The sequence below is a fragment of the Oncorhynchus gorbuscha genome, linkage group LG12 (assembly GCF_021184085.1).
Source record: "Oncorhynchus gorbuscha isolate QuinsamMale2020 ecotype Even-year linkage group LG12, OgorEven_v1.0, whole genome shotgun sequence".
Classification (NCBI taxonomy): Eukaryota; Metazoa; Chordata; class Actinopteri; order Salmoniformes; family Salmonidae; genus Oncorhynchus; species Oncorhynchus gorbuscha.
In genome coordinates this window covers 35,229,584-35,290,186 of record NC_060184.1, presented here as the reverse complement: position 1 = coordinate 35,290,186, position 60,603 = coordinate 35,229,584, and the positions used below count along the sequence as shown (strand labels likewise).

The 60,603-nt window shown below is 42.8% G+C and overlaps 3 protein-coding genes across 6 annotated transcripts; 1 reads left to right on the top strand and 2 right to left on the bottom strand.

Annotated features, from left to right (window-relative positions):
- Window positions 1-13,445: 13,445 nt before the first annotated feature.
- LOC123990932 (protein yippee-like 5) lies at window positions 13,446-16,481 on the top strand. Of its 4 annotated transcripts, none has more exons than XM_046291957.1 (3): window positions 13,446-13,656; window positions 14,503-14,668; window positions 15,274-16,481. In XM_046291957.1, the coding sequence occupies exons 2-3, from the start codon at window positions 14,528-14,530 to the stop codon at window positions 15,496-15,498; spliced, it is 366 nt and encodes a 121-aa protein (XP_046147913.1). In that variant the 5' UTR covers window positions 13,446-13,656; window positions 14,503-14,527; the 3' UTR covers window positions 15,499-16,481. The 4 variants fall into 4 exon arrangements, with proteins under 4 accessions (XP_046147913.1, XP_046147914.1, XP_046147915.1 ...); XM_046291958.1 differs by having other exon boundaries at window positions 14,449-14,668; XM_046291959.1 differs by having other exon boundaries at window positions 13,462-13,543.
- A 353-nt stretch (window positions 16,482-16,834) lies between these two features.
- On the bottom strand, window positions 16,835-36,770 carry LOC123990931 (AN1-type zinc finger protein 3-like). Its single transcript, XM_046291956.1, has 7 exons — window positions 36,619-36,770; window positions 36,123-36,490; window positions 33,209-33,249; window positions 29,887-30,084; window positions 19,321-19,389; window positions 19,054-19,227; window positions 16,835-18,863 (listed from the first exon to the last, which is right to left on the bottom strand). Exons 2-7 carry the CDS (start codon window positions 36,185-36,187, stop codon window positions 18,709-18,711), a joined length of 702 nt encoding a protein of 233 aa, XP_046147912.1. The 5' UTR covers window positions 36,188-36,490; window positions 36,619-36,770; the 3' UTR covers window positions 16,835-18,708.
- Window positions 36,771-37,441: 671 nt separating this feature from the next.
- LOC123990930 (BTB/POZ domain-containing protein 9-like) lies at window positions 37,442-60,252 on the bottom strand. The gene is made up of 11 exons (XM_046291955.1): window positions 60,068-60,252; window positions 58,839-59,057; window positions 56,525-56,888; window positions 56,014-56,281; window positions 55,616-55,835; window positions 50,475-50,594; window positions 50,256-50,365; window positions 49,891-50,080; window positions 49,672-49,779; window positions 49,486-49,564; window positions 37,442-39,115 (listed from the first exon to the last, which is right to left on the bottom strand). Exons 2-11 carry the CDS (start codon window positions 59,024-59,026, stop codon window positions 38,915-38,917), a joined length of 1,848 nt encoding a protein of 615 aa, XP_046147911.1. The 5' UTR covers window positions 59,027-59,057; window positions 60,068-60,252; the 3' UTR covers window positions 37,442-38,914.
- Between the last annotated feature and the right edge of the window lie 351 nt (window positions 60,253-60,603).

Genomic DNA, 60,603 nt, shown 5'->3' with positions numbered 1-60,603 from the left:
TTCATGTCTCCTCCGTTACTTTTCTCGGTTCCGTTATTTCCGCTGAAGGCATTCAGATGGATTCCGCTAAGGTCAAGCTGTCAGTGATTGGCCCGTTCCAAGGTCACGTGTCGAGTTGCAGCGCTTTTTAGGTTTCGCTAATTTCTATCGGCGTTTCATTCGTAATTTCGGTCAAGTTGCTGCCCCTCTCACAGCTCTTACTTCTGTCAAGACGTGTTTTAAGTGGTCCGGTTCCGCCCAGGGAGCTTTTGATCTTCTAAAAGAACGTTTTACGTCCGCTCCTATCCTCGTTACTCCTGACGTCACTAGACAATTCATTGTCGAGGTTGACGCTTCAGAGGTAGGCGTGGGAGCCATTCTATCCCAGCGCTTCCAGTCTGACGATAAGGTTCATCCTTGCGCTTATTTTTCTCATCGCCTGTCGCCATCTGAGCGCAACTATGATGTGGGTAACCGTGAACTGCTCGCCATCCGCTTAGCCCTAGGCGAATGGCGACAGTGGTTGGAGAGGGCGACCGTTCCTTTTGTCGTTTGGACAGACCATAAGAACCTTGAGTACATCCGTTCTGCCAAACGACTTAATGCCCGTCAAGCTCGTTGGGCGTTGTTTTTCGCTCGTTTGAGTTTGTGATTTCTTACCGTCCGGGTAGCAAGAACACCAAGCCTGATGCCTTATCCCGTCTGTTTAGTTCTTCTGTGGCTTCTACTGATCCCGAGGGGATTCTTCCTTATGGGCGTGTTGTCGGGTTAACAGTCTGGGAATTGAAAGACAGGTTAAGCAAGCACTCACGCACACTGCGTCGCCGCGCGCTGTCCTAGTAACCTCCTTTTCGTTCCTGTTTCCACTCGTCTGGCTGTTCTTCAGTGGGCTCACTCTGCCAAGTTAGCTGGTCATCCCGGTGTTCGAGGCACTCTTGCGTCTATTCGCCAGCGCTTTTGGTGGCCGACTCAGGAGCGTGACACGCGCCGTTTCGTGGCTGCTTGTTCGGACTGCGCGCAGACTAAGTCGGGTAACTCTCCTCCTGCCGGTCGTCTCAGACCGCTCCCCATTCCTTCTCGACCATGGTCTCACATTGCCTTAGACTTCATTACCGGTCTGCCTTTGTCTGCGGGGAAGACTGTGATTCTGACGGTTGTCGATAGGTTCTCTAAGGCGGCACATTTCATTCCCCTCGCTAAACTTCCTTCCGCTAAGGAGACGGCACAAATCATTATTGAGAATGTATTCAGAATTCATGGCCTCCCGTTAGACGCCGTTTCAGACAGAGGCCCGCAATTCACGTCACAGTTTTGGAGGGAGTTCTGTCGTTTGATTGGTGCGTCCGTCAGTCTCTCTTCCGGGTTTCATCCCCAGTCTAACGGTCAAGCAGAGGGGCCAATCAGACGATTGGTCGCATACTACGCAGCCTTTCTTTCAGAAACCCTGCGTCTTGGGCAGAACAGCTCCCCTGGGCAGAATACGCTCACAATTCGCTTCCTTCGTCTGCTACCGGGTTATCTCCGTTTCAGAGTAGTCTGGGTTACCAGCCTCCTCTGTTCTCATCCCAGCTTGCCGAGTCCAGCGTTCCCTCCGCTCAAGCGTTTGTCCAACGTTGTGAGCGCACCTGGAGGAGGGTGAGGTCTGCACTTTGCCGTTACAGGGCACAGAGGTGAGAGCCGCCAATAAACGCAGGATTAAGAGTCCAAGGTATTGTTGCGGCCAGAGAGTGTGGCTTTCCACTCGCAACCTTCCTCTTACGACAGCTTCTCGTAAGTTGACTCCGCGGTTCATTGGTCCGTTCCGTGTCTCCCAGGTCGTCAATCCTGTCGCTGTGCGACTGCTTCTTCCGCGACATCTTCGTCGCGTCCATCCTGTCTTCCATGTCTCCTGTGTTAAGCCCTTTCTTCGCACCCCCGTTCGTCTTCCCTCCCCCTCCCGTCCTTGTCGAGAGCGCACCTATTTACAAGGTACATAAGATCATGGACATGCGTTCTCGGGGACGGGGTCACCAATACCTAGTGGATTGGGAGGGTTACGGTCCTGAGGAGAGGAGTTGGGTTCCGTCTCGGGGCGTGCTGGACCGTTCACTCATCGATGATTTCCTCCGTTGCCGCCAGGATTCCTCCTCGAGTGCGCCAGGAGGCGCTCGGTGAGTGGGGGTACTGTCATGTTTGTCATTATTATCATGTCTTGTCCCTGTGCTCCCCATGCTATTCGTTTCCCTCTGCTGGTCTTATTTGGTTCTTTCCCTCCTTCTATCCCTCTCTCTCCCCCTCCCTCTCTCACTCTCTCGCTCTCTCTTCTCTCTATCGTTCCGTTCCTGCTCCCAGCTGTTCCTATTCCCCTAATCATCATTTAGTCTTCCCACACCTGTTCCCGATCCTTTCCCCTGATTAGAGTCCCTATTTATTCCTTTGTGATCCGTTCCTGTCCCGTCGGTTCCTTGTATTGTATTCACCATGCTGTGATTGCGTTTCGCCCTGTCCTGTCGTGTTTTTGCTGTGATTGTGTATCGCCCTGTCCTGTCGTGTTTTTTTGCCTTCATCAGATGCTGCGTGTGAGCAGGTGTCTCTGTCGACTACGGCCTGCGCCTACCCGAGCCTGCAGTCTGTGGCCGCTTCTCCAGTTATTTTCCCCTCTACAAGTCTAGAGGATTTCTGTTATTCCGTTTTGGACTTAAATAAACTCTGTTTCTGTTAAGTCGCTTTTGGGTCCTCTTTCACCTGCATGACATACAATGTATAAAAATTGATGTCCCAGGACCAAGATTGATAAACACTGTTGAAGTATATAATTGTAATACATACAGTTGAAGTCGGAAGTTTACATACACTTAGGTTGGAGTCATTAAAACTCATTTTTCAACCACTCCACAAATTTCTTGTTAACAAACTATGGTTTTGGCAAGTCGGTTAGGATATTTCTTTTCAACAATTGTTTACAGACAGATTATTCACTTATAATTCACGGTATCACAATTGTAGTGGGTCAGAAGTTTACATACAGTAAGTTGACTGTAACTTTAAACAGCTTGGAAATTTTCAGAAAATGATGTCATGGCTTTAGAAGCTTCTGATAGGCTAATTGACATCATTTGAGTCAATTGGAGGTTTAACTGTGGTTGTATTTCAAGGCCTACCTTCAAACTCAGTGCCTCTTTGCTTGACATCATGGGAAAATCTAAAGAAATCAGCCAAGATCTCAGAAAACAAATTGTAGACCTCCACAAGTCTAGTTCATCATTGGGAGCAATATCCAAACGCCTGAAGGTTCCATGTTCATCTGTACAAAAAAATAGTACGCAAGTATAAACACCATGGGACCACGCTCAGGAAGGAGACGCGTTCTGTCTCCTGGAGATGAACGTACCTTGGTGCGAAAAGTGCAAATTAATCCCAGAACAACAGCAAAGGACCTTTTGAAGATGCTGGAGGAAACAGGTACGAAAGTATCTATATCCACAGTAAAACGAGTCCTATATCGACATAACCTGAAAGGCCGCTTAGCAAGGAAGAAGCCACTGCTCCAAAACCGCCATAAAAAAAGCCAGACTACGGTTTGCAACTGCACATGGGAACAAAGATCGTACTTTTTGGAGAAATGTCCTCTGGTCTGATGAAACAAAAATCATTTGGCCATAATGACCATCGTTATGTTTGGAGGAACAAGGGGGAGGCTTGCAAGCCGAAGAACACCATCCCAACCGTGAAGCACAGGGGTGGCAGCATCAGGTTGTGGGGGTGCTTAGCTGCAGGAGGGACTGGTGCACTTAACAAAATAGATGGCATCATGAGGAAGTAAAATGATGTGGATATATTGAAGCAACATCTCAAGACATCAGTTAAAGCTTGGTCGCAAATGGGTCTTCCAAATGGACAATGACCCCAAACATACTTCCAAAGTTGTGGAAAAATGGCTTAAGGACTGTCGTGGCAGAATCTGAATTCTTTAGGTAACATTTATAAATAAGATGTTTTATTCATTTTCATAAGCTTGCCTATGTGGGCTAAAGTTAGAGGGGAGAGGTCGGGTTAGTCTTATCTGTGAATGTGTCTGTAAACTATTCCTAAACCATGGTAAGCGATGGGGTGATTAATGGGGAACCAGTTAGGTGGCTTCACAATGTCTGTGTGCCAGTCTGTGATCTTGTCCAGGAGGGGGTGTATTTGATATATGCCATTGGATGAGGTAATGTTTTTGGTCCTAAGTGGTACCAAGAACGAGATAAGAACTTAGTTTAGGAGACTAAACTGAACGATAATTTATAGCCAATGCTGTCTGGCTATGTGTGTCTTTGCTATAAAGGATCTCAGTTGCCAATATGTAAGCACTCTCAGATAATTCATTTATAATAATAATAATAATAATATATGCCATTTAGCAGACGCTTTTATCCAAAGCGACTTACAGTCATGTGTGCATACATTCTACGTATGGGTGGTCCCAGGGATCGAACCCGCTACCCGGGCGTTACAAGCGCCATGCTCTACCAACTGAGCTACAGAAGGACCACTAATTGATCTGAGAGTCAGGGCTATGGTGAAGCTCATATAATTAAAGATGGACTTTATGACAACTCTGACTTGTGTGTGGTTTGCTCTCTCATGATTTGGTAATACAGGAAATTTCCATGACAGGACAACAAAGTCAAGGCATTGGAGTGGCCACCACAAAGCCCTGACCTTAATTTGTGGGCAGAACTGAAAAAGTGTGTGCGAGCAATAAGGCCTACAAACCTGACTCAATTACACCAGCTCTGTCAGGAGGAATGGGCCAAAATTCACCCAACTTATTGCGGGACGCTTGTGGAAGGCTACCCAAAACGTTTGACCCAAGTTAAACAATTTAAAGACAATGCTACCAAATACTAATTGAGTGTATGTGAAATTCTGACCCACTGGGAATGTGATGAAAGAAAAGCTGAAATAAATCATTCTCTCTACTATTATTCTGACATATCACATTCTTAAAATAAAGTGGTGATCCTAACTGACCTAAGACAGGGAATTTTTACTAGGATTAAATGTCAGGAATTGTGAAAAACTGAGTTTAAATCTATTTGGTGTATGTAAACTTACGACTTCAACTGTACATGCAGACAGCATCATTCAAAGACTGGAATTTGATACCCCTGGTATAGGATTTTATCATGACACAAGGCGAGACCCAGACACAAGAGACCGATGGTTGGAGTCTAACAATATTTATTAATTCAATAGGGTAAGGAGAATGGTCGTGGAGAATGGTCGTGGACAGGCAAAAGGGTCAAAACCAGTTCAGAGTCCAAAAGGTACAGAAGGGCAGGCTCAAGGTCAGAGCAGGCAGGATGATCAGGCAGGCGGGAAAGTAGTCCAGAGACAGGTAGGGGTCAAAACCAGGAAGACTATCAAAAAGAGAAATGCAAAAGGAGTATGGGAAAAACACGCTGGTTGACTTGACTAACATACAAGACGAACTGGCACAGAGTGCCAGGAAACAGGGATAAATACACTAGGGAAAATAAGCAACGCCTGCAGGGGGTGGAGCCAATCACAGGAAGAGGTGAAACAGATCGGGGCGTGACAGGATTTGACTGAAGAATAATCTGAAGACATTCATACCTGAACTGCATCTTTATTTTCCACGGTAGAATACATGATCAGGGAATATATTAAATGTACAGGCTACAATGTTATTACATGCATGGTAATAACTACATGTATATACATATACTACATGTATATACAATCCTTGGCACTGTCACGAATATTACCGAAGGTGACTCCCCTTCTTGTTCGGGTGGCGCTCGGCGATCGTCGTCGCCGGTCTACTAGCTATCACCGATCCATTGTTCTGTGTTCCTTTGGATTTGTCTGATTGGTATCACCTGTTTCTTGTTTGGTTGTTAGGGTGGGGTTATATAAGTTTGTTCAGCCCGCTTCTGTTTCGTGCGGGCTTGTTCGTCTGTTTTTGTGTTAGAGTGTATGTTGTTTGTATTTCCGGGTTTTCGCGCTGTCCGTTATTATTTCTGTTCTTGTTTGTTTTACTACTTTTGTTCATGTATTTTTTTCCTGGACATTAAAGCGTGTTTTTTCCCACATCCTTTTGCTCTCTGCGCCTGACTCCACACCTCTTCACATATTTTACGTAACAGGCACAAAGTTATATTATATTCTACTCAATCCATAGTCTTCGTTAATGTCATTCAGACTGTTTTGAAGTTGATACAACAGGCTATGATAACTGAGATGAATAGCTAGGTTCTGAACTAATATGTATACTAAACGTTTTAGGGTCCATACACAGATTGGCTACATAGCTAGCTACACATCTATAGGCATACAGGTATTTTTATCCTCCACTGCACAATAAGCAAGAAAATAGCTAGCTAGCTACGTTACTTCTTTTGCATTGCATGGCAAAGATCAGCAAGGCAAACTTACAAAATTGTACGTTCAATTTACAGTAAATGCTTAGCTAGCTAGATTCTTTACATCCACTGTTTCAGGAGTCCCCAAAACATGAAAAAAACAGAATTTCAATTTCATATGCATGTCACAACACCCATAAAGCTAGCAGATTAATTTTAGCTAGTCAGCTAGCTTGCTAAATAGCGATTTTTGTAAATTAACATATGCATAATCGTTTGTCACTACATTAACATATTCCTCTCAACTTTACATTTATTACATGATTAGTTATAAAGTTATAATTACTTACATTTGCTTCAATCATAATATTTATGTCAGCCATCTTTGCTGAAGAAATTCTCCAGCCTTGGGTTGCATAGCGTCAAATTTGTTGTGGGAACAACTTGATATGATTGGTCCTCGCCCAGCGGTCGCCGCTGGTGATTTGCATAAAGTTGGGAAATGTTGAACTTTTCACCCTCTCCCACACCACGTTCGTGCCGCCCAATGATCCACCGCCCTCTCTGCTTCTCACCGCTTTCCTTCCAAATTAATGGGAAGAGGTGTTTCACCGCGCGGCACCACGTGCTAGTGTACACGGGGCATGAGACTTGGGGGTGATTCAGCGTCCACATGAGTGACAGAACACTGAGCCAATCACGGCGCAACGCTCCGTATTTTCTGCTGGCTTGCCTCATCACCACAGAAAGCACTGAGCTAGGCTGAAACACCTGCATTTTGGAGCTGCCTTACTCAAGAAAACAATAAATAGAACATGTTTGTATGCGGTTTTATTAACTCAATGACATTTACATATATATATATATATATATATATATAAAATTTGTTTTACATTGCTCTGCCCCACCTGATGTGAATGACGGGTCATCACTGAGCCTCTACCATATGGACACATTAATACACTGTGATCCATGGTGGCTAAAGAAATGAGAGCATAGAACTCAGCGATAACCTATAGTCCAATGCAGCAGTAGGCCTATAACTTCCATCATCAACTAAGTAACATACATAGGCCTAAAGCCGACAAATAAAAACAGTAGAAAGTAAACGGATGAAAATTCTGGTTCTTTCAATCACATTAATCTCTTTTCTCCGTCTGTATGCCTCCATTTCTATATGTCTTGACTTGAGGTATTGCTAGCGAAGTTCAACATCATATCAAATTGTCACAGGGTCCGGCCGGAAGTTGTCGCTAATGAACTTGCAATATTGTATCAACTAGCCTATTCCGGGCCCTCAAATTTCCAGCGCCAATGAAAGAAACAAAGAAACAAAGACAGAAAGTGGTCTTTTATGACGTTTCCACTGCATATATGGAATCATCAGATCATGACATTTTGATCTTTCACACTGAGGCTTGGTGAATATCGAGGCCGGGCGTGTTGGAAAGATTTTTTTGAATACTGAGGACTATCTGAGGACTACTGAGGACTGAACTATCATTCGCAATGGATGTTATTTAAACATACTTTGTTGACTTGTGTGAGGCAAAGAAAAAATTTGTAGTGAGTTAGACAATCAGAAAAAAGACTGCCAAATGGGCACCTGCCTACATATGTATGCATGCTGGAGAGAGACGCACAATATCTTTGCAACATTGCTCCTCAACTTCTTCTTGAGGCAACATTTTTAATTATACTCAAGACACTATCTTCACACATATTTTAGACGCTTTCACTGACAGCCGCAACTCAGTCAGCTAGACATATTGCCACAGGCAATACCCACATTTCGGGCTTCCCAAACACACTTGTGATTTAAAATAAAATAAATTAAGAAGCTAATGATACCCTGTGGCTAAGTCATGCTCCCTGGTGAAGATTTTAAATTATTTTATTTAGACAGGAGTAATTACAGTGGGGAGAACAAGTATTTGATACACTGCCGATTTTGCATGTTTTCCTACTTACATGTAGAGGTCTGTAATTTTTATCATAGGTACACTTCAACTGTGAGAGACGGAATCTAAAACAAAAATCCAGAAAATCACATTGTATGATTTTTAATTAATTTGCATTTTATTGCATGACATTGTTAAAGTTCCAATATTTAAAGTGACTAGTGATCCATTTATTAAAGTGGCCAATGATTTGAGTCTGTATGTATGCAGCAGCCTCTCTGAGTTAATGATTGCTGTTTAAAGTTAACAGTCTGATGGCCTTGAGATAGAAGCTGTTTTTCAGTCTCTCCGTCACCTGTTCTGACCTTGTCTTCTGGATGATAGCGGGGTGAACAGGCAGTGGCTCGGGTGGTTGTTGTCCTTGATGATCTTTTTGGCCTTCCTGTGACATTGAGTGCTGTAGGTGTCCTGGGGGACAGATAGTTTGCCCCCGGTGATGCGTTTTACAGACTGCACCACCCTCTGGAGAGCCTTGTGGTTGAGGGCGGTGCAGTTGTCGTACCAGGCGGTGATACAGCCCGACAGGACGCTCTCAATTGTGCATCTGTAAAAGTTTGTCAGGTTTTTAGGTGAGAAGCCAAATTTCTTCAGCCTCCTGAGTTTGAAGAGGCATTGCTTCACCACACTGTCTGTGTATTGTTATGCATGTATTGTTAGAAATGACTTTACTGTTGGAGCAAGCATAATAAGCATTTCACTAGACCAGCAATACCATCTGCTAAATACTGTATGTTTAGGCAACCAATAACATTTTACTTTATTTGAGATTGGTGAGAAAAATAATATATTTAATCCTTTTTGAATTTAGTCTGTAACACAACAAAATGTGGAATAAGTCAATGGGTATCAATACTTTCTGAAGGCACTGCAAATAGGAATTTGGCAATTGGTAGGCTACATTCTTTATACTTCTCTTTAATTGCCGTTTCCCAAAAGTAAGACTCTTCCCACACACCAACAACATTTTATCAGCTTCAGAAGCATCTGCATTCAACACATGTTTTGTGGTTGTCCTTAGATAGATTCTCCAGACTTGCAAAGAAAGAATTGTTGATTTGTTGCCAAATCTAGATTCTGAATAGCATTTTATTTGGAAATATGCACCAACAATTATTTCACAGATAGAAAGATGAAAAAAAGTATGTATCCATAACCTGCTCTACTTGTTCAACCAAAATATGTAGGCTTGCATATACAGCAAAAAACATTTGCGGTATATGCAAATATGCACATATTTAATGAGACATTGCCTAATTAGCATGTTTTTTATAAAACATTTAAAAAAAAGATGTAATACAAAAAATGTATTATATTGGTGTTTGTATTTAACTGATATAAGTTCCTTGTGATGTGATTAAGAGGAAAAAAATACCCTATTGGAGTGTGACACAGTCTTAATGATGAATTAAATGATGATGAATAAACTATTTTCTAATCCTTTATTACATGGTGTTATTATAAACTTTTACCTTATTATCTGTTCTGCCTCTGGCAATGGTTGTATTCCATAGATGCAAATCACAATCCTTAAGTAGGCTATACATTGTGTAACATTCTAACAAGCAATATCGTGGGGAAATGTCCTTAAAATGGCTAAGCCTCCTTGGTAATAGATTGACAGTGTCACGCCCTGACCATAGAGAGCCTTTTTATTCTCTATTTTGGTTAGGTCAGGGTGTGTCTAGGGTGGGTAATCTAGGTTGTTTATTTCTATGTTGGCCTGGTATGGTTCCCAATCAGAGGCAGCTGTTTATCGTTGTCTCTGATTGGGCATCGTATTTAGGCAGCCATTGGGGATCATATTTAGGTAGCCATTTCCCCACTGTGTTTTGTGGGATCTTGTTTATGTGTAGTTGCCTGTGAGCACTTCATTGACATCACGTTTCGGTTGTTCTTTATTATTTTGTGCGTTTCACTTCAACAAATATGTGGAACCCATATCACGCTGCTCTTTGGTCCGAATGTTCTTACGACAATATTGACAAAAGATCCCACCAAACCAGGACCAAGCAGCATGCCCAGGAGGAGAGAGTATCCTGGACTTGGGAGGAAATCATGGGAAATATGAAAGCCTTCCTTGGAAGCACACACAAGGAGATAAGGGAGGTCAGCGACGACGCTGGTGTTTGTGGCCACAACGAAAGCCCAAAAAACAGCCCCAAAGATTTTTTGGGGGGGAGGCACACGGGGTGGTCAGCGACGCCGAGGAGTGAACCAGAGCCAGTCTGGGAGAAATTGGAGGAGAGTGAACGGAAAGAGTCAGAAACCGTCAGTGAGTTGATGGATGGCTAAGTCTCCTTGGTAATAGATTGACAGTGTCACGCCCTGACCAAAGAAAGCCTTTTAATTCTCTATTTTGGTTAGGTCGGGGTGTGACTAGGGTGGGTAATCTAGGTTGTTTATTTCTATGTTGGACTGGTATGGTTCCCAATCAGAGGCAGCTGTTTATCGTTGTCTCTGACTGGGGATCATATTTAGGCAGCCATTGGGGATCATATTTAGGTAGCCATTTCCCCACTGTGTTTTGTGGGATCTTATTTATGTGTAGTTACCTGTGAGCACTTCATTGACATCACGTTTCATTTGTTCTTTATTGTTTTATGCGTTTCACTTCAATAAATATGTGGAACCCATATCACATTGTGCTTTGGTCCGAATGTTCTTACGACAATATTGACAGACGGTGACATAAGAGATATTTTTAAATACCTTATTGTCAGGATTTGGCCAGGGTTGTTCCGGTTTTTGGTCACTAGATGCCCCCATTGTGCCTTTTGACCTTTTGTTTTCCCTTGATCCCCATTATTATTTGCACCTGTGCCTCGTTTCCCCTGATTGTATTTAAACCCTTTGTTTTCCTCAGTTCTGTGCTCTGTGTTTGTATGTTAGCACCCAGCCCTAGTACTCTGTGAACTCTTGTAGATCCCGGTGGACTCTCTTGTGGAATTCTGTTTTTTTTGTTCTTGTTTGTTTGTTTTTTGAGTATCTTTTAAGGCTTTTTGTGCTATTCCTTCCACCTTGTGGATTTACCTTTTTGTCTTGGAGGATTACCTTAGTTCTTGTGGAATTCCTTTTGAGGTTGTGGAGTTACATGTTTTCCTGAAGAACTTAACTTTTTACTTCATTAAATACACCGTCTCAAGTACTGCTGTGTCTGCCTCATCTTCCTGGTTCTGCCGACTATTTGTGGCTCAGTTGGTTAAGTGACTGTTTCTCACTCCGGAGACCCGGGTTCGTAACCGGGTCCTGACACCTTATATCCTTGACTTAAAGACTTCCTGCTTCAACTTCCTGCTACAAGGACAGGCACCTAATGACTCCCTGTTACAAAACATACTTCATTTCAAACCGTATGAAAATAAATAAGAATTTTAATTAGTATGAATTAATATTAGTATTAATTATGGGTATAGGCATGGGGCAGTTGGTTGATGGAATAGCCATCATGCAATAGAAATTACAAGAGCAGTTGTCTTTCATGGTTTCATCATAAATTGATATGGATGTACACACATTTGATTTCTTTATAGATTGTCAGGGCCAATCTCTTGGTCAGCAACATAGGCACGTGTTTCATACGAGTGTGAAGTTAAATTGATTGCTCATCACTTATGATTATCAGTCTCTGTTCATTATATATCTGTAATGATTACAGAGGAGAGGGACTGCCAGATGGAAAGGTGAGGGAGAAATGTAGTTGATTACACGATGTTCACTACATTACCAAAAGTATATGGATACCTGTTCGAACATCTTATTCCAAAATCATGGGCATTATTATGGAGTTGGTTCCCCCTTTCCTGCAATAGCAACCTCCCCTCTTCTGGGAAGGCTTTCCGCTAGATGTTCGAACACTGCTGCGGGAACTTGCTTCCATTCAGCCACAAGCATTACTGAGGTCGGGCACTGATGTTGGGCGATTAGGCCTGGCTCGCAGTCGGTGTTCCAATTCATCCCAAAGGTATTTGATGGGTTTGAAGTCAAGGTTCTGTGCAGGCCAGTCAAGTTCTTCCACACCGATCCCAACAAACGATTTCTGTATGTACCTTTGCTTTTTGCAAGGGGGAATTATCACACTGAAACAGCAAAGGGCCTCCCCAAACTGTTGCCACAAAGTTGGAAACACAGAATGTCATTGTATGCTGTAGCGTTAAGATTTCCCTTAACTGGAACTAAGGGGCCTAGTCTGAACAATGAAAAACAGTCCCAGAACTTTATTCCTCCTCCAACAAACATTACAGTTGGCACTATGCACTTACAGTTGACCGGGTCAGCTCTAGCAGGACAGTCAATTATGTTTCTTGATTTGCCGTACTGTAAATGTAATGTACATCTGAAATCATGTTTGTGTTTATGCTAATAGACTTTATGATAATGGATCCGAGTTGAAGTTAGAGGAGAGTGGATTTAACGTTTAGATCTAAATGATTAAGACGACACGGGCGGGGGGAACTGATCCTCGATCAGCACTCCTAATCTGATACAATAATCACATGCTCACTTCAATTGTGATAACTGCAGAGATTAATCTTTACACAAGACTCTTATCTGTCTCCCAAGGACACTCAAGCATGACAATGCTCCATCTATCTTCAGGAGTGCTGCTTATCTTAAGTCTAAAGCTGAACAGTTTGTGCAGCCCAAGATGCCAGGTAAATCTATTTGTAACCTCGTGCCCAAAGATTTTCTGTACTTGGGTTAACAAAGGCCAAGTTTGACTTGTTGCTCCACCAGACTTTCCTTGGGCGGAAGTGTCTGGGAATGAGTTTAACATTTTTGTGATATTCTTTGTGATCTTCCTGCTGTGTTCTTTCATGTGAGTGCATGTCCAGTTATTGCACTGCATTGTTCCAGCACAGGAAGTATTTTGATGCAAACTTTTCTACCTGACTGTCGGAAGGCTATGTTCATTATTAGACAGCCTACCTGGATTTTGATCCAGGAGTTTCTCATATCAGCTGCCTGAAATCCACCACACCACAATGTACAATGAAGCCTGAGCTGAGCTTCATAATTTCAGTCTGCTTCCTAAAAAAAAAATATTTGTCATTGCATCAGTTTAATTTCAAACACTTTGGCTTTTACTCAATTTGGTCTCTGCTGCCTCCTTGGGGTCTGTCTAAGAACTCCCCTACCCAGTAGGGGCGGGACCACATCTACCGGATGTTGATACAGTCTGCGGAACAGCTGTGAGAGAACAACAAAGCTGACGCCACTTCTAGCTACAGAATCGACGAGAAGGACGAAAAGAAGGTGAAAATAGAACAACAAAACTGGATTCGAGGTTGATAAAGACTAAATAAGTGGTCAAGAAAACAGGTTATTAACATTCGTGTCGACAGAACTCTGAAAATTACAGATTCAAGGTGAGAGAAAGTTGGGCACGCGATGTTTCGTCGACAACATTGGCTTTGTGTACTGACGTCATATTTGCTACTTTAGCTAGCTATCATCATTATCAAACCCTATTTGATTTGTACTAGCTAGCCATGAAATGCTATGCTGTCCATGTGTTTTATAAGAGACAACGGTTGATAAACTTCTAGATTTGTTGTAAATCTGAAAGAGGTCATGGTATTGTTGACAACTTGAATGAATGCTTCACACATCGATCAAGACTGATTGATTGGCATTTGGTTCCCAAAAAGCTACTATTTCGAGAAAAAAAATGACTGACTGCTGACATAGTCTTATGACAGCTGTTGACATTTTAATATACGCGCAGGTCTTGTTTAACTTCTCGATGACATGTTGTTCAATCAAACGTCGATTTAGTTTGGAATATTTTCCAATCCAGTGGAAATGGCAAATGGGATGGAAATGGCAACCGCAGCGGCTCTCTGACGCAGTCACAATTCAACTGCCCTTGTTTCTATGTAGAAGGTAGATAGATGTAGCAGCATCGTTACTCACCCCCAATGAAGACAACCGTTCACTATGAAACCGAATAGAAGATACACTTGTTAATTCTAGGCACTTTTGCTATGATGTGTTCACCTAAACTAGTTGGAATCCATATTGATCTCAATAGGCTCGCACTATAACACAAAAACTCTAACTGGGCAGTATGCAGTCTCAAACCCAGTATGTGTCTTTGTGAGTAGTTGTCTTATGTGCACCTGTTTCACTCTGTGCCTCCCCGCTCTCCTTTCTTTCAGCTGCTGTCTGTGAATGAGTTAGTGTCTTACATGACTTACTTGCCCTTCCTAAAGGTCGGTCTCTGCTGACAACAGCACTATGGGCCGGATCTTCCTGGACCACATCGGCGGGACCCGCCTCTTCTCCTGCGCCAACTGTGACACCATCCTGACCAACCGCTCTGAGCTCATCTCCACCCGCTTCACTGGCGCCACGGGCCGAGCCTTCCTCTTCAACAAGGTGAGGCTGGTGAGGGTTGACTACTTTTAAAGGCCCAGTGCAGTCCAAAACGTGATTTCCCTGTGTTTTATATACATTTCTCACACTGAGGTTGGAATAATACTGTGACATTTTGAAAATTATGATGAAACCTTTTAGTGTAAGAGCTGTTTGAAAAGATCACCTGAAATGATTTGGTTGGATGGAGTTTTGGCCTGCCTGGTGACATTACCAGGCGGTAAATTAGTTATGTGACCAATACGTTGGTTCCAAACCTCTCAGCCAATAGCTAGTTTTAAATGTTCCCCTCCCCACTCTGGCATTCCTAGCTAAATTCTTGCTTGAAAAATTGCTCTTTGCTAAGAAGCTAATTTTGTTTCACAGTAAGATACTTGTTACCCAGAAATGATTTGAGATAAAAAATGGCTGCATTGGACCTTTTTTTTAATAGGTTGTAGTTAAGAGTCCTGTGAATAACACCATGTCATTGTTCTCTAGCCTCGTCCCATTACTGTATGTGCTGTTCCAAACTCATTGATAGGGCATACTTCTATGGGACACGCTGCTAGTACCTCTTGCAGGTTCAGATACTTTGTTGAATAAATCTATATGTTTGTCACCCACAGGTGGTGAACCTGCAGTACAGCGAGGTGCAGGACCGTGTGATGCTGACGGGCAGACACATGGTGCGAGACGTCAGCTGCAAGAACTGCAACAGCAAGCTGGGCTGGATCTACGAGTTTGCCACAGAAGACAGTCAGCGCTACAAGGAAGGCCGCGTCATCCTCGAAAGGGCGCTAGTAAGGGAGAGCGAGGGCTTCGAGGAGCATGTGCCCTCTGATAACTCCTGAGTCCCCCGTCCCTCCTTTCTGCCTTGTGCACCCAACATCTCTCCCAATCCCCAGTGTCCCCTACACTCCTCTCCTTATAGGCAACTACCTGTGTATCAGCTTCCCACCAGCAAGAATTGTGTCGAGCTAGACAAGCCTGTAATTATGTCCGCCCCTCACACATATTGTACACAACATTTGAGAATGCACTCGCTCACAGGCTAGTGCTTATAATGCACATGCATTAGATTCTGCAAGATACATGTGTAGACATTGGACTTCAACTGCCTGAAGAGTAGGGGTTGTGGTGGGGGGAGTAACTTAATGACCCAAGGTGGAGAGCATGGACAGATGCTAATGCCTTTGTCAGTGATACAGCTGTGTATGATAAAACCACTGTTGCGTGGGGGGGTGATGATGTGATGATGCTTGTGTTTAGGATGAAATATTATTTAAATTTTAGTGAGAATTGATGAGGAAATGAATTGTCATTAAACCCAGTTTCCATTTGCTTTTATTAACAAATATTAGATTTGATAGTGCTGATTTTAGTTGACTGTTTGCACATTATAAAACTGATGTCAACCCTCACTTTGATCCCGATGACAAATGCATGTGTGTACTAAAGCATCATGTCTGCCAATTGAACGACAGCATGCCTAGACTATAGAACCTGTGATCAACCTCAAATGCTGACAATTGTGTAACAATTATCAAAAGACAACTTGACCATTGTGTAAATGTGACCCCAAAAAAACATTAACTGGTATTGTTGACAATATTGTGGTTAAGTTCTGTATTAGGATTGGTTAGTGCTGTGTTTTCTTTTTGGGTTGCATAGCTTGCGATGCCATCCTTCCAATCCTCGTTCATCACTCAGCTATTGGAACAAAATTAAAATGTGAGAAAGCCTGGAAAACTAAGTAGGGGTTGAGTTAAAGCTACTGTTTTTTTTGTCAGGCCTCCGGGTGATGGATTATAATAAATGGATCATGTGAAATCAACTTTACCTCATTGTATCACTTCTCTGGTCAATATAGGACACTAATATGGGGGAAGGGTATTTATTGGGCAGGACTAAATCCTCAAAACAAGAACTAGATTAGGTAGCCACCTCAAAGCATAAGGGTACGGGCATGCAGATGAAATTCATTGTCCGTGTCAAAAGTACAACTCATGTCAATATGGAAAAAGAATGTGGCATTTTAGGCAGAAAAATCACATTCATTGTCATTCATTCGGCAACCGTTGGCCCCATCTGGAATTTTTAGAAAATCTGAATGTGGCCACAGCCTTAGAATGTTGGAAAATTTGACCCCTGAAGGCTGACAGAAAACACAAAGGGTCATGTTCGTTGTCTATTTTAGAGAGCTTTTTATTTTTCGTTACAGACATTTGCAAAATTTTCCATAGAATCAGGTTCACACTTTCCATTATCACTTGTTTTGATGAACTGCTTTAAGTTTCTGTAGAAAATAATGCAAAATGTTTACCCTTATTTTAATGAAATAATTCAAATGTTTTAAAGATCACACAGGCCACCCAATTCCTCTAATCCAGTTTATTCATCCTCAGCAAAAAGGGGAAAATAATCAAATGAAAGGAGAACATAAAACAATTGTTCTGGTTTTATACATTTAACTAAATATGCAGCTCTATGCTAATGTGTAAGTAAATCAAAATAATATATGGTTAAATAAAATTTCTTTTAAGATACAGAAAGATAACATTTTTTAAATTTTCCCCAACGGCACTCGAGAGATGACAGGTCGCAGAAATACCAAAATAAAACCACCCACTATGCCACTCTACACGTCGCTCCTGCCATCCTTCAGTCATTCCTCACACCGGAGGAAGGGGGCCAGTAAGAGAAGGAAGCAGAGAGGGAAGTGAGGAAGAAGAATGAGATGAGCATTGGGACCAGCACACTCAAGTAGTGTGACTGGGGTAGGAGGAGTAAAATATGGAACAGACTAGCATACTACAAAAAAAAAATGAAGCAATGTATTATGCATGCTTTTTAAGTGCTCTGCTTGTATGGCCATACGAATAGAGCCATAGTTTGACAGTCCAGTGAGTCAGGGATTGTGTAGTGTGTATGTAAAAATAAAGGGAGTAAGAGTGCACGGGGTAGTACAAAACAGAAGGAGAGCATTAACAGCAACAGCATCACTTATTCAAAGAGCAGCAGGCAGAGAAGGGCTTCTGCTTCAGAGAAGTTCTGTGTGTGTGACTCTAGTCCATTTGTTCAGACTCTAAATCCAGCTGAGAGAAGCGGAGGAGTAGGCTGCAGTACAAGGGCTTGTGGTCCGGTTTGTAGTCAAACCAGTCTAGCAGTCTCATAAGAACAAACATGGCCACACAACAATTGACCCATGTCCGGGGACAACGACGTCCTTAACACACGCTATTTCAATCCAATGCCATGCAGGAGCCATTGGGTGAGGAGGGAGCAGAAAAGGAGGAGGGGGGGGGGTTAAAGGTCAACATTCCACCCTACAACCTGAGGAGTGGTCAAGGGACAGACAGGGCTATGTCACCAGTGATGTACTGAAAACCTGCTTACCAAGATGACCAAGGAGCCGAGAAAGAGGTCAGTTTCATTTAGAAAATACTGGTGCAGACTAATCTTTTGTGATCAGTGAAACAAAGACTGAGGGGTAAGATTGTTGTTGAACGATGGCGCTGCTGTGTGATTAAAAAGGAAAAAAAAAAGTTTGCCAGCTAACTTGTGTAAATATTGTGAAATAACTTAATTCTTTAGAAAGATAAGCTTGAAATGGGCATGGTCCAATTTACTCAACCAAGTTGAGCTAAGTTGAGCTTTCTTAATTGAACCTGAAAATCAATAGTTAATTCGGTTTGTTCATCAAAGATAGCTGGCTAACCAATTGATCCTGCTTTGTAGTATACCCCTCTGACAAGTTAAGGCTGTGTGAAAACGAACGTGCGATAGTGACAGTGTGGCTCCAGAGGTTGCCACGGTGACCGTGTCCAGGGCAGTGTCCAAACTGTTTCCCTCTGGAGGGGTCAAGACTAACAGGAGTGGGTCAACAACCCTCAGCTCCAGAATGGTGGGGTAAGTGTGGATCTATTACAACCATGCTCTCTCCTTCTTCCCCTTCCCTCCCTCTCGCTCTCTTCCTTGCTCTCTCTTACGTCCCCCTCTCTATTTAAGTGCCGCTTCTCTGTTGTGTGGATGGGTGGTGACGGGCGGGCAGCGGGGGCAACTCAAGAGCACTCTTCTCCGATGCGTTGGCACGAGCGGCCCACCTTGCGGTCCAGCTTCACCATCTTGAGGACGGCCTCCTCGCGCCCACGTCCCAGGTGGTCGAACAGGCAGTCGTGCTGCTCAGGTAGACGGTGGAGCATGCAGAACACGTAGCCTAGAAGACAAAACAAAATAGGGAGGGAAACAATGAGAGAAAGAGGGGAGGCGAAAACGAGAAAGAGAACGAGACAGAAAATGAGAGAATAAAAATCTGTGTCAAGGTGAGGAGACACGGGGTGAGGAGACACGGAAACCAAGGGCAGACGTGTTCAGATGTGTTTGCGCTGTTCCTATGTAGTACTGACCGCAGCGACAGGATCCCAGTTCCTGCTGTACCAGCTCCAGTTTGGTTTGGCAGCGATAGCAGCGCCGGCGGTTTTTCTGCTTGGGTCCTCGGCTAGGCTCCTCGCTCGCCGCCTCCCCCTCCAAGTCCCGCCGTGCCCGTTTCTCTGGTGACGCCTCGCTCTCCGACCCTGAAGCTGAAAGAACAGGAGGTTACACGGATACAGAGTAACCGTGGGATGTTCAATATTGCACAGAAATATACACAGAGAGCAGGAGTATGGCTGTACCTGATTCGCAAGGACGTTTTGTGGGTGTACAGAGGGTGCCTTGGCCTGTTTCTGTGCATGACGATACTCCTGTGGAACAAAAAGAGCAGCAAGACAAGGGAATCATTCTTCATTGATCAAGAGCCCAAATGTGTGTCACCTAGAACAAGATGTTTTGGAGCCAGAAAGACAATATCAGAACCTTGAAGGATTTAAGACCTCGTGGCCATGCAACCAGATAAGCTCAAATCCTGACATGCCAAGTCTATTTACGTCAACATATCGCTCGACTTACATTCTTAACATGAAGGTTAAAAATACTAGGGATGTTCATCTTTCCCTTTCAAGATGATTCAACGTGTATCTAGATACATTGGCTCCGATACGATCCAGGAACGATACGTTTTAGTTTGAAACGAGTCTGTGCAATTCGGTTAGTTAGAGAACAAATCGATTCGGTGCACTAACATTTGTTGCATAACATTAATTTATTCTAAATTCAAATCCGCTGCTTATGGATCTGTCTGAGCTGGGCCTCTCTGTGCTGGATCTGTCTGAGCTGGGCCTCTCTGTGCTGGATCTGTCTGAGCTGGGCCTCTCTGTGCTGGATCTGTCTGAGCTGGCGTGGCTGTTTAAATCAAATAACATTTTATTGGTCACATGCACCGGATACAACAACAGGTGTAGACTTTACAGTGAAATTCTTACTTACGAGCCCATTCCCAACAGTGCAGTCTTAAAAAGTAAGACAAATATTTGCTAAAGGCAATAGTAACACAAAAACAAGGATTTATACAAGAGGTATGTAAATGATGTATGCACTATTTAGGGGGAGGTGCGGCAATGTAGCCTTATTTTGGGGTTTCTTTCTTTGGTTCTAAAATCACCATCACCCACTAATTAACATGTCATTTTAGCAGATTAAGTGCTTGAGCTAGTAATGTATCAATATTTATCGTATACAAATTAGCTATGACGTAGACAATGAATATATAGTGTAACAGTATAACTTTAGACCGTCCCCTCGCCCATACCCGGGCTCGAACCAGGGACCCTCTGCACACATCAACAACAGTCACCCATGAAGCATCGTTACCCAGCGCTCCACAAACGCCGCGGCCCTTGCAGAGCAAGGGGAACCACTACTTCAAGGTCTCAGAGCAAGCGATGTCACCGATTTAAACGCTATTTAGGGCGCACCACCGCTAACTAAGCTAGCCGTTTCACACCAGTTACAATAGCACAATTTGGATTTCACCTCCCATCTAAAAATCAAATGGTTTTGACCGCTTGGAAGTTCACCTCTTGCGTCGGCCACACAGTGCGCCTCGCAAAAGTGACTGCTGTCCTAGTTAGTAAATTATCAACTTTACCCTGTATATCAAGAAAAGAGATATATATATATATATGCACTGATTGTTTAAAGCAAAACTACCCAAACTATTGCTAAACTACCCAAACTCAGGTGAACCTGAAAAATCGAAATAAAATATTGGAAAAAAACAATTCTGCAGGTATAGCCAGATGAGAGATGTGTTTCTGATAGATTATTACTACTACTCCAGTAAAACACCATTAACAGCTCATACGTTGCCTTCGGAAAGTATTCAGACCTCAACTTTTTCCACATTTTGTTACGTTACAGCCTTATTCTAAAATGAATGAAATACACTTTTTCCCCCCAAGCTATCTACACACACACACTACCCCATAATGACTAAGCGAAAACAGGTTTAGACATTTTTACAAATAAAAACAGAAATACCTTATTTACATAATTATTCAGACTCTTTGCTATGGGACTCGAAATTGAGCTCAGGTGCATCCTGTTTCCATTGATCATCCTTGAGATGTTTCTACAACGTGATTGGAGTCCATCTGTGGTAAATTCAAGTGATTGGACGTGATTTGGAAAGGCATACCGCTGTCTATATAAAAAAAGGTCCCACAGTTGACAGTACAAGTAAGAGCAAAAACCAAGCCACGAGGTCAAAGGAATTGTCCGTACAGCTCAGAGAACCCATTGTGTCGAGGCACAGATCTGGGAAAGGGTAGCAAAAAATGTCTGCAGCATTGAAGGTCCCCATGAACACAGTGGTCTCCATCATTCATAAATGGAAGAAGTTTGGAACCACCAAGACTCTTCCTAGAGCTGGCCGCCCAGCCAAACTGAGCAATCGGGGGGAAAAGGGTCTTGGTCAGGGAGGTGACCAAGAACCCAAATGGTCACTTTGGCCGAGCTCTAGAGTTCCTCTGTGGTGATGGGAGAACCTCCCAGAACCATCTCTGCAGCACTCCACCAATCAGGCCTTTATGGTAGAGTGACCAGACGGAAGTCACTCCTCAGTAAAAAGGCACATGACAGCCAGCTTGGAGTTTGCCAAAAGGCACCTAAAGACTCTCAGACCATGAGAAACAAGATTCTCTGGTCTGAAGAAACCAAGATTGAACTCTTTGGCCGGAATGCCAAGCGTCAACATCTGAAAGAAACCTGGCACAATCCCTACGGCGAAGCACGGTGGTGGCCGCATCCTGCTGTGGGAATGTTTTTCAGCGGCAGAGACTGGTAGACTAGTCAGGATCGAGGCAAAGATGATCGTAGCAAAGTACAGAGACATCCTTGATGACAACCTGCTCCAGAGCATTTGCATGCTGAAAGTGCTGCACAGATGTGCAAGATCAGGAACAGGCCAGGCAGTGTGTGCAGTTTAACCAGTACCGATATTGCCTGGGGTTGTTCAGCATGCAAAATAACTGTCAACACAGTTACATGCAGTTTGACACTGAAGGAGAGGACTTCAGTTGTTATAAAATATTTTCTGAAGGTAGACAGAATGGAATGAGCCAAACATTTTAGTTAACCAGCAATTTGTAATGCTTGAAATCGTCTTCCTGACTGATGCATGCTACATTTGGATCGGTTTTGGGTCCACGGACCGATGCACTTACATCTTAAACATTTGAATCGGGAAACCGATGCGCATTGATGAATGCTTACACCCCTAAAAAAACACCAAATGCAACAAGAAACTGCAATTGGTTGAAAACTGGAAATCTTAAGTGAAATCCTGGGAGAACCAAGCAGGTCTTAAAAGATGGTCAACGTGACCATACTGCCCCAGTATGATTCCTATCTGGGCCAGGCTTAGTACATGTATTGCCAACGGAGTGAGACACACACACACACACACACACACACACACACACACACACACACACACACACACACACACACCACTCCTCCTAAGGCAGAAATAGAAGCAGGCTGTTACCATATCAGTCCAACCTTACAGACTTCTGCCAACAGAGACTTCATGAAATGCATACGTATATACACACACTTCCCTCCGTATCTTATTTGACAACGGAGCAAAAATGTTTCAAATTGTGTCTATACTCCAGCATTTTCAATTTGAGATCAAATGTTTCACAGTGACAGTATGGAATGTCACCTTTTATTTGAGGGTATTTCCATTAGTGCTGGTCAGTATACTGTATTTTACTACACACAGATGTACGGTTTGGGTATTTGAATGTTTGGTTTGTTAAAATGTGATATGCCGTGTGTAACGTAAATTTGTATAGTGTACACAGCTACTTGAGTCAACCCTCTCCGCTCTCTCCATGCCACTTTCCACACAATCCTAGCCCCGTCACTCAAGGAGTGCACGTTGTTGCCTGACCACGAGATGCTTCCGTTCAGTCTGCACGGTTAATGCAGCACATGCAACAATGTTGACGACAACAATGTTATTTCCACTTTGCTTCTTAATATAAATCCACAAGCATTCTATAAATGGAACCATTACTTTCGTACATCTGCAAAAAGCTAGTTTGTCTTTTCTTAGCAAGTTTTCCTTAAATCGTGTTATACGCTAATGCTAAATCTCTAGTTAGTTAGCTAATAAAATGTAAGAGTCAGAGCAAAAGTAGCTAGCTTACACATAATAGTGATGGTGTAGGCCTAAATCTACATGTTTGTGCAACAGTATATTCTAAATCAGAGGAATAGGCGAAGCATGAATGTTGGCTACATGAAAAAAAATTCTAGTGAAAGATTATAGGGTCTCCTAGGAAACACTGACCAACACTTTGGTTCCTGCCACAATAACTCCTCCCTGGCATTTTCATTCATTGCCATGTCAAACACTATATTTAAAGTGCCCACTATTATATTCGAACTATAGAATTAAAACAATAATTTATTGCCATGATTCCAACAGTTCACCGTGTTTTGATCTAATTCGGAAGTCAAATCGCAATTGCAACATTTGGTTAAAAATAAGGCCTTGATTTTTCGCCCATATTGTGCAGCCCTACGTGGAAGTGTGGGAATTCTCAAATTAATGCAGGAAATGCACAAATTTATGAAAATGCTGGAAATTATTTTAGGTTAGGGTGATTCACAATATATATGATTTCTTAGGCTCACTAAATAAGTCAATCTAATTCAGTGCTAAATATGCCTATTCCACAACCATAAGACCCACTAATCATTTAATTTTATCAAAATAGTTTAATCTGCTTTTTTTGCAAATAATAATTATATATATATATATATATTTTTTTTAAATCACTGATCTCTGGCTTTCATGTCTATGAAAATAGCATTTTTGTTACAAATTTAACCAGAACCATAATGCACATTCATTCACTAATAATGACAAATATCTTGTAGCAGGCATAATAGAAAATGAACACAGGTCTCAAACGATCCCACAAGCACAAGCCCACGTGCAAGTGAGTATTCAGCTAATCTTTATATTTCAAGTTTAGCCAACTTAGAACTACTTGCTAGCTAACAAGGCAGAACAGTTAAATTATGAACACACCCTTCTGTTAATCTCCAACTGTTTGAACAGCATGCTAGCCTGTCCACTTCGTTTAGACGTTGAAATCAAGCGGCCCATCTTATTTCTCAGAAGGAGAACGAGTTGCCAACTCCTTACATAATTGTGTTTTATGCTTATGGTACATTTATAAAAACAGACTAGACAGCTAGTACAAGTCTTTGGATAAAATGCTGCTAGCGGTACAATACTGGGCACGACAAACTTGAGCATTAATTCTCTAGAATCAATGTTAATGGATACTCCTGTTTTAGTAGTGTCTGCCCCTGGCACAATCTGAGGAGTTGAGACATAACAAAAGGGTATCGCTAGAAAGGTCAACTACTCTATTACAGTCATGTCTAAATGTCTTTGTGAAAATATGACTGAGTCGGTTGGACTAAACCGCAAAAGTAAATAGCGAGTTAAAACCGCTTGTGAGAGAAGTGATCGCTCATCTTCGATGTTTTAAGTGACAGAGGGAGGGGCTTGGTGTGTGTGTGAGTAAATGGTTGAAAGGCTATACAGACACGCTTAATGACACGTCTGATGATGCATGTTGCGCAGCTGAGAGTCGAGAAGAATGGATTTAGTTCACCCAGGTCATCCTGATGAGTCCTTCCCAGCGAACTAGTTCAAACTGGCATCAGCAGCAAGACATGAGGTAAAACTTGGAAAATAAAGTAGTTTATTTCACTGGGCGAGGGATAAATAACTTGTAGTATAAGTTTCTAGCTACAAGCACAAACTAGCTAGCTGGGAAGGGCAACTGACGGAACAAAATCCATTAGCCTTCACTCGACTCTCACTGCACGACATACGTCATCAATATGGGCACCGGGCGTGTCGGTATAGCCTGTAGGTATAGTATATGAGAAGGTGCACACAGCACAGAATGGAGCTAGTGACACGAGACCAAAAAGTCAACATGAGAACGAGCGGACAAAAACCTTGATTCTTGTGATAAAGGCATTTGGAATATTGTGCTAAAAAAACAACAATTTAAATTCATATGATATCACTCCGCCCTAGGTGAGAGGTTAGTATTTGAGTGGGTATGATCCATCATTATTCATGATTCATTCATGATTATCCGTTATCATCCACATTTATGTAGAAGTGTTCAGAAACATTTTCTTATTTACAATCAAATAGGCTAATAAATGACAACGCATTATTCACTATTCACTTCCTATTGGGCAAAACATAATCCGAAACACAACAGTCCCACCTTTTTCATTGTCAGCAATTCAATTTTGCCCATATTCTTGATGAAGAATGTTAAGCTCACTGGTGGCACAACAAAATCCACCAAATACGTTAAATGGGACTGCTAATAACTATATTGAACAAACTGCAATGGAAGAAAAATAGCAGAGCTTATATATTTCTTAAAAAAGATTAATCACACCTGGTTTTAGTCATTTAAGTTCAGACTGGAGAGTTTCATTTAAATATACACTCACAACCAATTCAAAATCAACTGGTGGGTTGCTGGAGGTTTAGAAAAGGTTGCAAGAGTGAGTAAAAATAATAAAATGTCTCGACCAACCAGCTGAAAATCCCTGCATCGTGTGCTAGTGATTTGGGACCAAACACTAAATTTGTACTACTTCAATACACCATCAGTGAATTTGTTCAAATACTATTGCATTCTCCAAATAGGGGGACTAGATACATCATTTTTCAATCTAAAAACGGTAAAAACAGCCCCCCCCCCCCAAAACGGACATTCTATACTGTCGCCTCATATTTAACATTTGATCTCAAATCCAAAATGCTGGAGTACGGAAGCAAATTTTAACATTATAGCTTCACTGTCCATTGAAATACAGAGGGGAGTGTATGTGGACTAAAATGTGCACCCTCTTCCTCAGTGACATCTAATACTAAGAGATGTAGTGTTTGTCCAGATTGAAGATGTATATAACAGTGCATTCGGAAAGTATTCAGATCCCTTGACCTTTTCCACATTGTTACATTACAACCTTATTCTAAAATGGATTAAATTGTTGTAATGTAACAATCTACATACAATACCCCATAAAAAGACAAAGCAAAACAGGTTCAGAGATTTTTTGAAATCTATTACTAAAAACGGAAATATCACATTCACATAAGTATTCAGACCCTTTACTCAGAACTTTGAAAGCACATTTGGCAGCGATTACAGCCTTGTCTTCTTGGGTATAATGCTAAAAGCTTGGCACACCTGTATTTAGGGATTTTCTCCCATTCTTTTCTGCAGATCCTCTCAAGCTCTCTCAGGTTGGATGGGGAGCGTCGCTGCACAGCTATTGTAAGGTCTCTCAGGATGTTTGATCGGGTTCAAGTCCGGGGTCTGGCTGGGCCACTCAGTCTTGTCCTGAAACCACTCCTACACAGTCTTGGCTGTGTGCTTAGGGTTGTTGTCCTGTTGGAAGTTGAACCGTCACCCCAGTCTGAGGTTCTGAGCAGGTTTTCATCAAGGATCACTCAGTACTTTGCTTCGTTCATCTTTCCCTAGATCCTGACTAGTCTCCCAGTCCCTGCCACTGAAAAACATCCCCACAGCATGATTCTGCCACCAACATGATTCACCGTGGGGATGGTGCCAGGTATTATTCCAGACGTGACGCTTGGCATTCAGGACAAAGAGTTCAATCTTGGTTTCGTCAGACCAGAAAATCTTGTTTCTCATGGTCTGAGAGTCCTGTAGGTCCCCTTTGGCAAACGCTGGCCACTACCAATGAAGACTTGATTGGTGGAGTGCTGCAGAGATGGTTGTCCTTCTGGAAGGTTCTCCCATCTCAATAGAGGACCTCTAGAGCTCTGTCAGTGACCATTGGCTTCTTGGTCACCTCCCTGACCAAGGCCCTTCTCCCCCGATTGCTCAGTTTGGCCAAGCGGCCAGCTCAAGGAAGAGTCTTGGTGGTTCCAAACTTTTTCCATTTAAGAATGACGGAGGCCACGGTTTTCTTGGGGATCTTCAATTCTGCAGACATTTTTTGGTACCCTTCCGCAGATCTGTGCTTCGACACAATTCTGTCTCGGAGCGCTACAGACAAGTCCTTCAACCTCATGGCTTGGTTTTTGCCCTGAAATGCACTGTCAACTGTGGGACCTTAAATAGACAGGTGTGTGCCTTTCCTAATCATGTCTAATCAATTGAATTTACCATAGGTGGACTACAATCAAATTGTAAAAACATCTCAAGGATGATCAATGGAAACAGGATGCACCAGAGCCCAATTTCAAGTCTCATAGCAAAGGGTCTGAATACTTAAGTAAATAAGGTATCTGTTTTTTTTCTGCTAAAAACCCATTTTCGCTTTCTCATTTTAATTTGACTTAACTAGGCAAGTCAGGTAGGAACAAATTCGTATTTACAACGATGGCCTACCAAAAAGCAAAAGGCCTCCTGCGGGGACGGGGATACTTTTTTTTAAATGACAAAACACACAGGAGACAACATTACATAAAGAGACTTAAGACAACATAGCATGGAAGCAACACATGACAACACAGCATGGTAACAAGTTAGCAGCACAACATGGTAGCAGCACAACATGGTACAAATATTATTGGGCACAGACAACAGCAAAAAAGGGCAAGAAAAGTATAGACAACAATACATCAAGCAAAGCAGCCACATCTGTCAGTAAGTGTCCATGATTGAGTCTTTGAATGAAGAGATGGGAGAAAAAAAACTGTCCAGTTTGAGTGTTTGTTGCAGCTCGTTCCAGTCGCTAGCTGCAGCGAACTGAAAATAGGAGCGACCAAGGGATGCGTGTTCTTTGGGGACCTTTAACAGGATGTGACTGGCAGAACGGGTGTTGTATGTGGAGGATGAGGGCTGCAGTAGATATCTCAGATAGGGGGAGGGGGAGTGAGGCCTAAGAGGGTTTTGTAAATAAGCATCAACCAGTGGGTCTTGCGACGGGTATACAGAGATGACCAGTTTACAGAGGAGTATAGAGTGCAGTGATGTGTCCTACAACGAGCATTGGTGGCAAACCTGATGGCCGAATGGTAAAGAACATCTAGCCGCTCGAGAGCACCCTTACCTGACGATCTATAAATTACATCTCCGTAATCAAGCATGGGTAGGATGGTCATCTGAATCAGGGTTAGTTTGGCAGCTGGGGTGAAAGAGGAACGATTACGATAGAGGAAACCAAGTCTAGATTTAACTTTAGCCTGCAGCTTTGATATGTGTCGAGAGAAGGACAGTGTACTCCCAAGTACACTACCTCAAGCTCTAAACCCTCAGAGGTAGTAATCTCACCTGTGGGAAGAGGGGCATTCTTCTTACCAAACCACATGACCTTTGTTTTGGAGATGTTCAGAAGAAGGTTAAGGGCAGAGAAAGCTTGTTGTAGAGCATTTAACACAAAATCCAGGGAAGGGCCAGCTGAGTACAAGACTATCATCCACATATAAATGGATGAGAGAGCTTCCTACTGCCTGAGCTATGTTGTTGATCTATATTGAGAAGTGTGGGGCCTAGGATCGAGCCTTGGTGACAGGCAGTGTCCGAGACAGCATATGTTCTGACTTTATACACTACACTCTGAGGTAATTAGCAAACCAGGCCAAAGACCCCTCAGGGACACCAATACTATTTAGCCGGCCCACAAGAATGGAATGGTCTACCGTATCAAAAGCTTTGGCCAAGTCAATAAAAATTGCAGCACAACATTTCTTAGAAACAAGGACAATGGTGCATCATTGAGGACCTTTAAGGTTGCAGTGACACATGCATAACCTGAGCGGAAACAAGATCACATACCAGAGAATACTATAGACATAAAAAAATCCAGTTAGTTGATTATTGACTAGTTTTTCCAACACTTTTGATAAAACAGGGCAAAATAGAAATAGGCCTATAACAGTTAGGATCAGCTTGATCTCCTCACTTAAATAAAGGACGCGTCATGGCTGCCTTCCAAGCAATGGGAACCACCCCAGAGAGGCGAGACCGGTTTAAAAGGTCAGAGATAGGCTTGGCGATGATAGGGGCAGCAACCTTAAAGAAGAAAAGGTCTAAACCATCCGACCCAGATGTTTTGTTTTGACTCAGTAACAACCATATCACCATTAAGGGACATGGGCAGCTGCGAAGAGGGTTAATTCTCCAGGTCTTTAACAGTTTTCTAGAACTTCCTGGGGTTAGACCCACAGAGAGAACTGCTCCTTAAAGTAACTAACTTTGGTCTTCCGGATAGCCTGAGCGCACTTATTTCTCATTTGCCTGATCGAGAGCCAGTCAGCCTGAGTATGCGTGTGCCGAGGGTATCACGTTCGAAACACATGTTTTTAATTCTCATTTTCTTTATGCGGGCAGGTTTGTTAACAATAACACTGAAAATATCAAAAAAGGTCCAAGCATCTTCAGAGAGGATCAAGCTGATTCTACACCATTTTACAGAGGCCAGGTCATGAAGGAAGGCATGCTCATTAAAGTTTTTTAGCAACATAATAAGTTCCTCATTATGGGGTATTGTCTGTAGATTGATGAGGATTTATTTTTAGATGTAATACATTTTAGAATAATGCTGTAACGTCAAACTGAAAAAAGGAAAGGGGTCGGAATACTTTCCGACTGCACTGTATAAACCATATAGATTGAAAATGCTGAAGAGTGAGGGTCCAGTCTGATATGAGATTTAGTTAGAACTTGGTATGATTGACAATGATCTCAGCTATGGTAATTCATTCAAAGGTTTCAGAATGTGCGTCATCGCAAAATTCTAAAGTTGTGGACCCTCCATCTTACCCTCCTGTGTAGTTGTTAATGTGGGGACAGGGTCTTCGGTTGACACCGATGGCTGCTCGGAGCTAGTGGGTGGTGACGACGATAGGGATTGGCTACTGTTGCTGCTCGTCTCGCCACTGAAGACAGACAATTGGCTACTGCCAGTGCTTGGGCTGGGCTTTGAGGTACAGTCCTCGTCTGTCTGCTTCTGCTCGATATCTGAAAGAGACAAAATAATAGTATTTAGTGACCCCAGCACCACATACTGTACGTTGGCTCTTAATGGACCAGCAGCTTCAGAGCATTAGTACACACAAACATACACACGTGGGGGCATGAGTCACCATTCCCTCTCCCCAAAACATCATTCAGAATTGCAGATGGTCCAACTTGAGAGGATGTCAATACCTCAGAATGACCCTTTAGCATGATTAGGGCTGTGGCAGTCACAAAATTGTGTCAGCCGGTGATTGTCAAGCAAATAACTGTCAGTCTAACAGTAATTGCAAATAAATTAACCTAAACACATTTAGCATCTCCTGGCTTCCACAAGCCACTTATGCAGACCATTGGAACATTACATTTTAAAAAGTATAATAAATCCATGTAATATAACCTTCACCTTCAAAATAAATCCATTATGTATTTTAGACAGAGCTAAAGAAGCATGATATGAAGAAAATGTAGTCTTTTTCAGAAGAACAGAATAGCATACTCCGAGATGTCCTTATGTTAGGTCCTGATGTGGCTATGCCAAATGGCTGTGAGCTACACTAGTTAATTTAGCAGACAAGATTTGCTTAGAATTGCATGGCATTATTTTATAGTATGAAGAAAACTGAACAAAGCTGAATAAACTATAAATAAAAACTATCCAAACGATTTGTGGGAGTGCGCACACTAAGCAAATCTAACCTGTGTTGAGCAGTTAACAAAGGAATAGGTACTCCTATATGCTTCACTTTAATAACTAACTCCAGTTGGTAGTACAAACTTTGGGCTGTGTTTTGATTTTTAATACATATTAAGGCTGCATGATGCGACTAATGATGATTTTAAAAAGTTGCTTGAAAGGCACGAGCTCTGCTTTTTTTTTGCGCATGCTGTACACACTTCATTAGTCTCTCATTCACAATTTGACAAGCATGACAGCATCCCGTTTGTGCCTTTAATACACGCAAAAAAATCCATGCCTTCGTTGTGCCCTTCTCCCCGAGTGCCTGTTCCGAAGCACTCACAGAGTGCTGTGCGCTCTCCATCACGTGATCGGGTCTTTCTCATAGGCTACAAGTGAAGACAGACACAGGGGACGCAACTGCGCGCAAACTTATCCAATTCTGAGGTGCATATAGAAAAACTGTCCACATTTACTTTCCGTTCAGCCAACAAGATGAGTAGGCCTAACAGATAGTAGATTGACATAGGCTAGTGCTTTTGCTATCCCCCACAGTACAAAAGTCAACCTATTCTCTTCTGTGCGAGAAATAACTATTCCAAACAGTCTGGGACAGTTGTGGGATGCAACAGATCCTAAATTAATACAACCACAAGCATTAAAAAACAACATTTAATCAATGTAGCTGACAACAGATCAGAACATTTGTCTTTAAATTTTGATAAACTATTAAGCTATTTCTTCACATTATAAGCGCGGCAACACGCACACGGCAGTGGGCTATGAGCGTGAATGTTTCATTAGCGGGAAAACACCATTATCAAAAGTGACCGCAAATACGATTATGCATGTAATGCTTTTATTATAGAGGTTCATTTTTATGGTGAAAATGATCTTCCCCAAACTTGAAACTCACTCGCAGCTTATGTATCCCAGTTAGACTCTAAACCCCCTTGTAAATTTGATTAATGTGCTTCATTTTAAAGAAGTTATTTGGCCACTTTAGTTGTGATTACAACCCTTATCAAAACATATAGGCCTATGGGCTAGGCTACACGAGGTGTTCGACTATGATTCGCAATAGTCACAAAAAACGGCTTTGTTTCTTGCCTTACGCTGGGCATCATTCACAAGTGATATATAATTCACAAGTGATAGGCTAATATATTCACCCATCAGACTATTCTTGATTTAACCTTGTCTTTACACATACTAAATAACATGTGTGACATTTGTTTTGATTTAGAACGGACCATTATCATGCACCAGTCTTGAAACAGGAGCAGCAGAAAAAAATACATGTCATCTATGCATTTAAATAGCAGACGGGGGATGCTTTTCCCGTGATTCATTTTCATGCCAAACCAGGAAGGCTATACTCCTATTCTAAAGAACAGCAATGTGCTTAATGTGCTTAATATTAGGAAAGGTGACAAATAAATAGACAAAGCTGATCCTCTATTTAGTAAAAGCCACCCCTCTGCTTTATCACGCCATTATATAGCCCATAGAAAAGTTGTGCAACATGAACTCATGGGCCCTCATGAAGCGTTTGATTCGATTTTCGATTACATTCGCATTGATGCCAGAGTGATTAGAGGGACAATAGAGTGCTGAGTACCAGGGAGTTAGCAAGATTGGTAGGTTACTAATGACCATGAGCCGCATCAGAGCTTGGAGAAGCCTAATTACCGTGACTAAATGGTCACGTGATATTTGACTGCCTTCATGACTCGTGGACGCCGGTGTGGCGGTAATACGGTCACTGCAACAGCCCTAAGCATGACCCCAGTTTAGGCTACCAGGGAGTCTATCCATCAACTCCCAAAACCCAGAGGGCTGCACAAGGTCAAAAAGCAGCTGGGCCTTATCTTAATCCTCTATAGAACCCATTTCTGCTGTCGTGGTGCTCTTGTGCATTGGATCTATTCTAGGCAATGTTGCTGCTGAAAAGGCCTACAGAAGCCCATCTCAAAACTTCAGTCATAAGCTCCATTTTAGAGCTGCAATCTTTATCCACAGGAGTATTGAGAGCCAACACCCCAACATACAGCAAAGCAAGATATCAGACCTGAGAACATATTTTTCCTGACACCAGTTTTATTCTTGAGATAGCTATTATGTCAATGAGAAGTTAATCTGGAAATTGACTTTTTGGATTCTGAAAATAGCCTTGTATTTTTACTGCATGCCTTTGGAATATTTCACAGGATTTTTTAAATACAAAAAGGTACATACATTACTTCTACAAAACATATATGTAACCTAATCGAGGTGTAAAAAACCCTGCAATTTCCATACAGCAGAGACATAACATGACAGGCAGTAATCTGCACACCCCCTTCTGATGTCTCAGGTACACACAGGGCTCTACCACATAACAGAAACCTATTGTCTTCCACCTTTATGGGAATTTAGTTGGCTTGCGCAAGGAACAGCAAGACTTACCAGCAAAACATTTTGAGCAGAGGTTCATGGTTTTACTGGACCTGGGGAGAGAAAAAACAAAAATAAAAGTCAGTCCCAGAAAGGAATGGTACCAAGGTGGAGATGGCCAAATAGGATAAAGGCTCACTAGACACACGTCAGTCAATGCAATATGGCCCTCTTATTTGCAACAAAAATCACACTTAAAAAAATAATGCACTTCAATGGCTCTTGGGACACTCAAACCTGACCCATTTTTTTTTTGTACCCAGACAGTCAGACGGCTCTGAGGTTGCCATAGCTACGGAGAGTGAGTGAAAACAAATGGGATGGCAGGGGCGACAGATCACAGAAAGTCATGGCAGGGAAGAGAAGGGGGAAACAAACAAAGGTGGGGGTGGGGTAGAGGTTGTTGCAAACAGTTGAAAAGGGAAGGAGCATAAGGTAGCAAAAGTCAATATTTTTACAGCAACAAATGACAGGTAGGCCTACACCGTTGCACTCATTTGATACCATCTCTCACCGGTCAACAAGCTAATCAGTCCAGGCTAATCAATTGTGCCAAGAAGCCTAACCTGACAGGGGCTTTTGACCGCCATTGACATTGGCCCGAGGGTTCAAGGGTTCATTACTGACTGGAGTAGGGTAGTCAACTCAACATTGATAACAACTACTACATAAGCTCTATGTGTATCAATCACGTTTTGTTTTGCATTACCCTATGTATACATTACACTAAATGTTGTCGTCAGAAATAGCCTAGAAAGAAAATTGGCATAAATTGACATTTTAAAATCTAAAATCAGGTTTACTTCCCTCACAACCCTAATGTGTAATAGGCTAACTCACGACAGCAGACTCAACTCCAGGTACACAACCCAAACCCTTCCACATAGCCTCAAATCTGTTCAACTGAAATCTCCCACCTAAACATGCACCATTTTCCTCAGGCTTTCCTTTGAATCCTTTCCTCAATGACATTACATTTCCAGTGGTAGACTAATGGTTGTTCTCCTTCTGGACCTCTGACACTCACTTTAACAGGAGGGCACAATGCATAATGCTGGTATGTTTCTGTTCTGGGCTGTGTGAGCTCTGTCAATACAGTAAAATGTTGGAACTCCATAGGGTATTCAGCCCATTGTGCCCTCAGGAGGGAATGTGACCAATGGAGTGTTCCAATTGACCTGGGATACATTTAGTACTCATCCTACCATGACCTTAACTGCAATTGGACTTTTCCTCCCAACATCACGTGTGTCATTCAGTGGTAGAGTAACTAGACATCAACCGAGAAGAGGATTTGCAGTATACCTAGAAAGACCTCAATCATAGATGAGAGTTCTGACAAGCCCCATGCTAGCCAAATCCTTGCACTACATTGAAGATGTGTTTGCCTACCCACTTTCAGCTAATGCATTATAACCTAATGTCCTCCTTCACTCCCCATCTCGATAAGGGCTTCAACTGAGCTAACATGTTCGTCAAAACAGAGTATCAGTCTAGAATGGTTTGTCACTATCAAAATAATGTCCTTTGAATTCGGCCAAATTGATATACACAGGCTCCATTTTACCAGAGAAGAACCAACTGACCTAAAAACAGGAAAGCTGGAAATTCACCCCAGATTTTTTTTTTTAACTAGCCCACTTCTAAAGGCAAAGCCTATATCCTGCAGTCTCACGATACAGACTCCCCTCCCAATGTTTAATGAGATATCTCAAACTGAAGAGGATGTTTGTTCCTGGCTCTAGCTGTAATCAGGCATACTCAGAAAGCGAGATAGTTTGAACACAGCAGGGAAGGGCTACAAAGAAAGCCGGAGGGCTTCAAAGTGGAAAACTGTGACAAGCTTCAGACGCCTCGAACCAGGTGTTGACCGCAAGAGCCGTAAACATGCTTCCGATTGTGTCACCTGACATTGAGAGGTGTGAGTAATTCTCAGTTCGCTCACATATAACACACCCTAAAGATCAGCGTGACTAGTTAGAGAGCATGGCACAAGAAAGAAGGGCAGGGTTTTAGTACATAAAATCATCCAGGGAGTTATATCCCAGAGTCCTCATCTCGTTGCTACAAATGTTGCTTTCAAGACAACTGGGGGAAAAACGATGTCAATTCATGACTTCAGTGATCTTTAGGTCTGAGCTCTAGACAGATGCCAAAGTTTCCGACTTGGAATTTGAAGTCGTAAACAATTTCCCCCCAGTCAGAGCTCGTTTTTTCCGAGTTCCTAGTTGTCTTGAACGCACTGAAGTCGGATATTTCCAAGTTCCCCGTTGTTTTGAACGTGGCAATAGTTGACCATACAGGAAGAACTGTCCAGCTCAAACAAAGGCCCCATTTTTATTATAAGTAGGCCATACCCTTTGTTTGGTCGCTCTATTTCACTAAAGATGGTTTAATGTACTGCCTAAATGGGCTCGATTAAATAACATCAAATAAACATTTCCGGTATGTAATCACAACTTGACTGGAATGTGAGGGATGAACGTGCTGTAACTTGATAACTAATGTGGTTACAAGGCAATGACAGTCTGGAGAATATTGGACACAAAGTGTTAACGTTTAATCTTTAGTTAGGATATCATTTCTTTAGAATGGATACATTTCCATTTAAGGACACAGAGCCTAACTAGAGCGAATGATGATCAGATTATAACCAGATTTTTTTATATAACGCGTTCAGAACCACAGAACATGATTCGACGCTTTGATATATCTACACTCATGGATAGAGAATGAAAACAAGCCCAAACGTTCAGCAAACCTCAAAACATTCAAATAGGAATCAGTTTTGTAACTCAAACATTTGCCCCAACCCCCACCCGGTATGCCCAACATAACAATGGCTTTAACGTAGGCGACATTAATATCCATCCTCGTTATCACTACAATAAACCATCTCCACAATACATGATGTGCGACATCTTACCCCCAAAATCCACATGGACACCGAGGTGGTAAGGGTTTGCTGCGCTCACTACCAGTATCCCCCATGACTTCAACAAAATGATCAAGGGTACGCAAGGCTGGGGATGAGACAGGGGCCTTGTCGTTGTATAGGATCTTCAGCCAACTCAAGTAGCAAATATCCGCTTCTATAAATAGTCCTCGGTGGTCAAATTGGACAACGAAGGTGGATGGCTTTGCCGACACGAGCGGCCACAGGGATCCGAATAGTCCTAAACAGCTCAGTTTGGATTAATTGATCATCCAAGTGTCCTCACTGGACTCAAAGCAATCAGCTGGAGCTCGGCTACTACTAACAGCCACAGAGGGGGTGTTAACGCTTTGTCCAACCTGTAACATGAAAGATACAACACAAAACATAAACACCACAACAACAAATATTTCCAACAATCTCAATATTAATCACGAGTATTCGACACTGAGTAAGCAGCAGTCACATCGAATATCATTCCACTTACACCATGTGCTGCGTCCCCCAATCTTCAGTGGGCCGAACTGTACGAAGTAAGCTGTTCAGGAAACTACCGGTACCTAGACCTTCATTTAGAATAAAACGTACTGTGCCGTATCAACAGAATCAAAATGGCGTTCATTGAACGTAATTCCCACTAGCGTTCCTGACTAACTAATGTAAACTCACACACACAAGCAACTATTTGGATTCATATATTTTAAACAGAAGCAATATAAAAACGTTTATTTCCTTATTTCACGGTTTGAACGTTGAAAATTACTATTACCAAAACGCGATAATGAATACGTCCCAACCCATTGGTCTTTTTGGGACAAACCAAAACATGAATCAGCTGTGAAGCAGGAGGATCACAAAATATATTTAACGTCAGAGTAGCCATTTGCACAACACATATTATTCGAAGTCACTTAGCTATCTAAATATATGGATCAGCGAAAATTTGCAATTGGAGTGCTTGAAGCATGAACGAGAAGCATTCTTGAGATAAAATTGGTTTCCAATCTATTGTCTCGCCCTTCCATAGAGCGTTTTAAATCTTTCACAGTATTAATTGGTACATTTACAGTGGTGTAAAACATGTCAAATACATACTGACTTACATGGGTCTTCATGACACACAAGTTGTACATATTTTGTTCCACATCTTTAATACAGTATTGTTTAAAAGCTTGATTGCCAGCTGGTAGGGTATCATGAGGATGGATGGACAAGGGTGCATTTAAAACCTGTATTAAATCAGCAATGTTAAAAAAAAACATTTGGTCTTTCAAGTTTGATGAGGGTTGCTAACAATAAATACTGCAAAATGAGTCAGACAACATTTAATGCAGTTTCCTGCAGCCACTGCCTGCAATAAAATGTACATGTATTGGCCCACTAACATTGGCCATAAGCAGAAATCACCAGTCTGAAGAAGCCTTTGGCACTCACTAATGCAAAACCTACTTGACTTTAGAAATCAATCAATATTTTTTTAAACACTAAGAGGTTGAGAGACTTTTCTGCTGAATCTCTATCAACATCTACAAAAGAGACCTCTTCTGAAAATAAATCCCAACGTATGTTAATGGCAGTGATATAGAAAAATGGATAAAAGTCTTCCCAAGCAATGGTGATATAGTACAGTAATGATATTGTACTAAGATGATATAACAAATTGCAATCAAAACTATTCAGAAAAGAGAATGGAAAATATATAGATATGAGAAGGGTAATCTGCTTTCTACTTAATTTGACTTTAAGTCAATGTTCAGCCCTCATGCAATAGCAGCAATGTGAAAGTATCTAAAGGATTGCTCAAATCTACTTGAAAGCTTGTAAAATAACAAAGGAGATATGAAAAAGTAGAGAGCAATATTAAGAGCCAAAAAACAAAGAAAGAGGGAAGAGGTGAGAGATAATAGGAAGCACAGCACTGAGAAATAAACTGTAGAGCCAACACAAAATTGAACAAATCAAACCACACAAACAAAATCATTGACAATACACATATCATATCTACATTTAGCAGTAAGCACAAGCAGCAATTAAAGTTGTCCTCATAAAGGCGAGGACAATAAAATGACAAAAACAAATCCATAGACAGAAATAGCTATTACCAGCACTGCACATTTCCCCAGTGCTTAATATACCTAGGTAACATCTTTCTTACAGTAAATATGGGGAACAATAAAGTGCCAAATATCAGCTGCTCATAGATTCTCCCTCCGATTTCCACAAAGTGCTGATGAATTTACCAAACATTGAAGTGCTGCTCAGCCAAAACTGCAATATTAGTCTTTAAGTCCAAATGGGGGGGGTGAATCAAATTAATTTCCCAGATATAAACCTTGAGCATAGGTGAATATGACCATGTTCACCTATGATTTTTCTTCAACATGAGTAGAAAATCATTGATAGTGGTATTGCATTGGTTAATCTTTGGATGAGCAGTACTGATTGCGTCTCCACTGGCCGGATAGCACCTGGCCCGACTAGGCTTTGAAGAGTGCCAACTGAGTACCCTTAAACCGGCAGCAAATGTGGGCTAATACCTTCACAGGAAATGTATGGACCAATTTACTCCATAGTCTTTTTCCCCACCATTGTCTATCATTTCAGACAGGGAGGACTGTATGAGCACCCTAAAAACCTGAAATTGATGTAAGATTCTGTTAACGTGTTAGAGGCTTATTTTTGTTATCAAAATTAATTGTATGCTTAGCAGCATTTTAGCAGTGCATCTTGTGTGATAGATAAAGGTTGTGCAAAATTGTTTTCTTGGGGGTTTTCCTTTTCTCTCAGAGGTGGGGTTGTGAGGAAGTGGAGGATGAGGATGAGGAGGGCTGGGAGGGGAGAAGGCTGTGGGTGCAGGATGGCTGCATGGGTCTAGGGTTCTGGGATGTGGAACTGGACTCAAAAGGTGATGCCTGCCCAAGACTACCCTCTTTCACCTCCTTGTCCAACTGGGTCGGACACTCAAAGTGGACACAATGGAACACCTGAAAGAGAGAGAGAAACAGGGAATGAGGAACGGATATACAACATTTTCCCCTGGTGCCACTAAGTTTTTCCAGATGGTGGCACCAGCCCATGATTTGCTTGCATCATGTGTTCCCCCGCATCGTCATGCAATAGAAAAACATATGTAATTATCAAATAATTAAAGTGCTTTATTAAGAAATGAGATAGAGGAATGAAAATATTTCTAACATTTTGTGATTAAAAATATGCACAACCAAATCCAGTGATAGTCATGAATATTGGGTTGACAATTAGACCATTGTCATTATATTTTACTATTAAAATAGGGCTCCAGAGATCTCCAGATGTTTAGAGATCTTTACGTGCACTAATATAATAGGCATATTTATTTAGGACTAATTTCCCACCTGAGTAAGTGGTGATCTAGTTAGCTAGATCACTAACTCTTATTATGAATTGGGTGGTTTGAGCCCTGAATGCTGAGCCGTCATATATCAGACCGTATACAATGGGTATGACAAAATACGTATTTTTATTGCTCTAAATTACATTGGTAACCAGTTTATAATAATAGCAAATATCGGTGGTATATTGGCCATACACCAAACACCCTCAGCCCTTATTGCTTAAATATAATACCCACTGCTAGTAGCCATGTATTAATCAGGCATAGCCTACCAATGAGGCCTATACAATCGCAATGGCCAATGCGCATTTCGCACACATGATCTCAAAGCCATATCAAAAATCTTGGTTGTAAAATAGTTGCTATTAAGCTCAATATGGAGAGTTGAGATTTTTTTGTTATACCACCAGAAAGCTGAGAACCACCTGTCCTCCCTTTAAAAATCAGTGATATTAGTATTACACAGGATAGCTGTGTTTCCCCCGCAATTGGATTTTGAAATGCTTTAAGATGTCCACCCTTGCTCCTGTACTCAAGAAAGTGAAAGTAACTGAAATAAATGACTATGCTACCCCATAGCACTCACTTCTGTCATCATGAAGTGCTTTGAGAGGCTAGTTAACGATCATATCACCTCCACCTTACCAGACACCCTAGACCCACAACAATTTGCATACACCCCAACAGATCCATGGGTGAACTAATCACCATCACACTGCCCTATCCCATCTGGACAAGAGGAATACCTATGTAAGAATGCAGTTCATCAACGACAGCTCAGTCTTCAACACCACAGTACCCTCCAAGCTCATCACTAAGCTCAGGGCACTAGGTCTGAACCCCACCCTGTGCAACTGAGTCCTGGACCTCCTGACTGGCTCACCCCTGTTGGTGAAGGTAGGCAACAACACCTCCACTACACTGATTCTCAACACGGGGGCCCCACAAAGGTGCGTGCTCATCCCACTGTACTCCCTGTTCAGCCATGACTACGTGGCCAAGCATGTCTCCAACTCAATCTTCAAGTTTGCAGACGACAACAATGGTAGGCCTGATTATCAACAACGACGAGACAGCTTACAGGGAGGAGGTGAGGGCCCTGGCAGATTGGTGCCAGGCAAATAACCTCTCCCTCAACATAAAAATAAATGAAAGAGCTGATTGTTGACTTCAGGAGACAGCAGAGAGAGAGAGCACATCCCCATCCACATGGCAGTAGTAGAGGGTGAAAAGCTTCGTTCTTCAGAGGGCACATCACTGACAACCTAAAATGGTCCAACATACAGTGTGGTGAAGAAGGCATAACAGTGCCTCTTCAACCTCAGGAGGTTGAATAAATTTGGCTTGGCCACTAAGACCATCACAAACTTCTACAGATGCACCATTGAGAGCATTCTGTTGGGTTGTATCACCGACTGGCATGGCAATTGCACCGTCCGCAACCTCAGGGCTCTCCAGAGGGTGGTGAGGTCAGCCTAACAACACTGGGGGCACATTGTTAATCCAAAATGCGTAGCAGTCAAACTTGTTTTTGTCTTGTCCCGTCCTGTGTTAATTGGTCTGTAAATAGTCTGGTTTTCCTTTTTCCCCCATATATATTTTAATCTCAATTTCCATCTACTAAACATACTTTCCTGCAACCAGCCTCACCCAATGTGGTACGGATCAGCTATTTTTTATACAATATAACTGGAAACTCCATCAGAAGCTAACCAGCAAACTAGCTACTCGTCATTGTTTGCCACTGCTAGCGACACTAGCCAGCTTTAGCTCGGACAATTACCTACCAATCTGAACAGCACGATATCAACCCAGAACATATCGGACTGGTTTTCTCCACTACATCACTGGATTCCTGCCGCAAGCTCTGGACCATTACACCGGATCATCACAGCTAACTAGCTGCAAACGAGTGGCTAACGCCTCTGTCCAAAAAGCAAGCACCAGTTAGCCCTGAGCTAGCCTCAAGCATGGCCCATCTCCCGGCAAGTCGACAGAGATTACCAGCTAATTCTTGGTCTACAAATACCTCTTTTGCCAATTTATTCACTGCTTTAGCACACTCTGCCAACCCTGATGTCTTAGCCTTGTCTGAATCATGGCTTAAGAAGGCCACCAAAAATTGTGAAATCTCCATCCTCAACATTTTCCATCAAGACAGAACTGCCAAAGGGGCAGAGTTGCAATCTTCTGCAGCGATAGCCTGCAGAGTCCTGTTTTACTATCCAGGTCTGTGCCCAAACAGTTTGAGCTTCTACTTTTAAAAATCCACCTTTCCAGAAATAAGTCTCTCACCGTTGCCGCTTGTTATAGACCCCCCTCAGTCCCCAAGCTGTGCCCTGGACACCATATATGAATTGATTGCCCTCCATCTATCTTCAGAGTCACTGCATCTATCACAGTGCCCTCCGTTTTGTCACCAAAGCCCCATATACCACCCACCACTGCGACCTGTATGCTCTCGTCTGCTGGCCCTCGCTACATATTCATCGCCAGACCCACTGACTCCAGGTCATCAATAAGTCTTTGGTCCAGCAGGTATATCTCACTGGTCATCCCCAAAGCCAACACCTCTGACCGCCTTACCGATCGCTGCAGCTGTACATCGCCCATCTGTAAATAGCCCATCCAATCTACCTACCTCATCTCCATATTGTTTGTACTTACTTTTTTTGCACACCAGTATTTCTACTTGCACATCATAATTTGCACATCTATCACTCCAGGGTTAACTTGCTATAAATTGTAATTACTTCACTACTATGGCCTATTTATTACCTTACCTCCTCACATCTTCTAGATACACTGTATATAGACTTTTTCTATTGTGTTATTGACTGTACGTTTGTTTATTCCATGTGTAACTAACCATGTGTTGTTGTTTGTGTAGCACTGCTTTGCTTTATCTTGGCCAGGTCACAGATGTAAATGGCCTACCTAGTTAAATAATTTTTTTTTTTTAAATTGAACATTTGTGGGCAGAACTGAAAAAAAAAGTGTGCGAGCACGGACGCCTACAAACCTGACTCAGTTACACCAGCTCTGTCAGGAGGAATGGGCCAAAATTCACCCACATTCTGGGAAGCTTGTGGAAGGCAGCCCAAAACGTTTGACCCAAGTTAAACAATTTAAAGGCAATGCTACTAAATACTAATTGAGTGCATGTAAACTTCTGACCCACTAGGAAAGTGATGAAAGAAAAAAAAGCTGAAAAAAAATCACTCTATTACTCTGACATTTCACATTCTTAAAATAAAGTGGTGATCCTAACTGACCTAAGACAGGGAATTTTTACAAGGATTAAATGTTAGGAATTGTGAAAAACTGAGTTTAAATCTATTTGGCTATGGTGTATGTAAACTTCTGACTTGAACTGTACATTTGAATTGACTAAAACCGTATGTAAACATAATTTCATTGACCAGTGTTCAATGACAATGTACACAGGGTAGAGTAACGGGTAGTAGCTGGCGAGTAACCGTGACTAAGTTCAGGGCAGGGTACTGGGCGGAGGCTGGCTGGTGATGACTTAACAGTCTGATGGCGATAAAAGCTGTTTTTCAGTCTCTCGGGCCCAGCTTTGATGCACCTGTACTGTCTCCACCTTCTAGAAATTAGTAGAGTGAACAGGCCATGGCTGAGATCCTTGATGATTTTCTTGGCCTTCCTGTGACACCGGGTGCTGTAGATGTCCTGGATGGCAGGCAGTTTTTATTTTGTTTCACCTTTATTTAACCAGCTAGGCCAGTTGAGAACAAGTTCCCATTTACAACTGCGACCTGGCCAAGGTGAAGCAAAGCAGTGCGACAAAAACAAGAGATGCACATGGGATACAGTCAATAACACAATAGAAAAATCTATATACAGTGTGTGCAAATGTAGAAAGATTAGGGATGTAAGGCAATAAATAGGCCATAATGGCAAAATAATTACAATTTAGCATTAAAACTGGAGTGATAGATGTGCAAGTAGAGATACTGGGGTGGAAAAGAGCAACAACAAAAAATAATATGAGGATGAGGTAGTTGGGTGGGTGGGCCATTTACAGATGGGCTGTGTACAGCTGCAGCGATCGGTAAGCTGCTCAGATAGCTGATGTTTGAAGTTGGTGAGGGAGATAAGTCTCCAACTTCAGCGATTTTTGCAATTAATTCCAGTCATTGGCAGCAGAGAACTGGAAGGCGGCAAAAGCAGGTGTTGGCTTTGGGGATGACCAGTGAAAAATACCTGCTGGAGTGTGTGCTACGGGTGGGTGTTGCTATGGTGACCAGTGAGCTGAGATAAGGCGGGGCTTTACCTAGCAGAGACTTATAGATGACCTGGAACCAGTAGGTTTGGCGACAAATATGCAGCGAGGGCCAGCCAAGGAAAGCATACAGGTCGCAGTGGTGAGTTGTATATGGGGCTTTAGTGACATAACGGACTGTGTTAGACTACATCCAATTTGCTGAGTAAGTGTTGGAGGCTATTTTGTATGTGACATCACCAAAGTCAAGAATCGGTAGGATAGTCAGATTTACGAGGGTATGTTTAGCAGCATGAGTGAAGGAGGCTTTATTGCGAAATAGGAAGCCAATTCTAGATTGGAGATGCTTAAAGTGAATCTGGAATGAGAGTTTACAGTCTAACCAGACACCTAGGACTTTGTAGTTGTAGAGTAGGGATGAACAGTCGGAAGGGCGGGTGTGGGCAGTGATCGGTTGAAGACATGCATTTAAGTTTACTAGCATTTAAAGAGCAGTTGGAGGCCACGGAAGGAGTGTTGTATAGCAATGGAGCTTGTTTGGAGGGTTGTTAACAGTGTCCAAAAGAAGGCCAGATGTATACAGAATGGTGTCGTCTGCGTAGAGGTGGATCAGAGAATCACCAGCGGCAAGAGCGACATCAATGATATATACAGAGAAAATAGTCAGTCCGGGAATTGAACCATGTGGCACCCCCATAGAGTCTGCCAGAGATCTGGACAACAGGCCCTTCGATATGACACACTGAACTATGTCTGAGGAGTAGCTGGTGAACCAGGCAAGACAGTCATTTGAGAAACCAAGGCTATGGAGTCTGCCGATAAGAATGCAGTGATTGACAGAGTCAAAAGCCTTGGCCAGGTCGATGAAGACAGCTGCACAGTACTGTCTTATCTATGGAGGTTATGATATCATTTAGGACCTTGAGCGTGGCTGAGGTGCACCCCTGACAAGCTCAGAAACCAGATTGCAGAGAAGGTACGGTGGGATTCGAAAAGGTCAGTGATCTGTTTGTTAACTTGGCTTTTCTAAGACTTTAGAAAGACAGGGTAGGATAGATATAGGTCTGTAGCAGTTTGGGTCTAGTGTCTCCCCCTTTGAAGAGGGGGGATGACTGCGGCAGCTTTCCAATCTTTAGGGATCTCAGACGATACGAAAGAGGTTGAACAGGCTAGTAATGGCGGTTGCAAAAATGGCAGCGGATAACTTTAGAGAGAAAGGGTCCAGATTGTCTATCCCAGCAGATTTGTAGGTGTCCAGATTTGCAGCTCTTTCAGAACATCCGCCATCTTGATTTGGGCAAAGGAGAAGCGGAAGGGGGCTTGGGCAGATTGCTGTGGGGGGTGCAGAGCTGTTGGCTGGGGTAGGGGCAGCCAGGTGGAAAGCATGGCTGGCCGTAGAAAAATGCTTATTGAAATTCTCAATTATCGTATATTCATCAGTGTTGACAGTGTTTACTAGCATCAGTGCAGTGGGCAGCTGGGAGGAGGTGCTCTTATTCTCCATGGACTTTACAGTGTCCCAAAACTTTTTGGAGTTAGAGCTACAGGATGCAAATTTCTGTTTCAAAAAGCTCGACCTGTCCCAAGTGTCCTGGAAGGATATTGACCTCATCACGTCAGTAGAGGATGCCTGGTTGCTTTCCTAACTGACTGTGTATTGGTTCCTGACTTACTTGAAAAGTTGCATATCACGGGGACTATTCGATGCTAGTGTAGTCCGCCACAGGATGTTTTCGTGCTGGTCGAGGGCAGTCAGGTCTGGAGTGAACCAAGGGCTATATCTGTTCTTAGTTCTACATTTTTTGAAAGGGTGGCAGCGTAGCCTAGTGGTTAGAGCGTTGGACTAGTAACCGGAAGGTTGCGAGTTCAAACCCCCGAGCTGACGAGGTACAAATCTGTCGTTCTGCCCCTGAACAGGCAGTTAACCCACTGTTCCCAGGCCGTCATTGAAAATAATAATATGTTCTTAACTGACTTGCCTGGTTAAATAAAGGAAAAAAAAAAAAGGGGCATGCTTATTTACGATGGTGAGGAAATTACTTTTAAAAAACAACCAGGCATCCTCTACTGACGTGATGAGGTCAATATCCTTCCAGGACACTTGGGACAGGTCGATTAGAAAGGCCTACTCGCAGAAGGTTCCTTGATAATTTGTGTGAGATTGAGGGCATCTAGTTTAGATTGTAGGACCGCTGGGGTGTTAAGCATATCCCAGTTTAGGTCACCTAACAGAACAAACTCTGAAGATAGATGGGGGGGGCAATCAATTCACATATGGTGTCCAGGGCACAGCTGGGAGCTGAGGGGGGTCTATAACAGGCGGCAACAGTGAGAGACTTATTTATGGACAGATGAAGTTGTAAGATTAGAAGCTCAAACTGTTTGGGCATAGACCTGGAAAGTATGACAGAACTTTGCAGGCTAACTCCTCCCACTTTGGCAAATATGTCGATGGAAAATGTTATAGTTGGGGACGGAAATTTTTGGTGGCCTTCTTAATTCAGGATTCAGACACGTCAAGGACACCAGGGTTGGCAAAGTGTGCTAAAGCAATGAGTAAAACAAACTTAGGGAGGAGGCTTCTGATGTTAAAAGCCTTGGTTTCATGCATGTTACGGTTACAGAAGTGAACAAATGAGAGCGCCTGTGGACATGCAGGGCCTGGGTTAACCTCCACATCACCTGAGAAAGAGGAGTAGGATGAGGGCACAGCTAAAGGCTATCAAAACTGATACAATACCCCATAATGACGAAGCAAAAACAGGTTTTTAGAAATGTTTCCAAATTGAAATATTAAAACCAGAAATACCTTATTTACATAAGAATTCAGACCCTTTGCTATGAGACTTGACATTGAGCTCAGGTGCATCCTGTTTTCAATGATCATCTTTGAGATGTTTCTAGAACTTTATTGGATGTGATTTGGAAAGGCACACACCTGTCTATATAAGGTCCCACAGTTGACAGTGCATGTCAGAGCAAAAACCAAGCCATGAGGTTGAAGGAATTGTCCGTCGAGCTCCGAAACAGGATTGTGTCGAGGCACAGATCTGGGGAAGGGTAGCAAAAAATGTCAGCAGCATTGAAGGTCCCCAAGAACAAAGTGGCCTTCATCATTCTTAAATGGAAGAAGTTTGGAACCGTCGAAACTCGTCCTATATCTGGCTGCCAGGCCAAACTGAGCAATCGGAGGAAAAGGGCCTTGGTCAGTGAGACGACCAAGAACCCAATGGTCACTCAGAGAGCTCTTGAGTTCCTCTGTGGAGATGGGAGAACCTTCCAGAAGGACAACCATCTCCGCAGCACTCCACCAATCAAGCCTTTATGGTAGAGTTGCCAGACGGAAGCAACTCTTCAGTAAAAGGCACATGACAGCTCGCTTGGAGTTTGCCAAGAGGCACCTAGAGACTATGAGAAACAAGATTCTCTGATCTGATGAAACCATGATAGAACTCTTTGGCCTGAATGCCAAGCATCCTCCTTGGCCTGAATGCCAAGTCTAAAGGAAATCTGTCATCATCCCTATGGTCAAGCATGGTGGTGGCAGCATCATCATGCTGTGGGGATGTTTTTCAGCGGCAGGGACTGGAAGACTAGTCAGGATCGAGGCAAAGGTGAACGGAGCAAAGTACAGACCTGCTGCAGAGCTCTCAAGACCTCAGACTGGGGCGAAGGTTCCCCTTCCAACAAGACAATGACCCTAAGCTCACAGCCAAGACAATGTAGGAGTGGCTTCGGAACAAGTCTCTGAATGTCCTTGAGTGTCCCGGCCAGAGTCCGGAGCTGATCGAACATCTCTGGAGAGACCTGAAAATAGCTGTGCAGCAATGCTCCCCATTCAACCTGACAGAGCTTGAGTGTATCTGCAGAGAAGAATGTGAGAAACTCCCCATATACGGGTGTGCCAAGCTTGTAGCGTCATACCCAAGACGATTCCAGGCTGTAATCTCTACCAAAGGTGCTTCAACAAAGTACCGAGAAAAGGGTCTGAATACTTGTTTTTTTTATTTGTAATAAATGAGCAAAAAGAAAATGTTGCTTTGTCATAATGGAGTATTGTGTGTAGATTCAGAATGACCTTCTTGATCCAAATCAGTCAGGTTTCAAGACTAGTCATTCAACTGAGACTGCTCTTCTCTGTATCACGGAGGCGCTCCGCACCGCTAAAGCTAACTCTCTCTCCTCTGCTCTCATCCTTCTAGACCTATCGGCTGCCTTCGATACTGTGAACCATCAGATCCTCCTCTCCACCCTCTCCGAGTTGGGCATCTCCGGCGCGGCCCACGCTTGGATTGCGTCCTACCTGACAGGTCGCTCCTACCAGGTGGCGTGGCGAGAATCTGTCTCCTCACCACACGCTCTCACCACTGGTGTCCCCCAGGGCTCTGTTCTAGGCCCTCTCCTATTCTCGCTATACACCAAGTCACTTGGCTCTGTCATAACCTCACATGGTCTCTCCTATCATTGCTATGCAGACGACACACAATTAATCTTCTCCTTTCCCCCTTCTGATGACCAGGTGGCGAATCGCATCTCTGCATGTCTGGCAGACATATCAGTGTGGATGACGGATCACCACCTCAAGCTGAACTTCGGCAAGACGGAGCTGCTCTTCCTCCCGGGGAAGGACTGCCCGTTCCATGATCTCGCCATCACGGTTGACAACTCCATTGTGTCCTCCTCCCAGAGCGCTAAGAACCTTGGCGTGATCCTGGACAACAAACTGTCGTTCTCAACCAACATCAAGGCGGTGGCCCGTTCCTGTAGGTTCATGCTCTACAACATCCGCAGAGTACGACCCTGCCTCACACAGGAGGCGCAGGTCCTAATCCAGGCACTTGTCATCTCCCGTCTGGATTACTGCAACTCGCTGTTGGCTGGGCTCCCTGCCTGTGCCATTAAACCCCTACAACTCATCCAGAACGCCGCAGCCCGTCTAGTGTTCAACCTTCCCAAGTTCTCTCACGTCACCCCGCTCCTCCGCTCTCTCCACTGGCTTCCAGTTGAAGCTCGCATCCGCTACAAGACCATGGTGCTTGCCTACGGAGCTGTGAGGGGAACGGCACCTCAGTACCTCCAGGCTCTGATCAGGCCCTACACCCAAATAAGGGCACTGCGTTCATCCACCTCTGGCCTGCTCGCCTCCCTACCACTGAGGAAGTACAGTTCCCGCTCAGCTCAGTCAAAACTGTTCGCTGCTCTGGCTCCCCAATGGTGGAACAAACTCCCTCACGACGCCAGGACAGCGGAGTCAATCACCACCTTCCGGAGACACCTGAAACCCCACCTCTTTAAGGAATACCTAGGATAGGATAAAGTAATCCTTCTCACCCCCTCCCCCCTTAAAATATTTAGATGCACTATTGTAAAGTGGTTGTTCCACTGGATGTCATAAGGTGAATGCACCAATTTGTAAGTCGCTCTGGATAAGAGCGTCTGCTAAATGACTTAAATGTAATGTAAATGTAGATTGAAGGAAAATCTATTTTAGAATAAGGCTGTAACTAACAAAATGTGACAAAAAGTCAAGGGGTCTGAATACTTTCCGAAGGCACTGTACATATCTATTTCTATATTCCAGATATATTCTGGATGCGACCAATACAACATTTTACTTACACAGCCAAGTCAAAGGGTTGCAAAATGTGACTAAATGGTTGCAGTATGGAGACCTGTAAATGAAAAATCCAGACAAAATATTATTTTTTATTACAGTTTATGCGCAATCTTCTCACCTCATTTGCAGTGTTGTTAGTTCCCACGATGCGAATAAAAGAGGCAGGCTGCTTGTCGAATTTGAGTGTCTGCCACGATCTGTTGAAGAAAAACAAAACTGTTAAAAGATCTGATGGACAGTATTATAAAAAGATAATCTGAAAAGAGTATGGGAAAGGGAGACTTGAAGACAGACGGAGTCTTACCGACATGGCACCTTGGTGCGGTCCACCACCTTTGTCCACTGCTGCTGATTGGTGGAGATCTCAATGTAGTAACTGTAGGATCGCTCATCACAATCCCACAGTAGAAGTCTGTCCAGATAGAAAATAACTAAATCATTAAGCATAATTTTTTTAATCAAATGTGCAGACGGATACAAAACCTACAAGACTCAACATGAGTGAACACACACACATCCCTACCTTAAGGAGCCAATAGTGTAGGGTTGAGCCAGTTGAATGACAATGGCCCCAGAGCCCAGCTGGTGACAGGTGTAGCCCGAGTCCCAGTCGTAGTTGTGCGTGTCCCCGTTGAGCAGAGCGTTTCTGCTCCGACTAACACCCTCGATGACACTGGAACAGGCCGCGATGGTAGCCACATTCTCATTTGGGACTGCAGATATGAAGGATGAATAAAAGCAGAGGCAAAAACCAATAGAAGAGAGAGAGAGGATTGGGAATCAAGAAGATGATTGGAGAGAGGAGTAAGAGATGTTTATGTTGATCCAACCTGGCATCTTAAGAATCATATGTAACACTAGTATAACGATTTGATATTCCTGCCTTACCGAGAATACCCTTTTCCAGAGTGAAGGAGCGGTGTGTGAACATGCACTCGAAAGCCACCAGATGGAAGACCTTGTTGACAGTGTTATGCGTCCCCACAATGCGCACATACCTGGGACACAAGGGAACAAATAAAAATCACACCCATTGTAGAACCAAAAGTCAAAATTGGTGCCAACCATAGGAAACCACAGGTAGAGATGCAAAGGGTGAGGCTTTACCTGGCCACACGTGGTGTAAAGAAGAGGTTCTGCCAAGAGCGACACAGGTACTTGGAATGGTCCACAACACGCACCCAATCCAGCTCATCCATGGACACTTCAATATAGTAGGAGTAAGACCTACACCAAAACAGATAGACCATACAAAACCCAGTTACCAAAGCATAGCTGATGAGTATCTCTATTATCAGCATGATAGAAACATTACTGCAATGTATACTGTACCAGTCAAAAGTTACTCATTCAAGGGTTTTTCTATATTTTTTCTATATTTTTACCATTTTCTACATTGTAGAATAATAGTGAAGAGATCAAAACTATGAAATAACACATATGGAATCATGGTTACTACAAAGCAAAATATATTTTATATTTGAGATTCTTCAAAGTAGCCACCGCTTGCCTTGACAGCTTTGCGCACACTTGGCTTTCTCTCATCCGGCTTCACCTGGAATGCACATATGATGAGCAATTGTTGGCTGCTTTTCCTTCACTCTGCGGTCCAACTCATCAATTGGGTTGATGTCGGGTGATTGTGTAGGCCAGGTCACATGATGCAACGCTTCATCACTCTCCTTAGTCAAATAGCCATTATACAGCCTGGAGGTGTTGGGTCATTGTCCTGTCGAAAAACAAATGATAGTCCCACTAAGTGCAATCCAGATGGGATGGCATATCGCTGCAGAATTCTGTAGTAGTCATGCCTTGAATTCTAAATAAAACATTGGACCGTGTCACCAGCAAAACACCCCGACACCATCACAACTCCTCCTCCACGCTTCACGGTGGGAACTATACATGCAGAGGTCATCCGTTCACCTACGCTGTGGTTGGAACCAAAAATCTCAAATTTGTACTCATCAGACCAAAGATTTCTACCTGTCTAATGTCCACCTCTTCATCTTATTGGTGTCCTTTAGTAGTAGTTTCTTGCAGCAATTCGACCATACTGCAGCGGTCTAGAGGCATCACTACAGTCCCTGGTTCGAATCAGGCTGTATCACTTCCGGGCGTGATTGGGAGTCCCATAGGGCGGCACATAATTGGCCCAGCGTTGTCCAGGGTAGGCAGTCATTGTAAATAAGAATTTGTTCTTAACTGACTTGCCTAGTTAAATAAAAAAGGCCATACACACCAAAAAGTTACTTTGTTGGCATTTACGCATGTCCCTATTACCAGCAAAAGATCATCAAAACCTATTTATTTCACTTACTTGCTGTGCTGTTTCGTTGTTCATTTGTTCAGTCGTTTCATTCTCAACCAGGATTTCATCATACATGTCAAGCAGTGAAGTTTCAGCTCTGTCAGTCCATGGCCTCTCTTCCTCGGTGCGCACTGTTACTGTCTGTTTCCATCTTGTCCAGCTGTTCATGTAACATTTCACGTAAACCCTGTTTTCAGGTCTGCATCGAAGTAGCGGTCCTTGTACCTAGCTCAGAGAGAATGGCACCGAATCGCTTGTTCATAGCCTTGAGTACTTTTGTAAGTTAACCCCACGGTCTGTGTCGGCAGTTTTGTTGCGCAGGCGTTTCAGTGCCATGACAGAGGGTACCACATCTGCTGCAAAAGCAGTTGATTAGCTTATTTCTCCAGTCAATTGTTCAAATGGCGCTAGGAGTGTTCATGTTCCCAAGTTTCAAACATACTCTAAAATGCAATTGAAATGGCAGCAGCAGTATGAGAACAAGCACATTATTCAGCAAGCAAAACGACTTTCCTCAGTACGAAATCCTCGTTGACCCACTGTGCTTTCAGACTCTGCATGATCATGGGGCTGACATCGTTGGTCCAAATGTCAGTCGTGAAGCTAATAGCAGTGACACTCATAGCAAGTAGCTCAAATATGTACGTTTCAACAACACTAATTCCGGTAGGGTAACATCTGAAAAAGTGTGCACTGGGGCTCGACCAGTCGGCGAAAGCCAACATCATCCACGACAGAGGACGGTTGATTGTCAAGGGCAAATAATTATATTATTATCTTGGCGTTAATGGATTCCGACCTTTGTCGTCTTGCTGAAATTCTTACTCTTTATAATGACTGCTCAACTTTTTTTTTGTTCTGTGTAGCGCTGAATTTTCCATCGCGTCATTACGTCATCTACTTACATTATATAGATGTCAGCTTTGACATCGGTTTTGCACATCGCCATTAAACTAGACAGACATTGGGCCAATGTCTATGTTGGCATTTTTAGCAAATATCGTCCGATTCCAATATGCTCATCGACATATCGTGCATCCCTACTGTGAAGCATTTATTTGGGCTGCAATTTCTGAGGCTGATAACTAATGATCTTATCCTCTGCAGCATAGGGAACTATGGGTCTTCCTTTCCTGTGGCAGTCCTCATGAGATCTAGTTTAAAATCAAACTTTGACACGTGCCGAATGCAACGAGTGTAGACCTCCCGTTAATGCTTACTTACAAGCCCTTAACCAACAGTGCAGTTCAAGAAGAATTAAGAAAATATTTACCAAAGAAACTAAAGTAAAAAATACAAACAAATAACGAGGCTATATCCAGGGGGTACTGGTCCCGAGTCAGTGTGCGGGTACAGGTTAGTTGAGGTAGTTTGTACATGTAGGTAGGGGTGAAGTGACTATGCACAGATAACAGCGAGTAGCAGCAGTGAAAACAAATGGGGGGGGGGGGTGAAAATGTAAATAGTCCGGTGGTCATTTGATTAATTGTTCAGGAGTCTTATGGCTCCGGTACTGCTTGCCGTGCGGTAGCAGAGAAAACAGTTTATGACTTGGGTGACTGGACTGATAATTTTACGGGCTTTCCTCTGACACCGCCAATTATATAGGTCCTGAATGGCAGGAAGCTTTGTGAATGTTGACCTGTTTAAAGGTCTTGCTCACATCGGCTACCGAGAGCGTTACCACAGTCACCCAGAACAGCTGGTGCTCACGTGCATGTTTCAGTGTTGCTTGAAGCGTGCATAAAAAGGCATTCAGCTCGTCTGGTAGGCTTGCGTCACTGGGCAACTCGTGTCTGGGTTTCCCTTTGTAGTCCGTAATAGTTTTCAAGCCCTGCCACATCCGACGAGCGTCAGAGCAGTTGTAGTAGGATTCAATCTTAATCCTGTATTGATGCTTTGCCTGTTTGATGGTTCGTCTGAGGGCATAGCAGGATTTCTCATAAGCATCCGGATTAGTGTCACACTCCTTGAAAGCGGAAGCTCTAGCATTTAGGTCAGTGCGGAAGTTGCCTGTAATCCATGGCTTCTGGTTGGGGTATGTACGTACGGTCACTGTGGGGATGATGTTGTCGATGCACTTATTGATGAAGCAGATGACTGAGGTGGTATACTCCTCAATTCCATTGGTTGAATCCTGGAACATATTCCAGTCTGTGCTAGCAAAACAGTCCTGTAGCGTAACATCCGCGTCATCTGACCACTTGCGTATTGAGCGAGTGCTTTAGTGGAGGATCAGGAGGATAGAATTATGGTCAGATTTGCCAAATGGAGGGCGGAGGAGAGCTTTGTATGCATTTCTGTGTGTGGAGAAAAGGTGGTCTAGAATTTTTTTCCACCTCTGTTGGCACCTGTGACATGCTGGTAAAAATGTGGTAAAACTGATTTAAGTTTGCCTGCATTAAAGTCCCCAGCCACTAGAATCACCGCTTCTCGATGAGCATTTTCTTGTTTGCTTATGGCCTTATAGAGTTGGTTGAGTGCAGTCTTAATGCCAGCATCGGTTTGTGGTGGTAAATAGATGGCTAAGAATAATATAGATTAGAACTCTTGGTAGATAGTGTGGTCTACAGCTTATCATAAGGTACTCTACCTCAGGTGAGCAATACCTCGAGACTCCTTTAATATTAGACATCGCGCACCAGTTGTTTTGACAAATAGACAACCCCCACCCCTTGTCTTACCAGACGTAGCTTCTCTCTCCTGCAGGTGCATGGAAAATTCCACCAGCTCTATATTATCCATGTCATCGTTCAGCCACGACTCGGCGAAACATAAGATATTACAGTTTTTAATGTCCCGTTGGTAGGATAATCTTAATCATAGGTCATCAATTTTATTTTCCAATGATTGCACGTTAGACATTAGGACGGATGGTTGTGAGAGTTTACATGTTTTGCCTATGGATTCTCAGAAGATAGCCCGATCTGTGCCCCCATTTCCTCCTCCTTTTCGTCACGCAAATGACAGGGATTTGGGCCTGTTCCCGGGAAAGCAGTATATCCTTCTCGTCGGACTTGTTAAAGGAAAAAACTTCTTCCAGTTCGCGGTGAGTAGTCACTGTTCTGATGTCCAGAAGTTATTTTCGGTCATAAGAGATGGTAGCAGCAACATTATGTACAAAATAAGTTAAAAAGTAAGTTAAAAACAATGAAAAATTAAAATAGCAGTTGGTTAGGAGCATTTAAAACATCAACCATCCTCTTCGGTGCCATCTTAGCACTTGATGGTTTTTGCGAATGCACTTGAAGAAACTTTCAAAGTTCTTGAAATATTGTGTATTGACTGACCTTCATGTCTTAAAGTAATAATGGACTCAATTCTCTTTGCTTATTTGAGCTGTCCTTGCCATAATATAGACTTGGTCTTTTACCAAATAGGGCTCTTCTGTATACCACCCCTACCTGTCACATCACAATTGAAAACACATTGAGGAAAGACATTGCACAAATTAACTTAAGGCACACATGTTAATTGAAATGCATTCCAGGTGTTGAAGCTGGCTGACAGAATGCCTAGAGTGTGCAAAGCTGTCATCAAGGCAAAGTGTGGCTACTTTGACAAATCTCAAATATAAAATATATTTTGATTTGTTTAACACTTTTTTGGTTACTAAATGATTCCATATGTGTTATTTCATAGGTTTGATGTCTTCACTATTATTATACAATGTAGAAAAAAAAGAAGAAAAACTTAGAATGAGTAGGTGTGTCCATACTTGACTGGTACTGTATATAAAAACATTGCTCATCAGTTGAGCAAAACCTTCAGAGAGGAATTAATGTGTGTTTGATAGCTTACAATGCAGTTAGACTTAGCAGAATCACTGATTGGCATATCACCTTGCATCCCAAATATTTACTCATTATGTGATCAAGATTAGAGATTGTGCCTTGCTTAAACTGATACCTTAAAACATGCTGGATGTCTCACTCACCGGCTGTCCCGGTCCCAGAGCAGGATGCGGATGTGGTTGATGATAGAGGCCTGGCCCAGTTTGATCTGAAGGCCAGCGCGGCCGTCCTCCTCGATGGGGTGTCTGGAGAAGCCGTGGTCCAGGTCGTAGTTCTGGGTGTCTCCGTCCAGCAGAGCTGACTTCAGCTCTCCCTTCACCACCTGGGCCCCGTACTTCATGGTGGCAATGTTCTCCTCGGGGACTGCAAGACACAAAGGCATCACATTGAATACATAATATTAAATACATATCGCTCACACACACGGAATACAAAGAGACACAAACAGAATTCACACGCAAACAGAATACACAGACTCCCATTGACAATTTAAGCTATTAGTTGCTGACTACTAGAACAGGACCGGAAGCGACAGACTCACTGAGCATGCCGCGGTAGTTGAGGTCCATGTCACGACTCTCTGAGCGGGTCTTGATGGCATCCAGCAGGTCGTCTGGGTTGAGCAGTCCCGAGGGACGCACCACGTTTAGCATCTCCGTCAGGCTCATGAGCGGCAGCCGCACAGCTGCCATCACATCCTGCGTGGAGCTTCCCTCGCCGTTCTGCCGGCTCCAATGACACAGCGCCTGGAAGATCTCCTTCTCGCTCGCTGCAAATGAGTCCCTCCGTAACACAGTCAGCAGAGCAGTCTGCACAGAGAGAGAGAGGATAAAAATATATTTAATACTACTTCTATCAAATTGGATTCAGTCATATTTACTCAATCTGTGTCTTGTTCATTAGGGCACAATGAAAATCGTTTGAAAACATTTCACAAAATTATGATTTTTAAAAATGCATTTCTTAGTAGTCCAGGTAGTTCCCTTCCTGTTTTGGTCCTGTTCTTCCATGTTTGTTGCCTAATGAACAAGACCCTGCCAACTCTCACTCACCTTGGACAATGTGAGGAAGCCGTCTGAGGCCAGGACCTCCGGGGCGTGACGGTCCATGAAGGCACAGCACGCTGCACTGAGCGCACTCAGACAGTACAGGCTGGCCACGTCAAACACCAAACACACATTGTGCGTATGCAGGATGGTGCGCAAGAACTCTGAGGTAGAGTCCTCTAGTGGCTGGAGGCCATAGCGGTGGGCCAGACCCAGGAAGTCCAGCAGCACCTCCTCACGGGCTGAGCTGAGGCTAGCCCGGCCCGTGTAAAGGTAGTTGAGGAGCATGGAGAAGGCCTCGGCTCGAGTCTCCTCCAGGGTCACCTCCGCCTGCGGCTGGGACTCCTTCATCCCGCCATACAGCAGAGCTCTGGGGAAAAGGATTACACATCTCAGACTGTTACCTAGTCCTAGCTACTCCTTTTAGTGTGCTCATATGGAGTATGTTAAGATTCTGAAATACAAATGTTCACAATTTATTCAAGATTAAAAATATGAATATCTAAAATGTCTACAAATAAGCTAAATCAAAAATGGTAGTTGAGATATTTATAATGTTGAATAAATTAATGTCAACATTTGTATTTTAGAATTTAGAGGTCGACAGATTATGATTTTTCAAAGCCGATACCGATTATTGGAGGACCAAAGAAAGCAGATACCGATTAAAATCGGACGATTTTTATATATTTGTAATAATGACAATTACAACTAAACGGAATGAACACGTATTTTTACTTAATATAATACAAACACAAATCAATTTAGTCTCAAATAAATAATGAAACCTGTTCAATTTGTTTTAAATAATGGAAAAAACAGTGTTGGAGAAGGAAGTAAAAGTGCAATATGTGCCATGTAAAAAAGCTAACGATTAAGTTCCTTGCTCAGAACATATGAAAGCTGGTGGTTCCTTTTAACATGAGTCTTGAATATTCCCAGTTAAGAAGTTTTAGGTTGTAGTTGTTATATGACTATTTCTCTCTATACCATATGTATTTCATATTCCTTTGACTATTGGATGTTCTTATATGCACTACAGTATTGCCAGCCTAATCTCGAGAGTTGATGGGCTTGAAGTCATAAACAGTGCTGTGCTTTAAGCATTGCGAAGAAATGCTGGCAAACACAGGAAAGTGCTGTTTGAATGAATGCTTACGAGTCTGCTGCTACCTACCACCACTCAGTCAGACTGCTCTATCAAATATCTAATCATAGACTTAATTATAATATAATAAACACACAGAAATACGAGCCTTAGGTCATTAATATGTTCAAATCCGGAAACAAAACATTTATTCTTTCAGTGAAATACAGACCCGTTCCATATTTTATTGAACGGGTGGCATCCAATAAGTCTAAATATTGCTGTTACATTGCACAACCGTCAATGTTATGTCATAATTATGTAAAATTCAGGCAAATTAATTACGGTCTTTGTTAGGAAGAAATGGTTTTCACACAGTTCGCAACGACCCAGGCGGCCCAAACTGCTGCATGTACCCTGACTCTGCTTGCACAGAATGCAAGTACCACAATTTCCCTAGATAATATTGCCTTCAAACATGAATTTATTTTAATTAACTAAATATGCAGGTTTAAAAATATATATTTGTGTATTGATTTTAAGAAAGGCATTGATGTTTATGGTTAGGTATATTGGTGCAACGACAGTGCTTTTTCGCAAATGTGCTTGTGAAATCATCACCCGTTTGGCGAAGTAGCCTGTGATTCGATGATAAATTAACAGGCACCGCATTGATTATTTTTCAACACAGGACAAGCTAGTTAAACTAGTAATATCATCAACCATGTGTAGTTAAATAGTGATTATGTTATGATTGTTTTTTATAAGAGAAGTTTAATACTAGCTAGCAACTTACCTTGGTTCCTTGCTGCACTTGTAACAGGTGGTCAGCCTGCCACGCAGTCTCCTCGTGGAGTGCAATGTAATCGGCCATAATCGGCGTCCAAAAATGTCGATTACCGATTGTTATGAAAACTTGAAATCGGCCATGCCGATTAATCGGCCGACCTCTAATCTAGACATACTCCATATGTTAAAGCACTCAATAAAGAGTAGATTGACATCAAGATGTTCTGTATCATATATGGTTCACCGATCACAAGGTCTTACAGGAGGCATCCTAAAAAGGATGTAAAATGGCCACTTACATCATGATTTTCTCGAAAATGGTTTGTGATACAAATGTAAAAAGCATGTAAAACAATCCTTCCTCCCAATGCAGTCCCTATGTGAGAATTGCCAGAACAATCTGAGATACCAAAAATATTTTACAACCACCTTAAACAGCTATACCTGAAGTAGTGACAGCGTGCTGCCAAGATGACCCTATGGGCCGGAAAGCGTTTCTCCTCCACAATGAAGGTGACATCACTGTACTCTTCACCTGGAACCAAAGCACCCAGCTGCTCGGAGAGTAGATGGATGTGGTCAATCTCTGACACTGAGGCCAGTGGACGCAAAGGATGACTGTTGCTACTCATTGTGGTTAGACTTGGGGCGTCTCAATAACATCTGACAGAAGAGAAGACAAGCTGGTTAATTGGTGTCATTGAACCTGACAGTGCACACACTGTCTCAAGTATCTAGCTACAGTAGCTAACTTTTGATAACTGTAGCCCTTGAACAGCCCTGTTCAATGAAGGTCCTGGAGGGCGGAAACACTTCTGGTTTTCATCATCTACTTCTAATATTGGACTAGTTCATCATAAGTGCAATAAACTAAAAGGCAGGTAGAAACAAAAACCAGAAGTGTTTCGGCCCTGGCTCCGGAATTTAACAGCCCCGCTGTAGACGGAGCTAGCGGATAACAGTTAGATAGCTACTGTGTAATGTGGGTAACAATGACATTATGCATTTGTTATAATAGGTAGACAACATGAAATACAGGAATCATCTAACTAGCTAATAAATCATGAATGTGAAACTATTCAGCGTAGCTAGCAATATCAGCCACTGAGGCAAAGATTCGTATAACTAAACCAAGCCACACCACACCACACCACAGCCTGTCGTTTCAAATGGGAACAAATTAGTAATAGTGGGCAAAACAGGCAAGGTGGGCCCAGCCATGCACGGGCTAGCGAGATCTTATTGGCGCGTTCAAGATACTATTTGCAAATTTCCTTTAAGGGCCGCCTACTCTGCGAAGGGCGTGTGTGTAATAACTTAATTCGCCTTTGCAATCTTGCTTAACGACGCAATTATTTTTTACTTTGGCAAATGGTGAAGTCTACAAAACGCAGTCCACTCTGTTCGTAACAAATTCTAGTTTTTGGAACAGAAAAATGTATTGAGATCAAATGTTTCATCGATGAGAAAATTAGGAGAATGTCGGGCAAAATCCATCTCGTTCCATCTTCTTCCACTACCTGCCACTGAGCTTCCCCTCACTACCATAACGCTAAGCGGTTGCTTCACATTTGTACATCCGGTGAAATATCTGTCTCATTGTTATATCTGTCCTACTGATCTGTGATGCGGTCAACTGATACAGCAGCTTGGGTTTCACCCGTGTGACATACCTGCACAATAAGCATATCCACGTCGTTCACCCTTCCACGAAGCCTCTTCCTTGACGTTATTTTCCCCTTTATTCAATCAAATGATCGTATTGAACATTTCGTCATGAATAATTGCTAGCAGTACTAAAAAAACGCTACCATTGCAAACACCACTAAGTAGGGTGTCAACCCGGATGTTGTTAGGGTGGGGAGAACGGCACTGTTCCATGAAACAATAGCGCCCCTTGTGTATGGACAAACATTGTAAATGCAGGTGGTGGATGTAACACATGCGAAAATGATCACTTAACAACAATGTCAATTCCTGTAAATCTCAACAGTTTGTGATTGCGGCTCGCAATTCGGGTTGTTCCTGCATCTGGACATTATTGAATCTGCAAGAACCCCCTTTGAGCATACATTTACATTACATTTAAGTCATTTAGCAGACGCTCTTATCCAGAGCGATTTACAAATTGGTGCATTCACCTTGTGACATCCAGTGGAACTTAAAATCTTTTAAGGCGGGGGGGGTGAGAAGGATTACTTTATCCATT

Bases quoted from the DNA above. Each gene is read 5' to 3' on its own strand.
- LOC123990930 (XM_046291955.1), bottom strand. From the start codon at position 59,026: ATGAGTAGCAACAGTCATCCTTTGCGTCCACTGGCCTCAGTGTCAGAG. The intron at 55,836-56,013 runs GTGAGTCTGTCG...TGTGTCTTGCAG, and splicing joins CAACTACCGCGGCATGCTCA to TCCCCGAGGAGAACATTGCC. The intron at 49,565-49,671 runs GTAAGACTCCGT...TTTCTTCAACAG, and splicing joins CGCACCAAGGTGCCATGTCG to ATCGTGGCAGACACTCAAAT.
- LOC123990931 (XM_046291956.1), bottom strand. From the start codon at position 36,187: ATGGGGGATACTGGTAGTGAGCGCAGCAAACCCTTACCACCTCGGTGT. The intron at 33,250-36,122 runs GTAAGATGTCGC...TTCTCTCCCCAG, and splicing joins TGTCCATGTGGATTTTGGGG to GTCCAGTAAAACCATGAACC. The intron at 19,228-19,320 runs GTACAGCCATAC...CTGTTCTTTCAG, and splicing joins AAAACGTCCTTGCGAATCAG to CTTCAGGGTCGGAGAGCGAG.
- LOC123990932 (XM_046291957.1), top strand. From the start codon at position 14,528: ATGGGCCGGATCTTCCTGGACCACATCGGCGGGACCCGCCTCTTCTCC. The intron at 14,669-15,273 runs GTGAGGCTGGTG...TGTCACCCACAG, and splicing joins GAGCCTTCCTCTTCAACAAG to GTGGTGAACCTGCAGTACAG.